A 54,705-nucleotide genomic window follows, 5' to 3' on the forward strand; every position below is an offset into this window, starting at 1 on the left:
TTTCGAAGAATAAAATTGATTAAAAAAATTAATTTTTAAAAAAGACGGAAGTTAAATCTAGTTAATTTTTAAAACTAGTAATTTAGGTCATGAGACCGAGATTATCTCATAGAAAGAAAACAAAAAAAAATTCACAAAGCAAAATTTCTAATCATAAAAAATTAAATAAATAAATAAATAGCAATCAAAACAATGAAAACCAAATCTAATATAAAAGCTAAATGAAAGAAAATAATGAGGAAACTAAATTGAAAATAAAATAAATTAAGAAAATGATAAAAAAATAGCAATTAACAGAATGAGGATCAAATTGGATAAAAATATTAAATGAAATAGAATAGCAAATTTCCTAACATCTCTCTCTCTCTAACAATAAAATGATGATAAAAGAAAAAAAACAATTGAATTGATTTAGGTTATATTTGGTATGATTTTTTAAAATTAATTTAAGTTTTTTCTTAAGTTTTGATTCATAAATAATTATAAATATTTGGAAATAAATTTTAACCGAAATAGAAAAGTTTGTTGCAAAATTTTGATTTAGTCAAAAGTCAAAACTTTTGATTATGAATACTAACTTACATATATTCTTTAAGGAAAAAGTTAGTTTTAACCAAAAATTATTGTAAATTAAAATTATTTTAACTTATTTTTTATAAAAAATAACTTTTAAATTATTAAAAATAATAGTTAAAAAGTCATGCCAAAATGTAAAAAAGGAAGCTTATTTCTTTTTCTTTAGCCTATACATATCATATTGGGTCATGGGTATGGGCTCATGGACTCACTAAACACTATCGTAAGCAAATATAGTTAGCCCATAACTCGGTCCACGCAATTAAACTGAAGCTTCACCTCCACTCCCATGAATAATCAATATCCAATCAAGAAATAAAAGAATAATGGTTTATTATTATTATTATTATTATTATTCGATCCGAAAGCTGTGGAATCTTTAGGCGCGTGCGAGAGAGCCAAGTATAGAGAGGAGGGGCACTTAGGGAGGGAAAGAGAAGAGGAGAGGAGATCTGAAATATTAGGGTTTTGAGAATCAAGACCCAGGTCAGTGAGCGTGTAAATTCTCTCGCTTTTCTTTTTTATTTTTTATGTGGAAAATTTTGTGGTTGTTTTAGCAGCAGAGGAAATGGTGATGTTTAATTGTGAGAAAGAGGTTATTGTGTGCTTGTTATGTGCAGGAGCGACCACCCACGACTGCGAGAGGAGAGATAGAGAGCTAAGATTTCCTTCTTCTGTTTCTTTTGAGTCTTCTAAGAGAGCTGTGAGAGAGAGCTAAGATTATCAGTTTCAATTTTAGAGTTTCTCTTTTTTCCTTCCTTTTCTTCACCAAACTGCAACAAAGGGATTCTTCTTTCGACTCGTTTCAAATGAGCCAAAAGCTTGTGGTTAGTTAATTGTTTTAAGTCATGCAAATTTATAAAGTTTGAATCTTATTATTATTATTATTATTATTATTATTATTATTATTATGTGTCTGATTGGAGATGTAGATTCTGGGTATTCCATGGGAAATTGATACCGAGGGTCTGAGAGAATACATGAGCAAGTTTGGTGAATTAGAGGATTGTATTGTTATGAAGGTTAGCCCCTTTTTTTCCCACCCAAATGTTCAAGCTTTATGCTTATGCTTCTCTCTTTTCCTTTTCTTTTCTTTTCCTTTCTCTTCTGAATCCGTGGCTAATCTTATATTGTGGGCTGTACTTATTACTGGCTTTGTCATTATCTTATCTGATTTTATGTAATCATACTAGTAATAAAAGGTTCGTAATTTAAGTTCGATTTTATCCAATCCTACTAGTAAAAAAGGTTTGCTAAACTTTATATTTTTGGATGGCTGGATGCTATGGGTGGAAATTTGTCTGTTGATTTTCACTTTATGGGCCACATGCCTTGTGTGACTTTGCTGTGTCCATATACCTCCAGTTTATGGTAGGAAATGTACAAAGTTGGACTAATTTGGAAACATTGGGAAATTCACTTTATACCTATTATTTCATCTGTTTTTTGGTTCATAGTCTTATTTTATTAGTAGCCATGATTGGGGCTTTAGTACCCACTATGCATACGACCACTAAGATGGAAAGACAGGGTATATTTCATCGAAATCCTATTTCTTTTAGGAGGACTAGGATTTCATCGTACATGGCTTTCCTAGCCTTGCAAGAAGCCCCTAATCTATTCTCAGTACCACTAGCAAGCTAACATGCTAAGGCTGGCACAGTCTTAGAATGCACAACAGAAGTGCGGACTAATCTGATCATGTACATTAGCCCTAGAGAGAGTTTTGTCTGTTCATATAGTGTAGGAAGGTGGGGGTAGCTTCTAGTTTCAATTTAGTTATACAAACTTTGTGGCATCGCATTGGACCAGTGGGCATATTTTAAAACCTTTCTACAGTATTTTAGGTCAAACTACTGTTTTGGATTGGATAGATTACTCTTTATCTGTATTTAGTGCTCTTCTTGTTTTCCTAAGGTGTAGCTTATCATGAATGAATATCAAATACCATTAGTAATTGTTTGCTACAATTAGAAGCTGTAGATGGGAGAAAGGGAGAGATGAAAATAGACACTTAGCATGATATTTGGACATCGAGACTTCTTCAAGTTTGTTCTGCAATGTGCATTATGCAGTGTTTTTTCTCATACCAGCTTAATTTCTATCAATGTCTGAGAGTGCGCAATTTGGTAAGTATATTTTCATTATTGACAGTGGTTCTTTTATACTTTTCCATGTTTAGGAGCGGTCATCAGGTCGATCTCGTGGTTTTGGATATGTGACTTTTGTGTCCGCTGAAGATGCTAAGGTATTTCATATGACTTTATTTCTGTTCAATTATTTGCCGCTTAAGATGGTCTGTGTGCTGAAATCTTGTTGGCTGCAGGCTGTACTATCAGGTGAACACTTTCTTGGTAAAAGAATGCTGGAAATTAAAGTGGCTACTCCAAAGGTTGGCTGTAAAAAACTCGAACAATTTGTCTTGTTAGTTAAAAGTTTTGAGATATTTCCCTTTGTTTTGCATAATATATATGATTGTAATATAGGCACACTCTACCGGTACATGTTTTCTCACATGATAACGTCTTGTGTTTTGTTTTGGCAGGAGGAGATGCGAGCACCAACAAAAAAAGCCACAAGGATATTTGTGGCCAGGATTCCACCATCTGTGACAGAAACTACTTTCCGAAGGTAAATACGTGTGATGGTGGTCAGTGTACTTGTTTCCTTTCAACGCTAAACACAATTCCTGAAGTTTGATATGGAATTGAACGCAGGCCATGATATGTTTTTCCTTTTGCAGTCACTTTGAGAAATATGGGGAGATAATTGACCTATACATGCCAAAAGTAAGCTCTCTCTTTATATATTATTGCATGTAGCAAACATATTTACATGCGTCTCTGCATGTGTGCATATGTGTGTGCTAATGACCACACTGATTCATGCCATTTTGTGTCTTCAGAATTATATTTTTGCAATTGTTCCTCTGGTTAGAAACATTATATTTTTGTCAATCAATTTGTTGTGCAGGATCATAGCTCAAAAGCACATCGGGGAATTGGGTTCATCACATATGCAAGTGCAGGTCATACTATTAATGTGCCTTAGGATTATTTTTTCTTATACTATCAAGACTCTGTACATTGCATTTAATTTTGTTACTATGTTACACCAGAAACTTGTATGATTATGTGGTGTAGTGATCTGTCAAACTATTGAACTTGTTTACTTTATGGAGATTTTCATCTTTTGTGGTTGGTCTAGCAAATGTGTCCTTAATGATTCCTAACACTTCATGGAGATGTGATGGATGTTGAAGAATATTTCTTTAATGCAAAATACTGAAATGGATCTTGTCTGTCACTACAGATTCTGTGGACAGCTTGATGGCTGAAACTCATGAATTGGGAGGCTCTACTGTAGTTGTAGATCGAGCAACACCTAAGGCAAGTTTCAGCAGTGCTATCCTTTTTCTCTTTAAACAAGGCTTGATTTTGTCTTGTGGGTGGAAAGGATTTTTTTTTTTTTTGACTTGCAATTACTGTCACCTGTAGTCTCAGAGGATATCTCATTTGCAATACATTTTAAGAATGTTTTAAATTTAAATAAATAGATATGCAGTTAATATCAACAGTGTAATGTTATATTGTCAGGAAGATGACTTTAGGCCTATAGCAAGAACGGCACCTGGAGGATATGGTGCATACAATGCTTATATTTCTGCAGCTACCAGATATGCAGCTCTTGGTGCTCCCACCTTGTATGATCATCCTGGACCATTCTATGGAAGTAAGTACCAATGGAAATTGGTATTTTTTGCAAATTAGCAAGTACTCTTTCATCATGCAGTATTTTTTTCCCTGCTGGATTAGGAGGGGAATCATCTAGAGGAATGGGCAAAAAGATCTTTGTTGGAAGGCTTCCTCAGGAAGCAAGCACTGAAGATTTGCGCCAGTATTTTGGTAGATTTGGCCACATAATAGATGTATATGTTCCTAAGGTAAGATAAGGATATTTTTTGTAGCACAGTTCAGAGCGAATTTCATCCAATTATTCCACCTTTGCATGCTTATTGGATGCAGGATCCCAAGAGAACTGGCCATAGAGGTTTTGGATTTGTAACCTTTGCCGAAGATGGTGTTGCGGATCGTGTATCTCGAAGATCTCATGAGATTTGTGGACATCAGGTATTACTTGGAACATTCCCTTTACCTAGAGTGTTTGTTAATAATTGATTTTTCATTCAGAATAAAAAGAGATGTAAGCAGAAAGGGCTCTTAATTTGAAGGTTTTTTAATGAAGTGTAATTGGGAAAGGATTTCTGATGCTTAATAAGTCAAACGAAGGGTTTTATGCTCTCTACGTTGGAGGTGGTGCTGACATTTTTGGATTTGTGAGATGCTGAAGAGTGGTTTTAGTATGTTAAAGAAATAAGAAATTTGCAAGCTAGATTTCACGACTGTTGTATTTTGTACACCGGTCAACCAATTATTGTTATTAACACCTGAAAGAACAAATTATCACTAACAGCATGCATCAAGAGTCTTGCTTATTACATCTTGGAGCATGATTCTTGAATAATTGATACATGGATGTGTGTTGTGGTGTTTGATTCTGATCTTTAGGCATGACACTATGTGATGTACACTTACCTGCATGTAAAACCTTCGGTAATAAGGACATTTGTCCCTGTGGAGAAAGCTGAGGCTTCAACTCTTGCATAGCATGACTTTTTGACTGTAATTTTCTGAGCAGGTTGCAATAGATTCAGCCACACCTATTGATGATGCTGGTCCAAGTGGAAATTTCATGATGAGCGCTCCTGAACCTTTTGGGGGTTATGGTGGTCCCATGCGCAACTTTGGCAGGATGTATGGAACCCTGGATTATGATGATGCGGGTTCATATATGGTTCCTTCTAAAGTAAGTCTGAAGATTGTTGAATCCTTTTATGGTGCTCTACACCCATAAGAATTAAAATGCTTGATAGCTGAGTTTCTTTTAGCGCTATCAATTTACGAAACATTCTTTTTGCAGTGGGGTTATGGTATGGGGAGTGCAAGACCTTCAAGAGCAGATTGGAGGTACAGGCCTTACTAGACAGAATTGTGGCCCTGGAAAACTAGGATTGCCCATCAGCTAGTTGTGTAACTTGTGGATTGAAGTTTGTTCAAATAATAGTATAGTTGTTTATTGTTGACATTTTCTCCTGCTACTGAGAATCCGGAACTTTTGAATCAATTGCCGAACTGTTTTATATGTTAATTCTGTTGGCAAGTACTTAAATAGGATGCAGCAAGGAATCCACAAGATGTGGGATTGTGCGCCGTGTAGTAAAGAATGGGAATTCCCCTTGTGACAATCCTGTTCTTTTTTGTCATTATTATTATTATTATTAACATTGCTGGTCTAACATTTGGAAAACAATTGTTTTAACTCCTAACATTATTATTATTATTATTATTTTATTGATCACCAAGACTTTGATTACTATAGATTAGAATAGAATAAAGATAATATTGTCTTTGCTAAAAAAACTAGCTTAGCATATAATTGAGAGTAGGATTGTTTTTTTTTATGGGTTATAGTTGTTATTGAAAGAATGATTAAGAATAAAATGATTCAATATTTGATCGTTTTTACTATAGTATAAATACTAATTAGCTTTTTAGGGCACATAACTGTAACATTTGAGGGAGGTTTTTATTTGTCTTTTCAAAAAAAAAAAAATTAACAATAAAGTTATAGCCATGTTCTTGGGAGGGGAAAAAAATACATATGTATTGAGGAGTTTTTTTATTAAAAATAAAACAGTGAAAATATAAGATTATCCTTGGATCTTGGATTTTGAAAGAACAAAGTTGTATGTAGAGGTGTTTTTGTCATTATAATATGGTTTTGTTGTAGATATCATGTGGTGTAAGAGGTAATTAGATATTTTAATTTATATAAATTATTATTTATATTTAAAAATGGCTGGCATGAGGTGTAATCCACACCAATCGAGTAGCACGTGCAATGCCAAAACAACATCGAACGCCGCCTTCTAAGGTGGCATTCGATGCGCCTCGCCAACCCAAGCATGGTGGCGAGGCTTGTATATCGAGGTGGCATGCGGAAGAGCTTGATTGGGGGGTTTTCGTCCCTCCCTCTTTCACCTCTCTTCTCCTAGATAACCATGATGCCCATTGTAAAAAAAAATGTCTTGTTATTTATTTGTTAAGTTAAATTATGTTTTTATTTTTTGATTGCAATGTATTTAGTCTTCAATCATTTATTGAGTGTTTTTTTTTTAATTTCATTCATTTACAATTAATTTTTATGTCAGATTTGGTCCTTATTTTTTTAATTGTAATGTATTTGATCTTGAATTATTTATCAAGTTATTTTTTTTTCAAATTCATCCCTTTGCACTTGGTTTTTATATTAGATTTGGTCCTCATTTTTTTAATTGTGATGTATCTAATCTTGAATTCTTTATTGAATTAATTTGTTTTTGAATTTCATCTCTTAACATTTTATTTTTATATCAAATATGATTATCATTCTTTAGATTGTTATTTTTAATTATTCTTATTCTTTTCTAGATTGAAATTATTTTTCAATTTCATCCCTTATGATTTTGTTTTATTTTAATTTTGTGTCAAATTTGGTTTTCTTTCTTTTTAAATATATATATTTTTAAATCACTTCCTTTTTTAATTTATTTTTTCAAGTTTATCCCTAATTATTTTGGTTGGTTATAAATTTTACGTTGTTATTTTTTAAATTAGACTTTTATATTGTGATCCGATCTCATGATACGTGTTATAAAATTCTAAAAGTTGAATTGGGTTGGCTTCAATTATATTTTTATTATTTGTTTTTTAAATTGCATCCATTATCATTGAGTTTGTTAGAAATTGGTATTCTTTGGTTTTTTTATTCATTTGTTAATTTGATTTTTTTTAATTTTTCCTTTAATTCAAGATTTTTGTTTGTGCTCTCAAATATTTTTTTCAAATGAGGTTCTTATTGTTTTAATTGCTATTTTTTTATCCTTTAATTTTTTTTTCATCATTGGACATTTTAATTATTGAGATTTGGTCTCCTAGATTCTTTCTATTGTTTATGAGCCCTACCCAGGAGTCAATCATGGACAAAGATTGGGTCACGGGTCGAGTGGGTTGACTTGAGTTAATCTAAGCAACCAAATCTTTTATATATATATAAAACAATTAAAATGATACCATTTTTTTTTTTAAAAAAAGAAAATAGTCAATGAGTTTTGACTATGTTTTCTTCGAGCTAACCGAAACATAAGTCAACCCGAGTTTTTGATAGTCTTACACTTAATCAATTCTCCCTCAATTTCTTTTGAAACTCGGCCCATTCATGAGTCAAACTGCTTGGTCGAATCAAGTTTTAGCGTAGCTACTTTTCTAATGCGATGCTTCCAGTTTAGTCAAACAATCAGGTCGAGCCAATTTTAAAGTTGTTCGTTTTAAAAAAGGAGCTTCATTTATTCAGGTGGCCTAAGTTTTTTTTTAAGTCGCTTTTTTATCCTTTAAAATTAATTTTTTTTTTGCCTTCTATTTGATTATCTTGTCCACATGATCCTACTCGTGGTTTTTTATATCCTCACTTGGTTTTGTTGATATTTTGTTTTTTAGTACTTTTTTTCATTGATTTTTTATTTATTTCATCATTCTACCATTTTTATTCCTAAAGATTGATAATTATTATTTTTTTAGTTCTTTTCATGATATCAAGGTCATGGGGTTTTTTTTGTGTTCTTTAAAATATAATAACAGAACTCGAGTAATTTATTTTTGCGTTGTAACTGCTGCAAGAAACCTTGTATGTCTCTCTGGTTTGACTAGAATTTTGAAATGTAAATCAAAGGTCCAATTGGTTCCTACGCGAGAATCCTTACCAAAATCATCGAGGAAAGGCTAGAGTGAGGCTGTATATTTTCATTCTGTACAGGAAGCAAAGTCGTGTGATAGAGATCCCATGATCAGAAGCTGCTTCAGCCAATTTATGAGCTGAATTATGGTGGATTTTAAAGAAATCAAATAGCCGGTGTGGGGTGACTAATTAAACATAGGTTGAAGGATGTTATTCCATCCTCAGTTCCAACAAGGAAATTAGGTCTCTGGTACTGTCCGCTTTCTGGAATTTCAGATAAAAGAACTTGAAAGTCTGCAAGTTTCTAGTTTCTACATCATTTGTAAAATGGAAGATAGCAGAGGTTTACAAAATTTGAACTGTTACTCCTGGAAGAGCTTCCTGGTACAAAGGGATGTATCACTGGAAACAGTGCTAGAAATTTAAAAAGCATGGCAGGTAAAGCAACTACCCAAGGAAGTCAAACGAGCACGCTTATGAAAGAGCTTGATCTTGTGGGATTTCTGGGAAACTTGTTGGTCCTGCCTGATTGACATCGAGCTTCTCATTTCTTCAGCTTTCATCTGAGCAATTCTTAGCTTGTTCATTATTTTATCCATTGATGATGATCTCTTCTTTTCCAGTTTCATCTGAAAGAACGAGTTGTAATTAGTTAGCACCAAATTATTCTTGATGATTTATGACAAGTTATGTTGACCACTTCAAATTATATAACCTCAAGTTTTCGTATTGCAGCCTCTGCTCTTGCTTTCTGCAAGTTCTCCCATGCAGTGATCTTGGCTTCCTCTCTTTGCAACCTGCATCAAGAACAGTTGGTTTTTGGAAAAGCTACAATAGGATAAAGAAAACATGCTTGCCTTTAACTGCAAGTTTCAGGGAAAATGACAGCCATCGAAAGCTCAAAAATGTGCATATGTTGATTGGAAAATTCTCTAGATATCTTAAAAAAAACATCTTCCATGGTCAACTTCACCTGATCTCCAACAATCCTATACATTTCATGACATATTTTCACTAGGCAGTAAAGCCGACAGCCAATCTAATTTTGTAATCACTTGTTTTTGTACAAAATATATGTTGGGAGTCAGAGAAAGGCTTTCTAAACCAGAATGGACTAGCAGTGGTGTGATGTCAACATTTATGTTCCTCACCCATATACGAATCAAAATGATGCAAATGGAACGTACTTGGAAAAATCTGATACTTCCTCTGAAATATCCCAAGATGAAGAGTGAGCGTCAGCAGCATTTGGATTGAATTCCTCGACATCTGGCTGTCCCCTCTTAATTCTGCGAGAACCAGGCCTTTTGGACCACCTAATCACGGTGGCTCTTTTATCTACCTGGACTTCCCTGATTTCCAATTTAGGAGGACGGTCACTTTGTGGCTCCAGTACAGGATCTGTAGAGGGAGGAGAAGAGGACCTTCCTCTACAAGAAGAGTGGGTGCTACCCTCAGGGCTCATTTGTGTTGCCATATCCCTTCTTGAAATGATACGATCAACTGTGTTGTTTGCATCATCAACGCCTTCAGGTTTCTCATCTGAACATTTAATCAGAATAGTATGTGAGGAGACAATCATGCAACATCTCAACACCACAGGAATATAGCAACCATGAGAACGTTCTGTACAAGATAGCCTCTGAACAAGCACATTGGTTTTTCCTATAACTGTTCCTCAGACAAATGCATGGCAAGAGTTTTTCAAATGACATGTTTGCTATATCGCTATATACACAGACAACTGATTAGATTTCCAGACATCTGGCAGATGCATTCTTATTCAGTAGTATTTAGCTTGTCTGTATCTGCAAACTTGTTTTTTCTCTTTGCACTTAACAGATACAAGAAACCATTTCCACCTGGTCATCTTGGCCTATTATTTTCTTCTCAAATGTAAGTCATAACTAGAAAATGGCAATTATTCGTCCCAGCCCAATTTTCATTTCAACATAGACAACCACCACAGATGACAAGGTAAATCAAATATTCTAGAAGCAGTTTGCTGCCCATAACATTTCCTTTTGAAAACCAATACAACAAGGTCTAACCAGAGTCAACAAAGAACTAATTATACAGTGCTGCAAGTTATTTGTCAATGTGTGATCGTACCACCAGCATTACTATGGGTCTTAAACCTGAATCCAGTGGTCTTGGAAGACCTAGCTTATTGTAATTTCTTAATGTCTCAGTTCCTTGTTCGATAGGGGTAGTGATAATTATGTGACATTCCTTCAATGGATTCATGATTATCATTGTAAATTGTCAAAATCTACTTTTCGAATGCACAAAAGCACAATTAGTGTCATACCTTGAGAGCTGGAAGATGAAGGTTCGCTCGCCAAATCAGACCGAGTAAGAGCACTAACCAAGCGTTCCACATGACCTTGCCCACCTCCACCTCCACTTCCACTATAATGAGCACCAACCCCATTAGGCATCAAGACTCCAGTTGAAAACGGAGAATTCACCGTGAAATTTCTCCCAATCCCACTTTCAAGAACCCCCATTGACGGTGAACAATTATGATAGTAACCAATCCCAGGAGGCAGATTAATAGGCCCACTTTTTGACTTGGCACGCCTTAAAGGATGGCACTGAGAACTTTTAGCAACACCATAGCCCAAAACTGGACTACATATCCACCTCTCTGCATCTTCCCATTTAGAAGGCAAAGCCCTGCCACTGTAAAACGGAGTCAAAGCACTTATATGCCTCCTGCTGCTGCTTGATGATGGGTGTGGAATCCTCTCTGAACTCCATCCTTTATTTTCTTGATATCTGGCACCTCCCGGACTAGGAAATGCCCCTAAACTCTGGGAAGATAATAGATTCTGCTTCATGCTTCTAAGTTGAAGCACCAATTGTGAAGGGGGTGTTTGACTGTTAATTAGGGGCTAGATGGCTTGTTATTACAAGTGTTTCCTAAGCATGGATGAATGTTGGCCGTTTGTTTTTACTTTAAAAAAGTATTCGTGAAAATTTTAAATTAATTTTTGATGTGTTTATATTAAAATTAAATTTTAAAAAAATTATTTTAATATATTTCTTAAAAAAAAAAAAACACTTCAGAAACCGGTCGTCACCGCAATCACAGACAACACTACATGCTCTGTTACATTTACAGCAGATGTTACTGTGTAGGATTTTGTCTTGGATATCCACACAACAGCTGTACTTTGTTCTTGTTTTTACCGTTTCAACAATGTGGACAAGACTTGAGTTAAAGAAGTAGGCATATGTTTTCAAGAAGTGGCCATCTAATGGGGTTGGATCTGGGAATAATTGCTACGATGAGGACGAAGTTTGTCTTAATGATGATTTGATTCGAGACCTTTGTGAACAGATTGACAAAAGTTTATCTTTTAGTTCCATAAACCAAATCTCTCTCACTCACCAACCCACAACCCCCACGTACGGGTTTTATATATATATATATATATATATATATTATTTTCTTCGTAATTTAATAAATTTATATGATCGGCTCAGTCATAACTAAATCCCATTTGCACCTTCCATGCCATTACAGCATGTTCATAGAAAATTAATTACCTTTTGGATTAATCATTGTACTAAACCTTACATAGGGATTATAAGTTCTTTCCTTTTGTTCTTCTTGTCTACAATTATATATATGAACTCAAAACTTAAAATAAAAGGGAAAATATACATGAACAATTAGCTAGCCCGTCGTTTTATAGTTACCTATGATGAGATTTGGATTACCCAGTTGGAGAGCATAGGATGCTAAAGTGCAACATAACTGGCTAAACTTATATGTAATTGGTACTATTATTTTGACCTCATTGTTTCGGAGTTAGTCAATAGCTAGTATAATGAGATTTATGGGAGTAGTTGATCGTCATTCAGCATTAGCTGTAGAACCATAAGGACAATGCTTGCATTGCATTATACACAGGGAAGCTTAAATCATTGGCTTTTTTCTCTTCAAATTAGCACGGTAAACTTAGAAACTTTAGAGGATTGACACGGTTTGAAAAAGATTTAATCAAATAATATATATTTTTTATTTTGTTGCGCTTTAAATATGCTCGACATCCATTAATTAATGTTGCGTTTAAAACGTGACAACTATATGTCGTGCTTCACAAGCATGACATTAACTAAATATTGTGCTTTTAAAGAGCGACAACTTAAGATTTTACACTTTACAAGCGCGACATTAATTAAAATTTAATAGATTAAACACTAGCAATATACAAACATTGTCTCTCTCTTTTTTTTTTCTTTTTTTTTTATTTACGTGTGGTGTCCGGGCCAGCTTGCGCGCACCACGACTATTCTCCACGGCTCACTGGACATCCTGCAAGCCCAGGGGCAGGTTAGGCACCGCGGGGGTGACAGGCGTGCACATAGAGGGTCGAACCCGGGACGGGGGCGGAACAAGTCAAACATTGTCTCTCTCTTATAAAAGAAAACCACTAACGCCCTCACTTCTCTATTAAAATAATCATTATAACTTAGATTTTGCCCTTAAAACAATCACAAAACAAACTCAACATAGTCTTTAAGCATCATTTGATGTTTTTATGTTTGAAAATCCATCATTTCCTATACTACATTTGCTGCCAACACCATTATCGCCGCCTCAGCCCTTTTTGTAATCATATAACCAAGGTAAATATACTACAATGCTATTAATTTGTATTTAGTTTTGTTTAAATCAAATAATTCTTTAGGTTGAATTTAGGGTTTGTTGAATCAAATAATTTAGGGTTGATAAATTAGTTAAGAATACAATCAATTATGATTTATTTAAAATAGTTGAACGTGAAAATAAGTTGAATTAATTATTTCAATTAATTATGTGTTGCATTTAATTTAGGACAAGTTTTCGAATTAGAAATTTTGTATATATTGTTAGAATCAGCTAATAATGTAGTTAAATACGCACACATGTTCATGTAATAGAGTATAAATGCAGTTGAATTATAATGGATTACACGTTCCATTGAATTGTTAATAAGTTGATGAAGTTTGTATTTTCTTTGAATTATATTAAAAATTGAGATCATATTATAATAACAGAAAACAAGTTTGAAAATCAAATAGTCTAGTTTGTAGGAAGTACATGTTTGATTTCGGTTATATCCTAATCTCCCTTCCTAAATTAGAGGGTAATGAACAAACCAATATTCATAATAGTAAAAAATTAGAACTGTTGATCAAGAGTTTTTTTGACGGTTTATAATATTCATAATAGTAAATATACTTTTTTGCTCTCAAGATAAAAAAAGGATAGGTTGTTGGATAAGGGTATTTCGGGTTTTTTTCAATTTCCATGTACAATAAAATAATACTTTTAGCCTAAGAAAAGACAAAAAAAAAATAGCTTGCATCTGGTATGGTTGTTTGGGTCTGGCAACCATGCCAGATCCAAGGTACTTGGGTCTCGTAAACACACCAGACCCAAGCGTCATGGGTCTAGCGACTGCACCATACTCAACCCCCTTGACTTAAGCCACTTGGATTTGACAACTACGTCAAACTCAAGCTCTTGAGTCTAGCAACCGCGCCAGACCCAAGATAATTAGGTCTTGCAACCTTATGAAAACCAAGTGTCTTGGGTTTGACAACCATATCTGTCTCAATAGCCATGAGTCTGGCAACCGCACCAGACTCAAAGTACTTGGGTATTCCAAACCCATGGCACTTGGGAATGCCAAACGCATGGCGCATGGATTTGGCATGATTGCCATACCCAAGCTACTTGGATCTGGCAACCATATCAGATCCATGCGACTTGGGTCTGACAACTATTAAATTGAATAATTCACTTTAGATCAACTCTCACGCAGTTTAATTTGAAACTCGATTTGGCAAGGAGTTGGGTTGGTAGGTTTCAAGATTGAATTGCTTGATTTAATTTAATGATATTATCAAAAAAATCTTCATACTCAACATTTTTTTTTAAATTTAGAAAAAAAAAGTCTGATTTGCAGCGAAGCGCGAGTAAATATACTAGTATTTCCTACTTGATCAGATTACAATAATTGATTTCCTTGATATCCTTGACACAAACAAATGTACAATGTGAAAATTGACTAGAGCAAAGAAAGTGAGATCCATTTCAAGTTTTCCATTACTGCGGTTCTTCATATCCATTATTGCTAAATTTTAGACATCAACGTCATCCACACATAGGGCAATGGAAAAAAGAACAAAACAAAAAAGAGCTATACTATTTAATGGTTGGTATAGTAATGTGGCATTATTGCATATGCACCGTATGCTAATTTATCCGTTTCTTCTCATGGGGGCCTCGAAGTTTAGGAAGTTCTGATGGAGGAGTTAGGGTTCATTCCAAAAACATCCAACCTGACGCCATCATCATCTGAACTTCTGAACATGTTGTGTTTCATTTTTAATGCATAGATCACGTGATCGACAATTCCCACACAAATGGAAGTACATTCATTGATGTCTAGTTAAAGTTTCGGCAATCTAGTTTATTTTTTTCGTTTAACTTTCATTTTGTTTCAAAGATTCGGTACCTGATAGTTCAAATTGGTGATTGCCATGGTTATTTTTATGAAAAAGCGACCGTGTCTTATTTCATAACAATTGTCATTAGAATAGGCTCAAAGTTGGGTTTCGACCACTGCATCGGTGAATTAACCTGAGTGAGTTTTTTTTTTTTAATATATATTATGCTATTTTGAATAATAAAAATTTTAAATTATGGATTGAGCTCCCGTTTTGACCCATTAATTGACTTGAGTCTATTGAGTTATTTAAAAAAAATAATGATGTTATTTAGAATAAAAAAATTAATTGTTGACCGAGCTTTCAGGTTTTGACCAGATTGAGTTTGACTAGGTCAACTTCCCATACACTTCATAAACAAACTCAATCAGGGTTGTGATCTGGATCAATAGATAACTGAATAGGTTGTCGGGTAGGATCGAATTTGATAACTATACTCATAATATAGATTTGCAACCCACAAAATGAAAAACTATAGTTTGATCTTTTAATTATACAATTGTGTGATTGAGTCTTTTTTTTTTGGATTCGAAGAAACTCCACTTTCCGGAAAGCGTACTTTGTGGGTACAGGTGAGCGAATAAAACCCGACTGTCCCAGGCTCTTACAAGAAGTGCACGCCCTAACTCGAATTTAAAACCTGCTTTACAAATCTCAAACCCTTTACTATTATGCTACTCTCCTTATTTGATCATATTGAAAAAACAAGTATATATCCCGAAAAATAAAATTGTGTTAGTCAACAAGGAATATAATATCTCTCGTAAATTATCTAGATTTGAACATATAATGCACAGTCTAGCTGAGATAAAAAAAACAAAAACCTGTAAATTTGTTAATTAGAGTACTAAATAAAATCGATAATTAAAAAAAAAGTAATTGAAAGACATTACAAAATTATAATATAAATTTTACAAGCATAAGAACATTAACAATCAGAGTTAATAAACAAAATAAAACATTGGAGAGAATTCAAAGGAAAATAAACATTTATTGTTGAAGGCAACATCACACTCCGAATCTTTATAAATATAGTTATCAAATTTAGAATCCTAAAGAAAACATACTCCTCTGGAAAATTGAAATGAACAGTGTATTAAGCATAGCTTACATACAAGGATCATAGATCTAGTTAATAGATCAGGTTTACCTGTAGAAATAAAAAGAACTCTAGTATAATATTTAATACTTAGAGCCTGTGATTAAAAATAAAAGCATAACAAAAAGACAAGATAAGCTAGAAAAAAAAAAGAAAAAAAAATCAATGGTCACGATACATCGTGTCATAGAATTTTGTGAAACATTTGTATCACTTTTTATACTTGAGAAACTCTGAATATAAAATATTGTTTTCAATAAGCATGTTAAGTCTTATTGAGAGTGTGGTTATAGTTATTTTTTAAAGTATTTTTTATATTAAAATAATATTTTTTTTATTTTTAAAATCAACGCATCAAAACGATTCAAAACACAAAAAAAATTAATTTTTAACAAAAATAAATAAATTTTTTTAAAAACACAGATACAACCGCGTTTTCAAACGCTCACTGAATCAGATGGATACGTGGACAAAGATTGTTGGTGTAATAAATTTTAGTGGAAATATTACTAGGTTTGATGAATAAATTGGCTAAGTTATTGCCTAAGTTATTAATATTTATAGTAACTTCAATAAGGTAGAAGACTAACTATGTGGTAATGGATATTAATATCAAACATAGTAAGTCAGTACGCATTCATGATTGTCAGAAAGGGCTGAACAGAAAGCGTATGAGAAAAACTCTAAATGGTCTCATATACCTATTTTCAATAGTAATGGGTCAAAATCATAATCCTTAAAAAGAAAAAAAAATCTTAATAAATAATTATATATTTAATATAGGAATGCCTCAATTAAATAAAAACTATTAATGATAATATTTATTTATATTCTTTTATTTTAAATAATTCTATTACTAATCTTTTATGTATTTTGATATTCCTACCCATCCACTTATTTTTATTTTTACTCAATTGCTTGGTAGCATTACAGTAATATATATATATATATATATATATATATATATATATATATATATATATATATAATAGTGAAAATTCACTAAGGTTGATTCTTTAAGCCCGCTTTCAAGCCAGGTCAGTCAATTTTACTAAATGAAAAAATCTTCTTTATTATAGAAAATTTTAACTTTTCTCAAAAAATTCTACATCAATCTTTTTAAGATGTAATGAATTTCTTGTCAAGTTTAAATTATTCTTTCCTCAAACTCATGAATATGCACTACTAGAAAATTAAAAATTAAAAAACAAAAACAAATACACCACGAGAAATATTTCATCATGGTTTATCGATGAGAACTGTGATAAAATATTTTGCCAGTAGCTTAAGACAAAAAAAAAGACAAAATAAAAAAAATCATTGACAATTCTATCGGCATTAATGACATGTGACGAAAATCTCATTGATGATTTTAAGAGAAGTTAAAACCCAACAGTCCTCTCCACAACACATTTCATATTCTTTTTTCGAAAGAATCAACAACCCTTTCACTCAAGAATTCTAACAGTCACCTTCACAAGCTCGACAAATCCAACCACCACAACTTGCTAACACTGACATAACATCTCTTCAAAGGCCTAAGCTTCTCCTTTTTATTCTATTTCTCATCCACCAAGTAAGTAAACCCACTCATTTATGTTTTAAGTTAATTTATTAAAATTTGTTTGTAATATTTATAATTTGCTTGAATATTTAAGTTTTTTACTTGTTTTATAATGATAATTTTGTTGTATTAATGTATGATTTGTATTTTAGAGTTTATTTGAGATTTGAAGGAAATGGATGTAATTTGTCACTTGATAAAATTGAGTGTAATTTTGTTACTTAGATGTGTTAGAATTAATGAAATAACGAGTAATTTAATGGATACCAATTATTTTTTTGTCAATTTTATGGTTATGCTGAAAATTTAAGGGGAAATAATTTTGTGTGGAATTGATAAAAATTAAAGGTATTCATTTCGGTTGAATAAGTTTAAATTGAAGAAATTATGGATAATTAGTTGGGTACAATTAATTTTAGTAAATTTAGAATTTTATTGAAATTTTACGGTTTAGTTAAATTAATGTGTAATTGATAATAGTTAGAGTGATAATTGGTTTTATTTATTCTTGAACTGAATAAATAATAGTTTTGTAACAATTATTTTTTTGTCAATTTTCTGGTTTAGGTGAAAATTTGAGGAAAATTGATTTTGTGTGGAAGTGATAACAATTAAGGATTGAGTATATTTCAACTTATGAAGTGCTTGATAGTTATGGATTATGGATTATATTTTTCTATATTGAAAGAATTCCGTTACTTTGCAATTAAAGAAATGGTGGGTTATTAAGTAATTAGTTGGTTTGAATTGGTTAATTGTGATTTATTTTTAATAAATAGTTGAATTTTCTATATTTATATTTGTTGGATAATTTTTTTGTATATTTTTCTAATTTATGTTTATTTTCTCTTTTTAGGTACTATGTTTTCAAGAAAAAACAAATTCAAGTCCAACAAGAATGCTCTGCTTCATCAAGTAGTAGTATCAATGATTATGCCATGAATCCATGAGAGGACTATGAAGAGAAACTTAATGTAAAAGTTATCGACCAAGGCTCAACCATTGAGAATAAATCGAGGATTATGTCATTATAGAGCCCACCAAAAGAGACTAGATAGCAAAATAGAAGGGTGACCTCTCAATGTAAATGTTTTGTCTCATTTTTAAAAAATTTATTTTAAGTTTTATAAATATATGAAAATGTCTTCCTTAAATTAATTTTTAGGTTTACCAATGTTGAAGTTGCTTCATCATATCTACGATGAAGTGGTCATTTGAAGAACCATTGTTTCAATAAAGTCAACTTGATAACTGTCATGAATAGGATAGATGCTTTGCGAAGAAAGTTTAAGGTTAGATAAATAATTTTATATTTGAGTAACTAGTTTTTAAAATTATGAAAACTAATTCATGTATTAAATCAATTAAGAGATTTTTTAATTGAATGACAAAATTGAGGCGCTTGTGAGGAGAGTATTGAAAAACCAAAATGCAACTAGGTAAGTTTAAAGAGCCAATATTCAATATTTTCTTATAATTAAAATTTATTTTAATGTTATATTATTCAAAACCTATTTTTCATTAGTTGTACCAGGTTATATGGTTTTTGGTATAATACATGCAAGAGCAATAAAGAAGGCCACTTAGAATCACATAGAGATATGGAAAAGGTATAAACCAAAGTATGTCACATACCATAATTGGACAATGTATCTTGAATTTGTGGTATTAGAAAGTTTTACAAAGTGCTCAAAATTTGATAAACAGAATCAAAATAAAGAAACTCATAGTTCGATAAGCAAGCATAATGGAGGAGCGATTTTGTTTAACCATCATGCCAAACGCCTAGTAAAAGTTTATTGTGATATATTTTATTATTTTTATTGAAGTTTTAATTATGTGTTTATTAGTGAGACTTCTAACAAACTATTTAATTTAGAGGAAAAAACAGTTGCATTGTGAACTGACTCCAACGGAGTTATATGATTAAGTTGTTATCAAGAATGGGGATAGGGAGAAAATGTGTGTCAATAAAAGAGTAGAAGTGTTCATTGTAAGTGTTTTGATAGTCATCATTAATTTAAGATTATTTATTTGCATCAATAATATAAAATGTAACTGAAATTCAAAAAATAATTTTTTTATAGAAGAGATATAATGCTAATATGGTTAAAAATTTTGTCAAAGACACTTCCACCCATCTTCCTCATGATCCTTAAATGTCGTTGGAGGTTGCCACAAGTAATGGACCTAATAGAAATTGAATTTATTATTTTCCTATAACATCAACCCGAGAACTAAGAGAGGGTTGCATTATTTCAACATTAGGCACCCTACATTCTAGCCCAAGCAATTTATCAATAGAATTTGATGAGATTGTGAAGAAGAAATTTTAAGAATAAATGATGTTAAGATAATGAAGATGAGTGCATAACTCCTAGAATAAATCAAAATGTATTGGGCTCAACTAATTACAACTATAGATGTACCTTTTCCTCCTGTTTTTGAACTTTTTGGTTCAATCTTTTCCTTCGCGTCCACCTTTACCTTCAGCACCTCAAATATGATGTACCATGTACACTTCACCTTGTTGATCTTATTGTACTTTAATTGAAATTTGAGTAGTTTCCTATCAGTATTTCTTATTATTCATTTCTACTTTTTTTTTTTACATGTTTGTGTATGGAATTCTATCTATCTTATTGTTGTGCACTATTTATATGAATTTTCTAATTAAATCTTCCAACTATGAAAACTTATAGTTCTTCCTATTTAGCATTATTCATTTTGAAATTTATACAAGTCAATTTTTGGAGATGAATTTACATTTTTTGTGATTTAAGATTGTTGTGGGTATAATTCACCTTCGATGCTTTTTGTCATGGGTTTATTGTATATAAATTTGCATTATTTATGGGCGTGGGTTTATTACAAGTAAGAAATTATTGTCTTAGGGATCATAAAAAAATCTCCAATGGAATGGAATCGCATATGAAATCAATATTTTATTGACATTTCTGTCAAAAATTCCCCCAAAATATTCCAACCCACTCCGAAATTTTTGGTAAAACTTACAGAATGTGTAGTAACTCGGTGATGGGATCACAGATGAAATTTTCTATTAGAAAAATAAATGGCAATGGAATTACTGATAGAAAATGGGCAATAAAAGCTTATTTTTAAGTGTGAATATTCCATTAGTATTGGAAAATACCGATGAAATTGTTGATGGAATGAAAAATCTAACGAGTTATTTTTTTATAGTAGTATTCCATCACTATTTTTGTCAGCATTTTTCAATACCGATGGGATATTCCCTATATATGGATGAAATATATCATCATCATTTTTTAATTTTCTAATAGTGATCCAATCAAAACTTTTTCATCAATGTTATACATTTTAAGGAGATGTACTATGAAAACCAAGTATTTAAGAAGTGAATTTAGACAATATATAAGCATACTTTACTTACTTCGTTCTCCAAGTTTGGGTTGAAACTTCTTTTTTTATTAGGCAAACAAATCTATGCCACAATGCATATTTTGATTGCTTCTTTAATATTAACAGAGAAAAACATTAAGTGAAAATTATCAATAAGTTCATTAATGGAGATTATCCTTGAAATACCAAAAATCTGAATGAAATAGAAGCACTTTTGAGCACCTAAACTTTGAACTTTGAAATTCGAAGGAAATTTTGGAACACCTCTCTTTTGTAGTGTTTCTCCTATTTTATCCCACCTTTGTTGAACTATCTCTAATCAATTATTAGGTGGTTAAGTACTGGTTTTACCACTAGATGCATTGGGACATGAGAAGTTATTCCTTTGATTATAAGACCATAATAGATCTTTAGAAAGTTTGATGTAGTACATAAGAGAGTTTTCCCCGCAGATGGCATGTATTTCAAATAGAGTGACATTTTATTTTCTGTTGCTTGTTGCAATGGGTGTCAAAGTAAAATTCTTGGGTAGCAACCATATATTATGACATGAGATTGATCCTCTAAATCAAGAACATGATTATTAACATGGTTCGAGAGTTGCATATGTTCACAAAGCTAATAATTTTACTAGATAGAGAAAAAAAAACTATAATTTATAACAATAAAGAAGAAGAAGAAGACTTCTCTGAACTGAACTTTAAGATTTTTGTAATTCCTCACTTCTCTCTTACTTTAAGTGTATTATTGTTATGTGTTTTTCTACTCTTATAAATCTCTATTTATAATTGAAATAAGGAACATTCATCCTATTTTCATATGTGACTTCTCCTAGTAATTTGGAAAACAAATCATAAAAAATCTTCCCTAATTTCCATCATAATTTGAAGCACTAAAATCTTCCTTTCTTTTCTAACTTGATTTGTAGATGGATGTATGATTTTTTTTGTCTCCATACACAACAATCTCACACTTGGAGACAAACGACACCATGTTTATCTTTTAACCTTAAAAACCTACTAAAGTTTTACATAACTTTAGTTTGTAAGGTATAATTCTTTTATTTAACATGTCTGCTAGATTTTTGCTTTCGTAAAACTTTCCAAGCATCAATTATTCATCATCATGAAGATTTTTGATAAAGTGATATATAATTTGATTATGCTTAGTTCTGGAGTGGAATGTAGGATTTTTATCAAGAAAAATGCACTTTAATTATTATTGTAAGGAGTACTCTTCTCATTATCTTTATACAATTCTTTTAAGAAACTATATAACCATATCATCTCTTTTATATATTATGATACTACAATATACTCAGCTTTTATGATTGAAAAAGAAATAGTCTTCTACAAAGTAGACTCTAGGAGACAGTCATACCACTTAAAGTGTACATAAACCATGTAGTACTCTTTCTACTATTAACATTAACTAGCTATGAAACTAAGACAACTATCAGAGGAACCTTTAAAGTATGTCATAATATATTTCATCGTCTTTCAATGTTGTCTTCTTGGGTTGCTCATGTATCAGCTCATAATTCCTACTACATGGGAGATGTCTATTTTGGTACAAACCATAGTATACATCAAAGAACCAATAATTAAGATAAAAAAGACCTTAGCCATGTAGTCACATTCTTGTTTAGTTTACGATGACTAATCCTTAGTGAGTCTTAAATGACTTTCTAGAGGTGTACTCACAAGTTTAGAATTATTTATATTGAATATGTTAAGAAACTTTTTTATATAGTTTTTGTAATGAAAGCTTTACTATGCCTTAAACTCTTTCCCAAATAATTTTTGTGCCAAGAATTTCATTTGCAACTCCCAAATCCTTAATCCTAAACTACTTTGAAAACTATTTTTTCATGTTGTTAATCTTCTTAATTCTTAACCTAAAATAACCATATCATCCATATATAATAATAGGATGATATCAGAGTTTTTAAAATGCTTGACACAATAATAGTGATTTGTCTAACATCTAGTTTACCTATAACGGCATATGAAGTTGTCAAACTTCTTGTACAACTATCTTAGAAATTGCTTTAAATTTTATAGACTTTTTTTTTTAGTTTACAAATAAGACTCTCCTTTCCTTTTACTTTGAATCCATTTTATTGATGCATATAGATGTTTTTTTCTCTCAAAATCACCATGAAGGAATATTTTTTTGCCATCTAGCTATTAAAGATGCAAGTTTTTTCCAACCATTATCCTTAGAACTAGTCTGAGTTATGTAAGCTTCACAACTAGAGAAAATATATTAGAGTAATTAATATCTTTTTTTAATATCTTTTTCACAATAAGTTTAGCCTTGAACCATTTATTGTCGTCATGTTTGGTCTTCACTTTGTAAACTCACTTATTGTGCAAAGTGTTTTTTCTTGCAGGTAGTTCAATTAGCTCTTATGTTTGATTTATTAACATTGAATCTATCTCATATTTCATAGCTAACTCCCACTTACTTGAATTTTCATCTTGCAAGGTTTCTTTATAGGTTTATAGTTTAGAAATATCAATTAGCAAAATATAATTTAGAGAGAGTATGAGTTGTTATATAGGTTTCACTATTGTAGAAGACCTATGAGCATAAATAACAGGTTCATATAGTCTTGCATCTACTATTGGAAAAATAAGTTAAAATGTGTTTGATTCTTCCTATAGATCATTCTAGTTTTTATTGTCCACTATTATTTGAAGAGCATCCTAACTTATAGCTCAAACTTTTATGGATTTGTATTAGTTGCATATGTTTCTACACTAATTTTATCTTTATATAAAGCTTTATTATTAAACATCACATTTCTATTTTTTATTATTTTCTTATTCTAATCATTTCAAAACCAGAATCTAAATGGCTTATCGCAATAAGCAATAAGAAACATTTCTTAGATTTGGCATCAAGTTTATTGTGAGGATCAAAATTGACCTAAACATAAGAAAAACACCTAAAGAACTTTAGGTGAGAAAGTTGTACATCTTTTCCTCTCCATATTTTCTCAAGTAATTTATATTCTAACGGAACTAATAGTCCAAAGTTGATTAAATAGACTATAACTACATCAGCCCATAATATTAGAGGTAACCAAAATATAACCTCATACTTTTGGCATGTTCATGCACTAGACAACATCATTCTATTATAGTGTATCTAGAATGGTCTTCTTTATCCTAATACCATTAGTAGCTTAGTATTATTTAAGGCTTCTATTATTAGACCACAAGAATTTTAACTTAAAGTTTGTTATTATTTTAACCATGGCCTTTCATTTTTTTTTAATGTATTAGACACATCATATTTATTTCTCAAGAAGTAAAGTCGTACTTTTCTATTGAAGTCATTGATAAGGGTAATATAATACCAAAAGCCTCCAAGAGATGCCGCTAGAGATTGCCCCCATAAACTTTTATATACCAATTCCATCTTTCTTAATCTCATGTCTTTATTGCCTTTCATAAAGTTGAATTTTTCTACTTTTCTAGAATATAGCTTTCACACATGCATAAAACTAATTTCAGCTTTGGTAGATTCCCCTTCTAACTTATGTAGTTGAGTTTATAATGATATAAATCTGTTTGATTTTCAACTTCAATAATAATAATGACATTTTTTATCCTTAGATTATATATAAGATACTAGTTTTGTTACCTTATACCCATCAAGTTGTCCTAGAAAATTAGATTCTTTTTCAATTAAAAAACATGTCTCACTTGCTGCAAATCTCATATAGAACCATTTGACAACTTGATTTTAACATCTTCAAAGCCTATAACATTTAATAGTTATCTATCAGCTAGGAATACTACACCATAATCACTAGTAATATAATTCTGTATTATTTTTTAATTTTCATATAATATTTTTGAATGCTATGCTTAGGCTCAAAACAATTTGTAATTATTATTATTATTGGGATTCAATGTGAGTGAAGGAGTGAGTGTGAACATAAAACACCTTTTATGATTCTTTCTTTGATTTGTTTTTTTTTTCCCTTTATAGTTCACACATGACATTAGCATATGCCTCAAATCATCAAGCAATTTAAAATGTTATTAATGATCATCACTTGACTTTAGTCGCTATGCAATTGTGGATAGGAAAAAGAAAAAAAAGAAAGTTTTACAGCATGGAAAGCAATACTAGCATAAATATGGTGAACAGAACAAGTCTTAATCGTTAATAAAAATTACTCCCTGCGAACGAGCTGGGTTAAAAGCTAAGTAATAACCTAAAAAATTCAAATAATATTGCACCTACTTATCTTCACCGAAACCTAATTAAAAAAAAAATTTGCATGCTCTTGTTCATTTCCACCACCAAAGAAGGATCCGTAGCATTTGCTTGGATGTTTTTGAGAGTAGGATAGTAGCTAATTTTTAAGCTGTTTTTTTTATTTAGAAATATATTAAAATAATATTTTTTATTTTTAAAAATTATTTTTGATATAAATATATCAAAATGATTCAAAAATATATAAAAATAATTTTAAATAAAAAAAAGAGAAAATTTTTCAAAATTTAGTCAATCCCCGTTTGGAACACAATGCCAAACAGGATGTCCCCGTCTAATGTTGCGTTTCAAACATAGTTATTAAACCTGACCTGATGATTGACCCGGTTAAGGGGCCAGGTCTTGGGTTTTATGGGTCAACCCGGAAAAATTAATATATATATATATATATATATATATATATTAAAGTTTTAATATTTTATATGAAAAAATTAAGAAAAAGTCCATGTGAATATAGACTATATATGTTATAAATAATAAAGTTTTAAAAAATATTTTAATTTTTTTTTATTTCACATTAAAAAATAATATGTTATTTCTTTTAATTAAAAAGAAAAAAAAATTAAAAGAAGGGCACAAACAACCCTAAAATTTCCCTATCTCTACCAAAAATAACAACAAGCCGTTGCCCCTCTTACTTTGGATTTTCTCTTCCAAAACCAGTAAAGCTTCCATTTTCACTTGGGCAAAGCAGCTACCACAGAGACCCAGCCACAATTTCCCTCATCCCTCTCTCAGTCATCCCCCTGCCCTTTTGGCCAAAACTAAAGAGCCCCTCCCTCCTTTTCCCTAGCCACGTGATTTGCTTGTTTTTGCATTATTTTTATTTTCTAGTAGCATTAAAGGTCTGAAAGTCAAACAATATAAACCATTCATTTATGTGTTTCTTTTCCAAGACTGGCTTTGCGCATGGCAATAAACTTTTTAGTCAATTTGTCTCTGTAGGGCTAGCTTCCATAGACGACTGGAGCATTTGTAAATAGCAGCTTATTATAGAAAAGATGGAGAAATAAGAAGAGAAGTCGAATGCCAGAAACCACATTTGAAGAAGAACCGGGTCTCGTCCGGGTTCTCCCGGGTTGCCCGAGTCATGGGTCGACTCGTTGGTCGCTCAGGTTTTGCCAGGTTGTTGCACATGCCAGTCTTTTAACAAAATCAAACCGGTCCAGCCATCGGGTCCTGGCTCGACCCGCAGGGCCGACCCGGGTTTAATAATTATGGTTTCAAACTGGGTTGGGAAAAATTTGAATTTTTTAAAATTAATTTTTATATATATTTTTAGATGATGTTGATATAAAAAATAGTTTTTAAAATATATATATATATATATATATATATATATATATAATTCACCGCCGCCCACTATCATTATGTGAATGCTATTACTGGTTTCAACGGGAAAAAAAAAAAAACAAGAAGTCTAAATCTAATTAATTAGTTTAGGCCTTTTTGTACATTCGGTCAGCCCAACTATATTTAATTGATTCTGTCATGTCCGATTATTTTATGGTAGGGTTATTATTTTACAAATAATATCGCGCCTCCTTATCTTCACCGAAACCTAATTAAAACAAAAAAAAAAAACACTTGCGGACTCACTCTTGATATTGAGCATCAAGCAATGAGGTGGGGGAGGGTCGGCCACTGCAGGCTCTTGGTCACAGGTTTCTACCACCGTTGAAGGACCAGTAGCATCTGCTTCCTCGAGCAGTGTTCACATTGTCTTTGGAAAATATTTTTTTAAAAATTATTTTTTTAAATTAATATGTTTTTAATATTTTTATTATTTTAATATGTTAATATTAAAAATAATTTTTTAAAATAAAAAATATTATTTTAATATATTTTAAAATAAAATTTTTTTTGAAAAACAATCGGCACTCTAATTGCTGTTGAGTAAAACAATTTTAATATATTAATTTTTAAAATAAAAAATATAATACTTTAAAATATATTAAAAATATTTTATGGGCACCGCCACCCACCATCATTTTGTGAATGCAATCACTGGTTTCTACCACAAATAAAATAGGTCTAAGTCTAATTGGTTAGTTCAGGCCTTTTTGTTCATTCGGTCAACCAACTAGACTTAATTGACTCGTCATGTCCGATTATTTTATTCACCAAAAGATCACACTTTCATAATAATAATAATAATAATAATTATTATTATTATTATAAAACATTGTATGGCATATGCTCTTCTATGCTTAATTAATTCTTTTAGTTGATATTTCTTTCAAGTGACCAAATGCAGCACGTTAACATATTATTCATTTTTCATGGCTTTAGTATTTCAAGATAAGAAAAAATCAAAATAAAAATAAAATTGTTTAGTGGTGATTTTTAAAACAAAATAATTATCTTTAGATATTTATTTGATCATGAAAAAACAAAATAAATAATTAAAAATATTTATTCATAATATATATTACCGTCAAACTTATATATTTTTTTAAAAATAATTACATATAATTTATTTTATTTTAATTCATATTAAGTATTAAAATTAATAATAATATAATAATCATAGTTATAAAATCTAATCTAGGGCTTCGACCAATTCGGATTTAAGAAAAAACAGAGAAATGATTGAGTCAGCGTGACCGACTCAAAAACCTAAGTCGACCCACTACATAGGTAACTCAGGTCAAATCTCAAATAAAAAACTTGAAGACCTTTTTTTTTAAAAAAAAATTGTTCAAAATGATGTCATTTTGATTATTTTAAAAAATGGATCAACTCGAATTAACCCTCTCAATTCTATGACCTAGGCCTTATACTAGGTCGGGTTTAAAAATTATTATAATAATTATTTTTTATGTTTACATGCTTTAGCTAGATAATTTTTGGGATTGAGAGATTTTACGATGATATTTTATGGATAAAAATTAAAAAATATATATCTTTAGAGACATGTCTTTTTTGTATTTCCTGTTTTGAAAGTATAAAAATTCACTTTAAAATTATTTATGAACATATTTAGTTTATATTTATGATCTCTAATTCTTTAACCAAACACATTTATATCTACATTGTTTTTATGTTTTTTGTCCTAGCTAGTAACTAGATACTACCTAAAACTCATTCTCTTAGATAGTATTTGGTACGTTGGACAAAGATAGATTTGGACATGATAATTTTTTTGTGAAGTTATTTGGTGCATCTTTTGATAATATAAAAAAGATAGATTTGGACATGATAATTTTTTTGTGAAGTTATTTGGTGCATCTTTTGATAATATAAAAATCTATTTGTGTCCTGTTCAAGGATATTCTAGTAAGGAATTTTTGTTCCATAAAAAGGAGTAGGACAAGCTTGACCACTTCTCTTCACAAGGATTAACCCAGTTGATTCATGTCAGTATAGGAACAAAAATAATTATTATTATAATTTTAAAAATCTAAGTTGAGGGTTGACTTAGGATAAAGCCCAGGTCACATGTCGAGTTGGCCATTAATCCAAGTAAACTTAAGGATACAAGTGATTATTATCATAGTTTAAAAACTTGAATTGAGAGTCAAATTAGGGCAAGACTCGGGTCACAGTTCAAGTTGGCTACTGATCAAGGTCAATGTAAGGATAAAAATGGTTATTATTATAGTTTTAAAACCCAACTTGAGGATTGATCTAGGACCAGACTTGGGTCGCCGATCAAGAGGGTTAGCCCGGGTTTACCCAAGTCAATGTATGTATAAAAATAGTTATTATCATAGTTTAAAAACTTGACTTGCAAGTCAACCTAAAACAAGATCTACGACATGAGTCGAGAGAGTCAACTCGAGCTGATCCAAATAAAAAAATTTAAAACAACCTCGTTTTGATAAAAAAAATTAAAAAAAATCAATAAATTTTTTACTCATGTTTATTTTAGGTTGATTGGATCGCAAGTTGACCTAGATTTTTAATCGGGTCAAATCAAATTAATTTTTCTTTATTTTTTAAACCCAAAGTGGTCTAAGTCCCGAGTTGATCGCCCCATCCAGTGTCTAAAAAGCATAAAACAAAAAAAATTGTCCAGTGCATTCCAGTTCAATGCATATCAAATACAATACAAGTTGAGTTGTCATGACTAATGTAGTCCAATCAATATTGTCTTCATAATAACAACATAACCAAATTTGTACTGCTACTCCTAAATACTTTTTTTACATGCCCAATATATTGCATCATTTATTACATTGATACGTTTTTTTTGTTATAAATAGTAAAAAATCTGTACTCAAAACAATTTGTTTTTTTTTTTTAAAAAAAAACAACACAAGTTGCAGGAGCTCCAGCTCATAAAGTTTACGCTTAGTTTGAGCTGTATCTAATTTCATTGTCAAAGATACTCTACATGGAAGTGACACATGGCTTAACAATCTATGGGATTGGTGTTCCATATTTGTTGCTTCAAACATCATGGACTGGCTCATAATCTCTCGAACCCCACCAATTTTTAACAAGAAAAAAAAAAACACTTCCCTTCTCAAAGGCAAGCTACTGGCATCAAAAAGAGTAATAGCATAACATCTGCAGATATTAGTGTCCGTACACATTTTAATCTTTGTTTTGAACAGTCCCGGTAAATACAGAACAAGAAAGACTTAGGAAAAATGGCATCTTCAACTTTGTTTTGCAACACTCCAACGGCTGTTTTCTCAAGAACCCACTTTCCAGTTCCAATCTTTAGCAACTCATCCGTAGAATTCTCGTCTTCCACGCACTATAACTACAACTTCAAAACCAAGACAAGTAGTGCTAAGAAATTGAAACATGTGAATGCTGTAGTGACCGAGGCACCTGCTGTGAGTGAATCAAGAGGGAAACAGTCAGAACGAAGGAAGTTAAAGGTTCTTGTTGCTGGAGGTGGAATTGGAGGGCTGGTTTTTGCGTTGGCAGCAAAAAGGAAAGGGTTTGAGGTGATGGTTTTTGAGAAGGATTTGAGTGCGGTAAGAGGAGAAGGACAATATAGAGGTCCAATTCAGATACAGAGCAATGCATTAGCTGCTTTGGAAGCTATTGATTTAGAGGTTGCTGAAGAGGTTTTGAGAGCTGGCTGTATCACGGGTGATAGGATTAATGGACTTGTTGATGGGGTTTCTGGTACTTGGTATGTTGTTTCCAACCTTTAATCCTATATGCATGTCCTTGCTTGTTTTCCCTTCGTTTGGTATTTGTTTTCATTTTTAGTTTATAGCTTTGTGGTTGGCCCTCCCAATCTTACGTTTATGGTCCTTTTGGTTATGTTTAAAGAAATTGAACCTTGGTAGTTGTGGTTTGCTGCATCCATGGTGATGGAATTTGATGAAATTACTTGGTTTGTTTTTCTTTCTGCTGGCATTGTTTTTATAGTTGCAGTTGAAGTTTATGGGCTTGGCGATTGGCAACTTAAGTTTTGAACACTTTAAAAATGTGAAACTGATATATGAGGATAAATTTTGCATCTTTTGACTCACAATTTCACTTGTATGCGGATTTTAGATAATCGTGAAGGTTGAAAGCTATGATTATTCACGCTCACATGATCCAAAAACAGTGACAGTGAATGAATTTCATTTAAAAGTATTGAGATTCATTTGGCTATATCCCAAGCTTGTTCTGTTTGTATTTGTTTTGGTGTTATGAATTTCCTTTTAATCAACTAGAATTGGATAGTTAGCTTAAAAAAACAATCCAACCTTTATTTTATTTCCAGCTTAATGCTTCTGAAACTGAAACTTCTTTTTCTTTCTTTGGTACGCTAGGGAAGTTTGCCAATAATACTTATGTGATCATCATATTTTGGCGTCAATTGACGATGTGAATTTCTAAGCAAAGTCTTGTACTATTAAAAAAATGATTATTGGTAGACATGGACCACTTGCAGTTTATAGAATTGAAGAAAAGTGTGTTATTAACAAAAATTGCCGTTTCAGAAATTTATTGTTTTTGGATGCCCTGTCTGATGTAAGTGTTAGCTTCAATTGACATTGAATGAAGAATGGTATCAGGTATGTCAAGTTTGATACCTTCACTCCAGCAGCAGAAAGAGGGCTTCCTGTCACGAGAGTTATTAGCCGAATGACTTTGCAACAGATCCTAGCTCGTGCAGTTGGAGATGATGTGATTCTTAATGATAGTAATGTTGTTAGTTTTCAGGATGATGGGAATAAGGTAGTATGAACTGCTGATTTGTTGAAGATTGTCCTTTTGGCAAAATCTTCCCTCAATGAGAGTTCTTTCTGGTTTTCGTTTCTTGCTCAACCAAATATTCATTTGACTTGCTGGTTTGTTACTTAAAAGCATCTTGTCTGCTTCTTGAATTTGCACATTCATTTAATTGTTCTTTTAAAATTTACAAGTTTAGATGACTGTGGTGCTCGAGAATGGACAACAATTTGAAGGTGATCTCCTAGTGGGTGCTGATGGAATATGGTCAAAGGTATTACTATGTCAAGTACTTTCATTATCCCTATGAAACCAGATTTTATAAAAGATAAAAATTCTCTTTTGAATGATCTCAAACAATGCTACCAGCCAACTGCCACAATTGAAGTAGAGTGTATGAAAGTTCTGTTACACGTGCAGTCTCTAGTGTTCTGGAGCTATGCACTTCAGTGTGATTTTGAATTTCTTATGTTTGTCTTGTGCACAGGTGAGGAAGAACTTATTTGGACCCAAGGAAGCAGTGTACTCAGGCTATACATGTTATACTGGTATAGCAGATTTTGTGCCTGTCGATATCGAGACTGTTGGGTATGTTTCATTTCATTGCATACCAACTTTCCACCAAATGCCGCTTTTTTTTCTGTCACAGTTTACCTAGTTAGGATTTAGTGGAGTTTACATTTTGTATTAGTTGAATTGTGTTTGGTCTAGATGCTTACTTTGAGTTTTTCCCTGAAGGTATCGTGTATTTTTGGGTCACAAACAATACTTCGTGTCTTCAGATGTGGGTGCTGGAAAGATGCAGTGGTATGCATTTCACAAGGAACAACCTGGTGGCATGGATGGCCCCCGTGGTAGATACATTTCTGATGCTCCAGATCCATTATAAGCATGCTCTGAACAGGAAATTTTATTGACAAATTTATACAGTTGAAACATCAGCTTTTAGTGTTCAATAGAAATAAAATTAATTTCATGCAACATATTTGTGTTTGGCATGACAACACAATTGATCATTCAAATTCATATAACTCCTTTTTAAAAAGCACAAATGGTTGCATCTGACAAAAGTCTATGCATTCAACTGAGAAGTCATAAACTGAAAGCAATAAGGCTAAAATATGCTTGTCATACTATAGCAACTTGTGTTGTTAGCAAAAATGATTGTGGAATGTGTTCTGTTATGAAGATGCTAACTGCTTGGTAAATTTACAACAGGAAGGCCTTCCTTTTAGAAAGAGGGTTTTGGGAAATAAATAATATTTTGTTGTATGTTGCTCAAGTTATATTTCAAGTATTTGTCCTTTTACTGTTCACTGTGGTGAAAGTTTTTTATCAATTTCTAATGTCAGTTTCCAATGTTATCTTGCTGATTGATATTTCGGCAGGTAAAAAGGATCGGCTGTTGAAAATATTTGAGGGTTGGTGTGATAATGTGATAGATTTGATACTGGCCACAGATGAAGATGCCATTCTTCGACGTGATATATATGACAGGGAACCCATTCTTACTTGGGGAAGGGGTCGTGTGACCTTGCTTGGGGATTCTGTCCATGCCATGCAACCGAATATGGGTCAAGGGGGATGCATGGCCATTGAGGTATACCGTAATTTCTCTTTGTTTGATCCTAATTGTGAATCTGGACCGATGCTTTCACTTGTAGTTTTTACCTTCAAATATGTAAACATTGCCAAGGATTGTATCACATATTAACATTGGCCTCCTGTGTAATTCTCTAATGCTTCCAGAATTTTGGTTTGTGTCTTCTTTGCTGAAAAACATTTATCGCTCTACATCCTCTAGACATCACAATTTTCTTTTCTCACATAAATAAATGAGTCAAATGAACAATCTCAAAAATACACCTAAATGAACTCCATATTTCAATATGGCAGGATAGCTACCAACTTGCATTGGAGCTTGATAAAGCATGGAAACAAAGTGTTGAATCAGGAACCTCTGTTGATGTTATTTCATCACTAAGGAGGTAACATGTTAGTTATTTTTAAAATAATTTGAAAATGCTTAAATTTCGAGGCTGTTATAATGTCCTGATATGAGAATCGGAGATGAAGTGGAAATCATTCCTGTGGACATTTGGAATGCATCTCAGAATTTTGAGCTTAAGGCTTTGTTCAAAATAGTCTTGAGTTTTGTACCCCTTAAGTAGTGACCACGGAAAAATCCACTTAAAAAATAAGTATGTTGAGTGTATTGTGTACCTGTGCATGCAACAGATCTGTATTATTTGGTAGTCATCTCATCAAAAAACAGACTTTATCTAGGGAACAATTTGCTGATCCTTGAAATGCATTTATCTCAAAGAAATCATCCGATTATATTTGAATCTTAATCTTCAGGAAATTCCTATTCTAGTTTTCTGGAAAGTATCTTCAGTGTAAAAGTATGCAAAGCTTTATGTGAACAGACTATGATGTATCATGGGTAAACAATGTTAACTTACAAAAACTATGCATTTATAAACTATTTTCCCTGCCATTTTTTGCGTCTCTCTTTCTTAGATTATGATGTTGCCACTCACCATGGAAGATCCTCTAATTTGAATAGTTTGCAGGATGTTGCATGCTATTTAGTACATTAGAATTTAGGACACTTGTTAGCATGGATTGATCTATATTCAGATTCTGACTGACACGATGTTTTGTGTGTATAAATATATATGATGGGTTTTTTTTAACCAATAGCTTTATTTAGTTAACTCACACTTGCTTCTTTCCACAGCTATGAGAATGCTAGAAGACTCCGAGTTGCCATTATCCATGGAATGGCAAGAATGGCGGCAATTATGGCTTCAACATACAAGGCGTATCTGGGTGTAGGGCTTGGTCCACTGTCGGTAGGTGTCTTTGTTGATTACATGTTAGAAAAACTAAAATAGCAGTCTGAATTTTTCGTCCATAACCATGATGCCTTTTGACCTGGTTTTCAGTTCTTGACAAAGTTTCGGATACCTCACCCAGGAAGAGTTGGTGGCAGATTTTTCGTTGACATAGCAATGCCTGTGATGCTCAATTGGGTCTTGGGCGGAAATAGGTTCAAACTTGAAAACTCAGTCTTTTCTAGTTAGTCAATTTTGTTCTCAGATATTTATTATATACATTTGTTACAGCAAACTTAATCTATTGAAAACCCGTTAGATGATAAATTATTGGTTCACGTGATTTTCTTGTGATTGTAGAAACTTATAGCATATTAGAGGTCATATGTTGCCTCTCATCTGTAATTCGGTTTTCACAATGAAGAGCTTTAGCATGCTATTTTACTCTGTTTTGGACTCTGAAAATTTAAAGCATTTACGTGGTGAGCGTTTTAGAGCTATGGGCTAATGGGTAGTTCATGATCCTAAAAGATATCTTTAAGCATTGGGAGTGAGAAAGAAGTATCACACAGATGAGGGATTCTAGAAAAACAAGTGGTAAAATAAATCCGTATGGTTGTTAGAATTGAGAAAAAATGAAGAATTCTTTCCTTCTGTAAGAATAATCTTCTCATTTATTGTACCTTTTCTTATGTTACTCTCTTTTAACTCAACTGGAAATCTGATTTTCTTTCGCAGTTCCAAACTTGAAGGCAGGTCTCTAAGTTGCCGACTCTCAGACAAAGTATGTTGCCTTTGCAGCATGAAATCTATTTTCAAGTGTTGCTCATTGTATCTTATTCTTGAAATTAGAAGATTCTGATATGTGATGGAATCTAATGTGTGATTGTTCAATTCGTTAGGCCAATGACCAGTTGCGAAGATGGTTTGAAGATGATGATGCTCTAGAGCGTGCTCTTAACGGAGAGTACGTGTTATGTGCCTTGTCAATCTTCTTGGAACATAACGCCTTGAATCTTCTTTTTGGCTGATAATCTAATGATGCAACCACTTTTTCATTATCAATCTTCCTTGTTCTGTAGGTGGTTTCTTTTACCATGTGGAAATGAGGCTGTTGCTTCACAACCTATTGGTTTAAGTAGGGATGAGAACAAACCCTGTGTGGTTGGGTATGCATTTCAATTTAATTTAATCACAAAAGACCACTTTCAACTCTGTGGATGGCTTCATCATCAGTCCGCAATCATTGGCACATGACACTTCTTTTGATGCTGTGTTGTGGTTGCAGGAGTGTGTCACATGATGAATTTCCGGGAATGGCCATAGTGATACCTGCACCTGAGGTAATACAGGCCTGATATGCCTACAGAGTTCTTAGATTACCTTGGAAAACTTATTTCGATATGAATAGCAAAAGTGTAGCTGTAAGGTTCTTTTCCATTGAAGTTGAAAAAAAAACTGTCCTTCCTGTAATTTTTAATGTCAGGTTTCAGAAATGCATGCTCGTATCTCTTGTAAAAATGGTGCATTTTACCTAATTGATTTGCGGAGTGAGCATGGTACCTTTATCACAGAGTAAGTTGAGGAAATCAAGATATATCTTCCTGTATTTCATATATTAACATGGAGTTATTCTGTAAGACTAAAATCTTGTACATGTGCAGTAATGAAGGGAGACGGTATAGGGCAACTCCGAACTTTCCTGCCCGATTCCATCCATCAGATATGATTGAGTTTGGCTCGGACAAGAAGGTGACAAATAATCCCTGCCCTGTTCATAGCTTTTCTTCTGAAATCAGATTAAATCCATATTCCAAATGCAATTTAGGAACCAAAACCAACATATGCTGGTCCTAGCATGTCCCCTGCAATAGAATGTGTTTCCAAATAAATTCTATGTGACAAAACATAGTGAGCTTCCATGTGCAGGCAACATTTCGTGTTAAGGTGATGAGGTCTCCTCCGAAGATTTCAGAAAAGAAGGAAGAAAGCCAAGTTCTTCGTTCGGTATAAGATTCTGAACATGGTCGGTTTTTATTTGCACAGGAGTTTGTACAGCCATTATTTGGAGCAGCGAGCAGTGAATCCTGCTTCTTTTACAGTATAGAGCTTTATACAAGATTTTGGAAATCCATGCATGTTATATGATTTATATTATTCTCGTATATATAAGCTTTTTGAGCTTGAAATTTATATAGGTTTGCTTTATGCTATTAATTAGATTTTAACTAGAAAAGAGAATGAGGGTTGTGAGATTTAAACTCGTAATAATTTGGTCATAAAAGTTCTGATATCATGTCAAGAAATTATCTCAGTTTAAAAGTTGAAGTTTTTAAATAAAATTTTAAAATATAATTTATATTATTCTCTAACACTATTATTATGTTAAAAAACCAAAGTATAGAGAAGAAAATGGCTGGAAGTGTAATGTCAACGAGTATAGCAAACAGGCTTTGAGGCATGAAGATTACTATGTTTAAGGTATTAATTATCTCCACTATATTTGCTGCAGGGTTAAAACAATATACTTTTAGGATACAACAAAGCCTTAAATTTATAGACAATAAGTTCTATAAGTTTAATAAGAAGTTATGTTTTGTTTATGATAGACATAAACAAAGAGTTTGTAGCATAGTTTTGAAACCCGGCCTGACCTGACGGGTCAATCCGGGACCATTTAGATTAAAATAGTTAAATCAAACTTTCTTCATTATATGGAACCATTTAGAACAAATATTTAACGATTTAGTGGCCATGTTGTTTTAATGGTCATAATCGAAAAAATAACATTTCTCTTTTTAGGTTGGAATTCAACCTTCCTCTTTCTTTCTCTCTCTCTCTTCTCACCCACTAAGACTAAAAGATAAAACTGAAAGACAATGAAAATGAAGTTTATTACCAAAATTCAATTGTTAAAAATGCAAAGAATCGGTCACTTTATAACAAAAAAATATAGAAGACAAAAAAATATTTTACAAATAAATTTGAACGTGCCACCCATGTCATTTTTATTTTGCACTTTAGTTCCCTGACTTTCAATTCAATCCTTAACCAAAAATAATATTCAATTAGGCTTTAATTTGGGCTCAATTGCATCACATTAAAGTTCCAGAATTAAATTAAAAATTTTCTAAAATCTTACCATTACAAATTACAGTGAAATATAAGAGAAGGAACAGTAAAAATATATACAGTAAAATAGCCACACGTTTTATACTATAGGTAATTATGTGTGCTCAAGATAAGGAAAAATACTTGTGTGGTGACATGGTGGACATGTGTAAGCAAAAAGCGGATGCGCTGCACATCAAAGCATTTTTGGGAGACACATAACTTCATAAATGTTCAGGTCAAGGCAAACTTTTGTCCACCTCATTTGCATATAAGTTTTCACACAGCCCATAAAAAAAAAAAAAAAAAAACCTTGGGTAAAGGGGTTTTCTTTGTACTTTTCAATCTTTTTACCTGTTACAATGACTTAAATAACCCTTGTAATTAAACTTTGTTGGGTTTATTTATAGGGGTGTTTTTGTCATTTCATTTTAGTTTTTTTTTAGTAATTTCCATGTGGGATCAAGATATATATATAATTTAAATAGAAAAATAGTTGGTGCGTGCCATGCAAGCCCCAACAAATAAATGGTGCGTGCAGCGTTGTCATGCCTTCCAACACTACCTATCTGGGCGGTGTCGGATGCATCTTGTAACCTCTATTATGGTGATCTTTTTTTTTTATTTTTTTTTATTAAAAATTTTTTTATCCCTAATTATTTTGGTTGGTTGAGAATTTGACATAACTATTTTTTTTAGGTTTATTTTTTATGGTGTAATCTAGTCTCATGACTCATATCATGGGTTTGGAAGATAAGACCGAGTTGATTTGGTCTTTTTAGGTCACTTTTTAAAATTATATATATATATTTTAATTTCATCCATCAGCATTAGGTTGGTTAGAAATTGATATTTTTTTTCTATTAGGTTATTCCAATTTCATATATCGGGTCATAAATTCAACAAATTCACCAAGGTTGACTTGGGTCTTTTATTTTGCGTTGCTTTTAAATTATTTTTTTTCATTTTTCCCCTTAATATTAGGTTGGTTTGCAAATTCAATTTCATAATCTTATTCAATTTTCTTCCCACGGGGTTATTCTGGTTTGACAACTAGGTCATGGATTTAGCGTGCTAACTTGGATAAACTTGAGTCAATTTATTTTTTCTTTTTAATTTTTTTTTTAGTTTCATCATTCAACATTTTATTTACTTGGAATTTAGATTTAGAATTTCTTTTATTTTTTTTATTTCTATGTGATTATGTCATCCTCATTTAATTTGTATTTTATTAACAAGTAAGATCATTGAGATCTTTTAAAAATATTATAAGGATATATTTTTATAATACTGACTAACATTCATCTATTGTATTGAATCATTATTGAATATTTTAGTTGATAACTTCTTATCTAATCATATTATTAAATTTATTGAGCTTTTTAAACCCAATCAAGTCAATGACTAGATTTTTTTAAAGAACATTTACATTGACTTGGCATCTTTTTTTAAGTCGGAAAAAAAAATAAATCAGTCTAAGGCATAGCACGGGCCACTTATTTAGTAAATATACCAAATCAAAATGATGTTTTATTGTGCCTCTAGACATAGTTGCACCATTCACGTCTCCGTAGTGCTATATTGATGTAGAAGAGCTAAATTTTATCCCTTATGTTTTTGTTTTCTCATAACTTAGTCCTTAAATTTTTTTCTTAAGTCTTTTAACTTTATTTTCTTCACTTTCAGTCATGTGTTTTGAGAATAAAGAGAAAAAAATTGATAGACCACATTTCAACTAAAAAGAGGTTAAACTTGATGTTAATGAGTTTGTTTTGGAGAGAAAAATTCAAAAGTGGTGGCTTTGCCCCTCAACCATACTGGAAAAGTAGATCGGAGCTCATATATATTTTTTAAATCTAGATTGATTTTTTATTTTAAAAGTTATTTTGGGTTTCAGATGAGATAATTTAAGTTTCTAGAATGTTTTAGATGGTTTTTTTTAGTCAAAACAAGATGAAAAATGAGCTTTGAGGGTAAAAAATCATCAACTTGATTTTCAACCACCGGAAGTAGCAGGAAAATTGTTGTAACAAACAAAATGTCGTCCGCTCAATGTAAATGGGTATAAAGGCATGAACTTAGTCTAGGTTCACTCGCATTTGCCCTTTTCCCTTCTAAAATCATGCACGTGAGCTTGGCCTCCTCAACCCATAAAACTTTTGTATTATTTAAAATAATAATTTCAACGCTATTTAACAAATCATCTGAATATATGATACTTTTAAAATGAAATTATATCTTTTTTCTTATATTTACAATCATTTTTTAAGCAATTATATATAAATCTAATATGCAATAAATTATAAAAAATTGTCCAATATTCAATGGGGATTAATTAGTCTTTTAATTGTTACGATTATATGGTTTTCATGAATTAGTCATTCTTTGATTTTGTTTTTCATATAGTTACTTAAAAACTATGAAGACTTTTTTTTTAAAAAAACTTTTTTATATTATAATGAATTTTTGTTAAGAAATGCAACTAATAAAAAAAATCATGTTCACAAGGAAATGGGAGTCTCACCTCCTGAAATAAATTTTTCACTTTTTTATTTAAATTATTTAAATTCTCATAAATTTTTATTAGAATCATCTGGGATTTATTTTAAACAATGTTGTTGATAAAAAAAAAAGAAGATATTTTTCATAAAAAAAAAAAAACATAAATAAGGAATTGAGGCTTAGACTTGAAAAATGCATTTTCTCTTTCAAGATTTAAATCTTACAAACTCTTCCCAATACTTATTTTGATCATATTATATAATTAAAGATTCTCCCGCAATATTGCGCAAGATGTAAAGCTAGTAATGTCAAGCTAGTAACAGCCACAATTTCACTATAGTCCAAGGCACCCTCCCCCCTCCATGTCAACGAGTGGTCACTATCCCCCTTTTTCTTTCCCTCTTGCAATATCTCTGGACTTGAGATCTTTGAATCAAAGCTGCTCCTGTCTCCCTCTGGATGACAGAAGCAACAATCCATGGCCAATTCGAGGTACTCTTCCAAGGACAAGATAGGCCTCCACCACCCCCTTCCCACTGGACATACAGTTACTTAATTTCTGTTTTCTTCTTCCTAATATGCATCTTGAAGCCTCAGTTGAGATTAAATCATTTCCTTAAATGATTTTATATTCAGAAAAAAATCAATAAATTAAAAAAACATCAATAATAGAAGCATACCTTGTTAGCAATTACAACAATCCCTCGATCTATATGTTGTCTTTGGATCTAGAGACATGACTACTAGTGAAGACATAAGCCCATGCTCCTTTTGAGATCCATGAAGGAGGGCCCATGCAACATCGTACGTTTACCATTGGTTTCTGTAAAGAAGATGCTCACATGTGCTACAAGTCATATAGTATTAAGGGTTTCCAAGAAGAGGTGGTGGTGGTGGTGTCGGAGGCGGTGGCAGGGGCAGTGACCGTTGGGGGTGCATTAATTGCCTGTGCTTGGGATGCTGTGTGCTTTCTTGCTGTGGCCCGTTCGTATAGTAGTAGTTTTGTCAGGTTTGAATTTAATTATTAGTTGTTAAAAATGGAATTCCCCATGTGGGAATGAAGGAAAAGAATCCGTGAAGAGGATTATCATCCAACCTTATTTCTAAAAAAATTTGAATTTCATTTAGTTTTAAATTATTATTTTTACATTTCTGTATCGTTTATATGTACTATTTTGATATATTTTTAAGTAAAATAATATTTTAAAATATAGTTTTTAACGTAATTACTTCCAATCTTACAAGACTTCGTCAACTTTATATATATATATATATATATATATATATATATATGGATCTGGGGAGCGGCTGGGGGAGGGGAACCAAGGCGAGGAACATGCATGAATAAGACTAGGAATGAAGCAAAGTAAGATGGACCATAATTGTAAGAAGCAACCATTTGAGAGGAACCTGGTTGAAAGTCTTTATAAAACGATGCTAAACTAGCAGTCTTGAGTAGTTTTTAAATCTCTAATTTTAATGTTTCAGGACATAAAAACTAGGGAGTTTTCATTTGGCATCCCCAAACTAAACTAATAAAAGAGTCCAAAAAAAAATATATGGCAAAAAAACCCCAGACTTGTAAATATTAAGGTAAATAAATGATAATATAAATTTGACCAGCCACCATGAAAGCTTGTTCACAGCAAGACTCTAAGTGTGTTTAGTATTATCATAACTTTTGTGATTATAATCTGAAAAAAAAAAAAATCATTTTTAATTGTTGTTGTTTTGATTAAAATACGTGTTTAGTTAAAATTATGGTTGAAGTAATTGTTTAACAAAAAATATATCTAAATTATTTGGTTAAAATAATGGTTGAAATTGATATTGGTAATAAAATGATCTAAAATAACATGTATTAATTTTTTATTTTACAATTACATTAATGTGTGTTTCATTATTAATCCATTATAAAAACAACCATGTGAATTACAATACCAATTTTATTGTCTCATTAAACTTATTGCAATGCCGTTACGAACAAAATTTATATAGGAAGGTCTCTAGTTTTCATGAGGTTATGAACATGAAACCACATTAATTAAAAAAATTCTCTCTAACAAAATTTTTATAATTTACATAGGAATATTTTTATAATTATGTAAATAATTGTTGAGAATTAAAACATATGTATATTTTTATAATTTACAAATACAAAAACTTGTGTCTCGTCAAATTTTTAACTTATGCAAAAACTGCCCAGCATTGAAATTTTGATTAGTTGAAGGAGGGTGAGGTTATTCTAGTCTTGTGGGTAGCAAATTCAACGGTAATAAAATGCAACTCAATGAAAAGTAGAGGAGAAGCGTAACAAAATCATGTGGAAGTAGCTTCTCAAAAACTAAGCTCAAAACTCATTTATTGGTGGGGTCTAAAAATAAAAATTGTGTTTCGTTTGGTAACCAAACCAAACCCGAATAAAATTATGATTAAATAGAAAAGCAAACGCTAATGTATAGCCAAACAAACACTATTATATACATAAAAACACATTTACATAATAAAATAAAAACAATATATTTTTTTATTGCCTATGTAGTAGCGTACTTTATTGTTTCTTGGATAAAATTTTGGAATATAGAAGAAATAATATCTAGATTGTAAGAATTTTTTCAGCATTTTCATTAAATTTAATATAACAGTTCAAACTTAAAAATCATGACCCGACTCTTTACTTAATCCGAGTCTTAAATTAAATTGTATGGAAGTTGTCTTAATGTGAGATTATTGATTGAGTAAGTCCAAAAAAACAAATCAGAGCTAAAAAAGAAAAGGAAACAAGCTCAATTCAACTTAGTCAACCCACCAAATTCGTGATTTAGGTTATAAACTCTATTGAGTTGAATTAATTTTTTTATGTTATTATATGATAAAAAAAATACAAAAACTGATTTGTAATCAACTCAATACTAAATGATAAAATTCAATAAAAACCCAATATTAAAGAATGAGATTGAAAGAAAAAAATATAAAAAAAATGTCAAAGAAATCCAAAGGACCAATAAAAAGAAACCCAAACATGTGAGCCTGTTATAAAATAGCCTTGACGTGTGGGCTTGAGGCATGTCGTGCTCCTAGGCCAGCATTGTTTTTCTTTTTATAATGGTTGTATGTGCTTTTTAAAAAAAATTAATTAAATAAAAGAGAATAGTATTCACATCATTCTCGAACTTGTGACCTTTGACAAATTAGCGTCACAAGTAAATCAATTGAGTTACAGAACAAACATGTTATCAAATGATTAAAATAAAATAGTAACATGTTTAACTATTTATTTAAACAATTGAACTTATCCATGCCATTTATTTGTTTTTTTAATATAAGTTAGCATTGTTTATGATATATAATTAACCATGCATGTAACACCTTATAATTCTACATGTAAACTAGCTTCATTGAGTCTTAAACTCAAGAAATTTTTTTTTTAAATTATGTTGAAATTTCAGCAGGGTGTCCTTTGTATTTTGAACATCTCAAGTATCGACATCAATTCAATCAAAATCAAATACAATCATTATTCTCAAATTCATGCAAATTCATTACCATAATTTCAATCCAATCATCATGGATCACATTTCATTATATTCCACATTCCCTTATTCATTCTTAATAATCTGTAACATTTCTAACTTCTATTGTTTACACAATAACAATGATAATATAATAATAAAACATTATAATAATTAATAACAAACCTTACAACAACTAACATTAAATATGTTTATATGGTATGAAACTAATTATATTGATTCTACACAAAATACTACTACATGCATAATATATATTTAAGACTTTAGTTTTACAAAGTTTCAAGAAACATACACTTTTAAATCATCATAGCTAGTCAATAATTCTAGTTAATTTAACCTGAAAACCTCTTGGATACATAGAAAAATAAAATGTCTATAGTTACAACATAAAAGTTTGATCATACATCCCACTAATCCATAATTATCTAAGTCTAAAAAAATAACAACTAAAGACTACTCCTAATGAGTCTATGAGATACCTGAAATAAAATCAACATTTCTTATGAAGTCTCATAAGTGATAGTTTATTCAAACTTTAAGAAATTCCAAATTTTTTATCTAGATCATATTACAACCATTCCTTATAACAATTTAATAATTCCTCATTTAATTTATTCATATATTCTCAAGCAAATCTTCTAATACTCATGACAAAACAAATCATCTCAACATTTTCATATAAAATCCAACAATCTGGTATCCCATCATGAATATCAATTACTCTAGTAGTCCAACTTGATTACCATTCTATTCGGCATTCTTCTTTGAAAGTCAATAATCTATGAATATCAATTACTCTAGTAGTCCAACTTAATTACCATTCTATTCGGCATTCTTCTTTGAAAGTCAATAATCTAGTATTATTTAAAGAATATCAATCAATCCGATGAACCCATCTTGGTTGTCAATCAATCTGGCCTTCCCATTATGAAGGCAATAATGCAGTTTTTCTTAACAAATATCAATCAATTTGATGAATCCATCTTGATTGTCAATCAATCTGGCTTTTTCATTTGAAAGCCAATAATCTAGTATTCCTTGATGTATACCAATCAATCATTTCGATATATATTTTTTCTATATAAGTAACTCATATCAACTTCTGTATTTCACATACGAACTACCACACAATTAAGAGTAACCAAATAATGACAAAAAAAGATTTCTATAAGTTACCAAGTACCTACTTCAATAATCGAATGTAACATTGCTCTCCCAATTCCAAGTTCCTACTTAAAACTCCTATTCTCTTTCCATCATGTATGCATACATTTTTTTACTATATTAATCAACATCTTCCTCACTTTCCTTTATCCTCAAATACAGGTGCTTGTCAGATAACATGTATTTTAAACTGAATTATAAGAGAATTTTTATGGAGAGATTACATATACTTATGGAAATGCTCACATGATAATTATGTAAGTGATCCTTAGACTTGAAATCACTAAGTTATCTTATATGAGAAGTGTTATGATTTGATCCTGATCACATGTTATCCTAATCAAGGGTAACAAACAAGTAAATATTAGGTATAACATAAACTATATGAAGATATGTAAGTAATCAAGAGACGATTCATCACCCTAGATGAATTAAAAAAATATTTTATATGTTCTCAAATATTATTGATTGTGAAATTCTTAGTCAAAGTGGAATGAAATTTGAAAAAAAAATTCCAAATCTTATTCAAAAATCAATGTTTATAGTGTTGAGAACTAAAATAATTTAACAAAGCAGACATACTCCATGCTATAATATCTAAATCAAAACATTCTTGATAAAACGATAATAATTGCATTGAGAAATTGATCATTGAAAGGTTAAGTTAAATCATTTATACTTTTTTAATATTTAGAGAATCATAATAGGTCGCTAGGCATTGTACATGATCTTAAAATATAAATTAATTAATTATTGAACTGATAATAAATTAAATTATTTAATTCTATTTTATTTAGAATTATAATTTGTATTTGGATCAACTTGTAAGGAAACCTAATGGGTTAGATATATAAAAGCCACTGATCAAAAATTAAAATAGAATGATTAATTAAGTGTGACTTGATTATAAATAATTTTTTGAAATTGAGGACTAAAATGTAATTAATACAGTGGATTACAATTCTAGACTTAGAAAAAATCAAGTAGGGATTTGATTGAGTAAATTTCTAAAATTATCCTAATATAATATATGTGATATTATTTTAAGGGGTAAATTGATATTTTATCATTTATAGAGTTTTTAGGTTTCTTTACAAATAGAATGTTATACCTCTTATTTTCTAAACTAGGTAGAGTACAATACAGAAACATAAAAAACATAAAAAAAAAAGCTAGCACTCTAAGGTATATCAATCTCTTTCTTCTAAAAGGGTTTGAGAGATTTCTTACTGGTGGTTGGTGTAGATTATCATTAGAGGCTGAACATTTGAACAACTTGTAATTTGTGACAATTCAGCGTTGAAGCAATTATTCAAAGTAAAAAAAAACATATGATCTTCAGGTAATTTTTATATAAACTCTAAACAACTATAGATATATCAACCACAATCATTGAAACTCCAAAAAAAAAATTAATTTATCATTAGCTTTGCATATATATGTTTTGGAAAACCCATAAGAAAACCTTAAGTGTCTTGCATGTTCATTTCATTTGGCACATCATTGGAGATAACAGCCACTCTAAGCTTAATAATGGGAGGCCATGGTTTGTCTTTACTATATTTCTTATCAATTCTCAATTTTGGTAGTACCAATAATCATATCATTAGCATCACCTAATGACAATAAACACAAAATCGGTTGAGATTTGGGTCACGAAACGCATATACACAGCATCCCATAGAAACATTTTGGGACTTGGAAGTGCAAGAAGAGATGGCCCTCTCCATTATCATTGGATGCTACACAACTAAGCCACAAGAGTAGTAAGAGAAAGTAGAAAGCATTCCCAATAATTTTGGATGGAAATTTGACCAAGTTAGTAAACCATATTATTAGTATTGAAAAGGCTAGTAGAAAATATGCCATAAATTCACACAACAAAACCGACTTTTGAGCTCAATGATTCGTGATTGCAATGAAATTCACTTTCACCTCAAAAGGGAAGCCATTAAACACAACGCAAATATAACATGAAAGTTAGAAAACCTCTAGTAGGTGAAATGTGGCCCAACTTAGTACAGAAAAAGGGCTTAAAAGTTCAAGCCACTATTCCCATTGCCCGACCTCAAGTTTCAAAATTATATGACCTAGAAATCCAAAACCCTGCCGGAGACCGTACCAGTCTTGACGCTCCTCCACATGTGGACCCGCAACCGCCCTGGATTAGATGCTTCCCCGAGTGTTTACAAATTGATCATTGACAAAAAGAAAACAACACGTTACGGTACCACTCTCATCTCCTTCCCCAAAAGCAAAAAACAAAAAAAAAACAAGGGGGTGTGAAAACTGTGAAAGACCACCTTTGGCTTCCTCCTTAACCATCCCATCTCAGGGACTTCTTGAGGACCCCACACGCATCATGAGGCCCCCACTCTAGATATTTCTTTACTGGCTGCTACCTTCCAAAACAGGCTGCCAATGTCTTTCACATCCCAATTTTCCACCCATAAAAAACACACACACGGACAGTAAAAACAATCCCTGTCGTTTGTGTGCTTTTTAAACGCCTTGTTTTATTTTGTATTTTAAAAAAGTTTAATTTTTTTAAAAAATTAATATTTTTAAATCATTTTATACTAATATCAAAAATAATTTTTAAAAATAAAAAAATAGCATTTCCATATATTTTGAAGTAAAAAATACTTTAAAAAGCAACTGTAACCATACTTGCAAACATCTTCGAAAGCTTATAGTGGGGAGTTTACGTTATAGAAGTTATTTTTTAAAATATATTTTTTTATAAATATATTAAAATAATATATTTTTTTTAATTTTAAAAAAATTATTTTAAATAGTAGCTTGTGAAAAACAACTAAAAACATATAAATAAATTATTATTTTAGAAAAACACTTTTGTAAAATGCAAAAACAATTCCTCTGAAAACCCAATATCTTTATCGCAAATTCCAAGAGAAGCAAAAATAATGCTACCACTAGCATCCAATTTTTCTCTGTCAAAACTCAAAATTTGTATCCTTCTTAAAAGAAGTGGAAACTACTCTAATTTACCCCTCGCGTGGTAGCCTCTGCTGGTTTGTATCAAAATCAAACAAGATTTTTGTATGCCACTCTATACCTTTTTCTCTTTTCTTTTTTTTTTTTTCTTTCCCAAGAAATTCCTAACCTGGAAAAGAAAAATATGAAAGCAAAAGCTAACAGTAAACCACAGACACAGACACAGACAGAACAAAAACAAAAACAAAAACGACATTTTGTGTGGCTAAACGACGCCGGAGTATGACACCTGGGTTTGCCTTGATAATGATAAGTTCTAACTTCTAACAGTAAGTCTTTATAATGCACAAGGCCAGCAGGCAACGGCTAACATTTTCCCATTCGAGGCCTGCTTGTTCCCACTCACACCTCCAACACACACACACACACACACACACACACACACACACACACACACACACACACACACAGAGAGGGATGGGTCCCAGTAACGTCTCTCTTTCTATAAAAAAAAATAAAGAGCACACGTGCACTTGATGCCGATTTAGAGAGTTGAGCCGGTTAAGCTCCATTATATAGCACAAGCTCTTTATTCAATATCCATATTTTTAATACAATCCTCTCTTTTTTTCAAGTTGTTTTTGAAACAAATTGGGATTTTTTAATGTTTTACTTTAAATTACTTTTTATATTTTCATATCATTTTGAATACTGATATTAAAAATAATATTTTTATAAAAAATATATATTATTTTTATATATTTTTAATTAAAAAATACTTTAAAAAATAATCAGCAAAACAGGATCTACACATTATGAGCAACCACAATAAGCATCACTTGTTTTCGGAATCCATTTGAAAAATTAACAAAGCTTGTAGCTTAATTGTTTTTATATTAAAAAAAATGAGATTTTTTTTATTATAAATTATTTTAATGTATTGATATTAAAAATAATTTTTTTAATATATATATTTTAATACATTTTTAAATAAAATTTTTTTTACTCTCACCAAAATAGTTGCATATATTACTTCATAACAACAAAGAAAAGAGAACATAAATTGAACAACAAGAAAACAGCTATATATATATATATATATTCATTTAATTATTTATACAACATGGATGATATAGAAATTTGAACTTCTCCTTTTCTTTTCTCCCTTTCAAGTCTTTCAGTCGCTTCGATTCATAGTACAACTCGTTTCCCCATATACATAAATTTCTCAAGTTTCCCATTTCTATCTGGAAAAAAAAAAAAAAAGAAAACCCAACCCCGAGAAACCCTTGAAAAAAATAAAACATAAAAAACAGACACTCATATATTTGTGATGTCACTTTAATCATCACCGGGAAACCGACTCAGCCAATTTCCCAATTTTCTCAACAAGTTCAGGCGATAATGTTTTCACCGGTTTCCTCTCCTTCTCTGCTCTAAAATCAAACCCCAAAGCATCCGATACTTCCTCGGAGCTCCACCCAGCTTTGCGGAGCGAGTCCGAAAACCGATCCACTTTCAAAAGCAAAGCATCTAGGATTGCTTGATTATCTAAAATTACCATTTCACCCTCAAAGAAACCCGAAGCTGATACTTGAACCATTTCATCGATGTCGGACTCCCTCCACCCGCCTTCTCTCAAAACCGACCCGATTTGCTGTATATAATCCCCCACCCATCTCGGTATTTCGGATCTTGGCATCTCAAAAAACCGTTCCGGCGACGAAGATCCCGACGAAGACGATGCTGAATTCCTCCTTCTCCTGTCCACCACCGCGTCACTCCAAAACTCCACCCATCTGGGTGTCCTCGACCCGTTTACCAGACCCGTATCCAAACTCTTCCGCGAGGGATTATTGGATAAACCAGTAGATTTCTCACTAACAGACTTTTGCTTTTTTATAATAATCGGGTCAGATTTCGAGCTCCGGAAAAGATATTCACGGTCAAAAAAGTCTGATAGGTCCAACCCGCAGCAAAAGATCCGATTTTCATCGACAAAGAAAATCGGGTTACCCGCTAATGATGGTTGACAAGGAATGTAACAATGGTTAAAAATGGGAATCAAAAGAGGGGCTCTTTTAAGCGAATTTCTAGCGATCCGTAAGGCTTTTTCCGGGTCGGAAGGTCTCGGGCCCCAAGATTTCGACCATAAAGTGTTTCGTGCAATTTGGAAGCATATAGCGGCGATAGGAAGGTCTAGAGAGGCGCGTAGGTGGAGGCGTGCACCTGCAGAACGCCAGTCGGGGAATCCTGCGCCGACAGGGAGGCCAGCAGAGAGGACGGCGTGGAGGTCAGGTGGGAAAGCGAAGCCGAACTCAGCTTCGGATCGAGCGAATTCAGAATCGGTAAGACCGGGCTGGACTTGGATACCAGAATTGCGCAAATGGGTTATTACTTTATCAGCTAATGAAGAGAAAGAAAGGAGGCTGTTGCGAGCAGGGAGTGTTGTTGTAGTTGATGGGGCAGCGGCTCGAGCAGAGAGACGGCGTAAACCGGCAATATGGGCCGGGTTAAGGCCGGTCATTCTCCGGTCCACGTCTACCATTGTTGTATAGTTTGGGATAAAGAGTAGAAATGGGTTGGTTTTGATAAAGAAAAGAGGGGAAAGGGAAAGGAGGTTGGTGTTTTGTTTGGAATTCTTTTTATATATTGTTAATGGGATCGGAGTCGAGAGATGCTGAAAGGACTAGGGAGTGATTGAGTGAGTGTATTTTATTCGTATGTGAAGGGGAAATGGAGAAAAAGTGAAGGAACTTCCGGTAGATGGCGCGGTGGGAGTGGGGGAGAGAGAGAGAGAGGGAAGGAGGAGCTTCGTTGTATAAAGAAAGGTCGGCTATTTATAGCTGTTAAAGTGTGCTGCCTGCTTGTTTCCGATTTTGGCGTGGGTTTTTTTTTAAATTTCCGCTTATTTTGTTTTTAGCATATTCTTAAAAATATATTGAAGAGATAATAAATAATTAAAAAAATTAACAGGATAGCACAGTTTTACCTATCGTAATTAAAAATGCAACTATTATAATTTTTTATATTTAGAATAATGATATTTAATATAAAAAAATATTAAATGAACAAGAGAAGAAAAAAGAAAAAAAACCTATAGAAATCTAAAATAAAATAAAAGGAAATAAGTAAATAAAAATTAAAATAATTTTAAATATGTGATTATAATTAGTAAAAAAAAGTAACATGAAAAAATGTTGGTGTAAACCTTGATTAAAAATTGATAACATTATTGTAAAATAATAATAAATCTATAAATAAATTAAATGATGAAAAAATAAAAAAATATATTTTAAAATAAAAAAATGATCTCCGGAATTTAATGGAATAACTTATTAGATCCATGCAATAATGACACAAAAATTCAAACTTTGATGTAAAATCACCTACCAACTAGTTTTACACTATCAAACATAATTTACAATCCAAACTTCAGATCAAACTTAGATTTTACAAGGAGTCTCCTAACATTTGTTTTATCTTATATTAAAAATTTAAGGCAATCAAAGTTCAGAAAAACCATACAAGAGTGTCAAAATTCTGACAAAAAATAATATATGGGCTTATTAATGACATTTATGTAAATAAGTTGGATAAGTTGGAAATTTCAGCTTCTTCTTTTCCTTTAAACTATTGACAAGAGCTGGAAAATAAGGGAGGAAGAAAAAAAATTGAGCTTCCACCATTAAAAATCCTTGAGAGAAACCAATAATTAGGGTAAGATAGATAAAGGAATAAGTGTTTAAACACACCTAACAAATAAAATTTAAGAGAAGAATTAAGTGAGAGAAAGAGAATAGAAAGAGAAAGCTCACGACATAAGAAGAAGAAAAGGAAGGGCAAAAAAATTTGATTGGTTAACATTTAAAGTTCATAAAATTATTGGGTAAAAAGCTATAAACTCGTTTGTACAAGTTAAGTGGAGATTAACAAATTTTAGGCAACATTCTTCAATTTTAAATAAGGGTTCTTAGATGATAAATTGGGGGGAATGTGAAATTGTGATAGTGTGATGTTATTGGGATGAAATATGATGTAAATAATTCTAAATAATGGCCAACCACACTAAAAGGAAAATGGGAAAGGGTGAGAACTTCCAATGACTTGGACTAAGAACTTTAAGGGAGTTTTGGTTGATTGATCGGAGATTTGCATGAATTGAATGTGTTAGCATGTAAAGGGAGGAAATAATATACGGGAATGATTTAGAACTTGTTAGTAGGAATTGAGAAATTGTTAGTATACTTTCAAGAAGGGCTTAAGAATAAAATAGATTTAAATTGAATAAATGATGAGGGATGATTACTTAAACGTAAGAGATTGAAATGTTGGTTGATCATAAAAATGAAGAGACAAGAAAAATATTGAAAGATTTATAAGTTAATGGCAAGTAGAAGGGGTTTGCTGGAGTTCATTGGCAAGCATGAGGGCTTGCCGGAGGTAAGAAAAAATCATAAGGGTTTAGCTAGAATTATGATCATCCGTAGGGGGTGTCCTGGAAATTTTGATATTTATGTGAGATGCCTCAGATTAAATTAGACCAAATAACGAGGATTGATTTTGGATAGAACTAAATGGAGTAGCAAATTATTAATGCAATATCTTCTACAACTTAGAAAATGATTATGTATAATAACATCGTATCATATATATTTTGGGATTATATAGAACTAAATTTGAATTTTGTGGCATGTAATGAAAATAATTTTATTTTGAGATACATGTAAGTATAAATTAAGTATTTATTTGTTAGTTATGTTTATAAGTCTAAATTGTAAATATACATTATTCTAAATTGTTTGAATGGTAACAAGCTAGTTGTATGGCCTTAGGAAAGAAGAAATATTTAGTGATTCAGATAGAGAAAACTCTACTGAAATTCTTAAAGATCTCGTAAATATTAGATTAAGAGAAATTGATTTCGAAGGGTTACTAGGTATGGAATGTAAGTCTGAAGGACAATTGAAAAATAATTGTTGGTTTTTTACCTGTAATGGATAAACTAGTTATTAAATTACCAAATATTCAGGATAAAATTTGGGGATGTTGCACTAGAGACGCACTAAAACTCCGATTATAACACCACCGGTATCATCCAAAAGATCTCGACAAGATGAATCCAACGACACCAAGAAAGGTTACCAATAGTGACTCGAGTGGGTTATATTTTCCACCAAAGACAAGTGAGCCACTCTCCACCTTTAAGTGACAAGTGTGGTCAACTCATGTCATCATTGGTGAGCTTCCCTGGTGTCATTGAATTTGTCTCATTGAGATTTTTTTTATGGTATCAATTTTATAGTAATTAGAGTTTTAGCGTGTCTCCAAGATATTTTTCTGTTTTTTTTCTTTTTCTCTCTCCTTTCTCCTCTCAGTGCCCATTTAATATTTTTAATTGGATTTTGCTTTTCTAAATAGTAACAAGTAGAAAGTCGCATATAATATTTTTTTTCATTGGATTTTGCTATTCTAAATAGTGACAAGTTATAAAAGTCGCGTTTCTAAATTGTGACATGTACATACTATACTATTTCACTAATTATGCTTTAAACTGTGCTATTTTTTCAATATTTTTAATTAACTGTGCTATTTTTTAAAAACAAATATTTAATTAAAATTTATAGCCTGCTTGTTTCTGATATTGGTTTACTCGTGGGTTTTTTCTTTAGATTTCCTTGATAATAGGACAAGAAGTATTTCTTATAATCTAATTTATATTTGTAAAAACAAAAGATAGATAAACTACTTATGTTAATGTTGTGATTTATTGTGAGTACTTAGTTTAGTTATTTTTTTTGTCAAATAATCATTCTCTTTTTATTCTCTCTCTTTTTTTTATCAGTGTAAGATGGATTTGGAAGTATATAATAGAAACCTACTTCTCATTAATAAAAATTAAAAATTAGAATGATTGAGTACAATAATAGAAAATATGTATAAAATGATGGAGACTTTAATTTTCTTTATTGAAAGAAGTTATAGATGCACGACCAACTGTTATGTTATGTCTATTTTTACATTAAGTAATGATAATTTTTATTATGAAAAAAACATGACATGCTATTTTCATTAATCTTTATTAATGGTTAGTAATTGAATTTTGTTTCTGTATTATAATTTTAGATTTGCTTTTCAAAAGTTTTAAGGAAAAAAAAAAAGAAAGAAGTTTCTCATACCATTTCTTGAACATGATCAAAGAAGGTTACAATCTTCGTATGTAAAAGTTATGAAAATTTGATAAGAATGTAATTAACCAACAAGTCCGTAATTCTTTTCAACTTGTATAATTTATAATTATATGTAGCTGCAAAATTTTGAGCTATTATTAGATAATAAAGGGTTCATAAAATATGAAATATACCTTTTCTTTTATAGAAAAAAAAAAGAAGAAAACAATGTAATTCGTAAAAAAAAGTTTTTAAATACATGTATAGTTTTATTGATAAGCTTTGTTGGTATCATTTATAGTTTCAATTGAAAAAACTAATTTATAAGAAAGTGAAAATAAATTTGAAAATACATTCATAGATAAAACAAGAAAAAAAAAAGAAGTTTCAGAGCCAAAAGAAATCAGACAGGACTATTATGGTTGAGTTAAATGAAAAAAGGAGTTCAATAGTGCATTTAGGCTAGATATGAACTTTTTGGCATCAAAAAATTATTGTGCTATATTACCAGAGAACAAAGTTTTTCCATGTAGACTATAGTCAAAGGTAAAAATAAAAGAGATAAAAGCTCCTCAAAGTGAAAAGTGACAAAGTGTTGTAATTGGGAGGTGATTATGTTGGGATGCCATATTATCATTTTTAAGGAGAATTTAGTTTAGGAGAAGTTGATGATACTAATAAAATTAGAGTAATTGATTAAATCTTATCTTAAACTCTCTACTTCTTTGAAAAAATTCCTTTGGTCTAATCAATTCAATTGACAATCCTTTTTATCCTTTTTTTTTGTTATATATAAACATACACACACACACTAGCATTATTATTTAACATTGTTTAACTTTATTTCTCTGCTTTTGCTTCTAGTATGAACATTATATAACCCATAAGAAATCATGTATCTATTGACAACCAAGATAAAACTAAGCATATAATTATAATGGCACCTTGTTGTATGCTAATGCTAACTTCATTTTATTTTTCATTTGTTTAGGTCATGTTTGACATTACGGTCCAAATATGCTTTTGAAAAATT

General features: G+C 31.4%; 4 protein-coding genes across 7 annotated transcripts; 2 read left to right on the top strand and 2 right to left on the bottom strand.

Annotated features, from left to right (window-relative positions):
* Window positions 1-908: 908 nt before the first annotated feature.
* LOC133695412 (uncharacterized) lies at window positions 909-5,932 on the top strand. 4 transcript variants are annotated; one of them, XM_062117399.1, is made up of 14 exons: window positions 909-1,062; window positions 1,197-1,403; window positions 1,503-1,598; window positions 2,759-2,824; window positions 2,903-2,968; window positions 3,122-3,207; window positions 3,320-3,365; window positions 3,550-3,604; window positions 3,889-3,969; window positions 4,177-4,308; window positions 4,392-4,519; window positions 4,602-4,706; window positions 5,275-5,442; window positions 5,557-5,932. In XM_062117399.1, the coding sequence occupies exons 3-14, from the start codon at window positions 1,557-1,559 to the stop codon at window positions 5,617-5,619; spliced, it is 1,038 nt and encodes a 345-aa protein (XP_061973383.1). In that variant the 5' UTR covers window positions 909-1,062; window positions 1,197-1,403; window positions 1,503-1,556; the 3' UTR covers window positions 5,620-5,932. The 4 variants fall into 4 exon arrangements, with proteins under 4 accessions (XP_061973383.1, XP_061973381.1, XP_061973382.1 ...); XM_062117397.1 differs by having other exon boundaries at window positions 1,509-1,598; XM_062117398.1 differs by having other exon boundaries at window positions 923-1,074; window positions 1,509-1,598.
* Window positions 5,933-8,648: 2,716 nt separating this feature from the next.
* On the bottom strand, window positions 8,649-11,342 carry LOC133694032 (uncharacterized). The gene is made up of 4 exons (XM_062115449.1): window positions 10,721-11,342; window positions 9,597-9,951; window positions 9,125-9,206; window positions 8,649-9,038 (listed from the first exon to the last, which is right to left on the bottom strand). The coding sequence occupies exons 1-4, from the start codon at window positions 11,250-11,252 to the stop codon at window positions 8,832-8,834; spliced, it is 1,176 nt and encodes a 391-aa protein (XP_061971433.1). The 5' UTR covers window positions 11,253-11,342; the 3' UTR covers window positions 8,649-8,831.
* Window positions 11,343-29,671: 18,329 nt separating this feature from the next.
* LOC133693423 (zeaxanthin epoxidase, chloroplastic-like) lies at window positions 29,672-36,427 on the top strand. The gene is made up of 16 exons (XM_062114635.1): window positions 29,672-30,357; window positions 31,238-31,400; window positions 31,594-31,668; window positions 31,882-31,982; window positions 32,133-32,248; window positions 32,783-32,994; window positions 33,291-33,382; window positions 34,138-34,252; window positions 34,346-34,449; window positions 34,973-35,018; window positions 35,137-35,201; window positions 35,317-35,403; window positions 35,523-35,577; window positions 35,721-35,809; window positions 35,899-35,986; window positions 36,164-36,427. The coding sequence occupies exons 1-16, from the start codon at window positions 29,861-29,863 to the stop codon at window positions 36,245-36,247; spliced, it is 1,989 nt and encodes a 662-aa protein (XP_061970619.1). The 5' UTR covers window positions 29,672-29,860; the 3' UTR covers window positions 36,248-36,427.
* A 12,138-nt stretch (window positions 36,428-48,565) lies between these two features.
* On the bottom strand, window positions 48,566-50,308 carry LOC133693803 (uncharacterized). The gene has a single exon (XM_062115123.1). It carries the CDS (start codon window positions 50,048-50,050, stop codon window positions 48,851-48,853), a length of 1,200 nt encoding a protein of 399 aa, XP_061971107.1. The 5' UTR covers window positions 50,051-50,308; the 3' UTR covers window positions 48,566-48,850.
* Between the last annotated feature and the right edge of the window lie 4,397 nt (window positions 50,309-54,705).

The sequence above is a fragment of the Populus nigra genome, chromosome 5 (assembly GCF_951802175.1).
Source record: "Populus nigra chromosome 5, ddPopNigr1.1, whole genome shotgun sequence".
NCBI classification, from domain to species: Eukaryota; Viridiplantae; Streptophyta; class Magnoliopsida; order Malpighiales; family Salicaceae; genus Populus; species Populus nigra.

What these genes read in the sequence shown, in the direction of transcription:
- LOC133695412 (XM_062117397.1), top strand. An exon ending in AGGATTGTATTGTTATGAAG is followed by an intron (nt 1,599 to 2,758) that starts GTTAGCCCCTTT and finishes TTCCATGTTTAG; the next exon opens with GAGCGGTCATCAGGTCGATC. An exon ending in TGTCCGCTGAAGATGCTAAG is followed by an intron (nt 2,825 to 2,902) that starts GTATTTCATATG and finishes TGTTGGCTGCAG; the next exon opens with GCTGTACTATCAGGTGAACA.
- LOC133694032 (XM_062115449.1), bottom strand. Translation starts at nt 11,252, where the DNA reads ATGAAGCAGAATCTATTATCTTCCCAGAGTTTAGGGGCATTTCCTAGT. An exon ending in TTCATCTTCCAGCTCTCAAG is followed by an intron (nt 9,952 to 10,720) that starts GTATGACACTAA and finishes TTAAATGTTCAG; the next exon opens with ATGAGAAACCTGAAGGCGTT. An exon ending in GAAGTATCAGATTTTTCCAA is followed by an intron (nt 9,207 to 9,596) that starts GTACGTTCCATT and finishes TTCTTGATGCAG; the next exon opens with GTTGCAAAGAGAGGAAGCCA.
- LOC133693423 (XM_062114635.1), top strand. Translation starts at nt 29,861, where the DNA reads ATGGCATCTTCAACTTTGTTTTGCAACACTCCAACGGCTGTTTTCTCA. An exon ending in CTGATGGAATATGGTCAAAG is followed by an intron (nt 31,669 to 31,881) that starts GTATTACTATGT and finishes TCTTGTGCACAG; the next exon opens with GTGAGGAAGAACTTATTTGG. An exon ending in AGTTTGGCTCGGACAAGAAG is followed by an intron (nt 35,987 to 36,163) that starts GTGACAAATAAT and finishes TTCCATGTGCAG; the next exon opens with GCAACATTTCGTGTTAAGGT.
- LOC133693803 (XM_062115123.1), bottom strand. Translation starts at nt 50,050, where the DNA reads ATGGTAGACGTGGACCGGAGAATGACCGGCCTTAACCCGGCCCATATT.